General features: G+C 41.2%; 2 protein-coding genes across 2 annotated transcripts; both read left to right on the top strand.

Annotated features, from left to right (window-relative positions):
- Positions 1 to 18158: 18158 nt before the first annotated feature.
- pou2af2 (POU class 2 homeobox associating factor 2) lies at positions 18159 to 29776 on the top strand. Its single transcript, XM_071541425.1, has 5 exons — positions 18159 to 18291; positions 19648 to 19748; positions 25536 to 25575; positions 26759 to 27063; positions 28427 to 29776. Exons 1-5 carry the CDS (start codon positions 18282 to 18284, stop codon positions 28868 to 28870), a joined length of 900 nt encoding a protein of 299 aa, XP_071397526.1. The 5' UTR covers positions 18159 to 18281; the 3' UTR covers positions 28871 to 29776.
- Positions 29777 to 31445: 1669 nt separating this feature from the next.
- On the top strand, positions 31446 to 38276 carry linc.pou2af1 (lnc RNA pou2af1). The gene is made up of 5 exons (XM_071541427.1): positions 31446 to 31661; positions 33644 to 33747; positions 34894 to 34945; positions 35856 to 36160; positions 37649 to 38276. The coding sequence occupies exons 1-5, from the start codon at positions 31655 to 31657 to the stop codon at positions 37997 to 37999; spliced, it is 819 nt and encodes a 272-aa protein (XP_071397528.1). The 5' UTR covers positions 31446 to 31654; the 3' UTR covers positions 38000 to 38276.
- Positions 38277 to 51027: the final 12751 nt, after the last annotated feature.

Raw genomic sequence — 51027 nt, 5'->3', positions numbered from 1 at the left:
CTGCTCCATAACACGAAATGATCTGTAGGGGGTTGATAGAGCTGTGGATCGATACCAATGACTCAGCCATTACTTGGTGCTGAGATTTCTGGCTTTCAAAATCTCTAACAACCTTTAATACAATATGCCAACATTTATGATCACGTAGCCACTAATACATAGCCTTCTGTGTATTATTGAAAGGAAACTATTACATTCAGTCAGTTTTGGTTATGATGGGGCCCCGTACTGGTTGGGGCGCAATTCATTGAAAACCATTGCAGCTACTACTGTCAGTCAGTCCCAGTGACTTTAAAGCAGTGCATTGTCAAGATGATGTCATACAACTCACCTTGTGGCTCTTAAAGTCACAATGAAACAGCGTTTTTAGAAGAGCATCTTGCTTCCTTAATGTGATGTATTTCCTGTTGTAACAGGATGTTGGGGCGGGACATAATGCAGGGCGGGACCATTCAAAAGGTGATGGTTTTATTGGTTGGAATTTTTGTGTATGCCTCCTGGCAAAAGTAATGAAATATTTTTTTTTTTTTTTTTTTTTTTTGGCAATTGTCCAATAGGTGTATGGTGTGACAGTGTGAATGAGCTATAAAGGCGGTAAAGGTAATGAGATTTTGATATAAAAATACAAGTAAATATGCTTTTTTTGTAATTTTTTGTCAATTGTCCAATAGGTGTATGGTAAAATAGGCGAAAAAGTGACTTTTCTTACATCTTTTTACCAGTACTTGTTGGTCAATTTTTGTTCCTGAGAAGGCCTGTTGCTTAATAATTTTACCGTTTTCCATGATCCTTCCTTTTCTGGGGAACAAGAACAAGTCATAGGCAAGAAAAGTGAAATCATAGCCCGCAAACGTTTTATTAAAGTTACTGTAAACGGTATCACAACAAGGCTCGGGAAGATAATAAAACCCATAATAGCCTACATGCTTTAATACACGAGTGTGGAACCTGTTAGCATTTTTCTCTGATCAGCAGAGGTTTCCAGTGAAGGGGGAAGTGGGGATGAAATTGATGACTCACAACAGAGCTATTCAGAGCCATCTCCAAGAATGTGTTATTCTTGTAACAATACTGGGACGGAGTTCTTGGCTCCGTCCTCGGCTGCTCTCGAAATCATCTTTGTGATCCATTGTTTTCCGCCGTTGCTAAGGACACTATCTTTGCCTGACAGGAGATTCTGACGTCAAACGCCGGTCTCATCTCGGAGCTTATTTGAATAATCTTCCCAGAGATCTCAAAAGCACTGGCTGCATAGTTCATCCAGCGTGAGCCTGGATCGCGAGCCGAGGGGCCTGCTGCGAAAGATCTGCCCTGTTCACACTCATAGTTACAGTTGGTAACTGCTTAGGAGGTTGCTTTTGTTTTTTGTTTTTTTTGTTTTTTTTGTTTTTTTTTTATTAGGTGTGCAAATTAAGAGATGAAAGTTATAGAAGAAATAAAGAGTATTATTCAGCAGGGGCGTGTCTAAGGGGTGGCCAGGGGTGGCACTGAAATCTGATTGGCCACCCCAGGTGCCATCCCAAAATCCTGAGTTATGACTGGCTGATGGCCATGTTAGAGGCGGGACCATCAAGCTGGTTAATTTCTTTTTCCAAAACTACGCTCCTTGAGTTCCAAGAAACATGCCAAGGGGAGCAAAGAGAAAACCAAATTAGGGATCAATGTGAAAAAAACAGAATGCAGCATGCACATGAAGATAAAGACCAAGAAGTCATGTTAGTAGCATACTTTTTTTTTTTACATGCATACAGTTGACAGTGATGCCTGATAATTCTGGTTGTTTTCAACCTGGGCCTTGTATGGAAGAGGATTAGGGCCACATGTGAAAAATGTATTTAAATTCTGAGATTAATTTCAGATTTCTGAGAATAAAGTGAATAAAGTTCTGAATAAAGTGAATAAAGTTCTGAGTTTAAAGTCCGAATTCTGACTCGGAATTCAGAATTCTGACCTGGGACCTGCCAGTATCCTTCCAGTGCCACCCTTGCTTGAGTCTGTGCCCCACCTCGGCCACCCCAGTCAAAATGGCCTGGACACGCCACTATTAATCAGGTTCATAAAACACTAACCCTCTTTCATAAAAGAGGTGATAAAAATGAACAGATAATGTGTTAATTTGCAAAAGAGCTTGTGTGAAAAGGTATTGGATAGGTGTTAAAATGAATAGGTGGTATGATATTATATTTGGGAATATAGCAGATATGTAGGACTGAGCAAATAGGTTGATTTGTATGTTCTGATGTAAGTGTAGTAATGTTGAGTTTTGTTTTGTATGGATGTTTTGTACTTAGGTTAGGATGTTTTGTGTGTGATAATTGTATAAGATGTCATGTTTTGTGTCTATAAAGAAACCAAAATAAAATCATACAAGGAAAGAGGGTGTCCAGGCAACACAGTTGCGACACGTGCGCTGTGGGATCGATATTAAAAGCGTGCATGGTTTCACTTTTTCCCTCATTAGCACGACTCAGCCATTGTCTGCGGTGGCTGCTTTTTATTTAAAGACAAGGTTGAAGTTTATATCAGACAAATAGGACCAATATTGGAGTCCGGGAGGGATTTCTCTAAGCGAGGCAGTGATTTCCAACCCCACCAACCAACCATCAGAAAAAGGGTCTGGAGCAGTTTTTTCCATTCTTTCATGGCAAAGTCTTTCCATTGCATTTCTGGGAAGTCATGGAAAAGCCGACCTGACAGCGGTGACAGTAAAACGCCTATGACACCTGTGACATTTTCCAGTAGTCCTGGTGTCAGCCAGCACATGTGGCCAATTTGTGTCTGCAACTGGCGGCCTGAACCTGCATATGATTTTCAGGGAACATGGAGGGACTTTTTTCATCTTGATATCTCACTTCGAATGTGTAGCAGCTTGCCATGTATACTACACACAAGGCAGATAGACTATAACAGTAACAATAGTGGAAGTAAATGTGTCCTGCTGCAGCACATATCAGGCAAAATTTGATAGATTCTATGGTAACACTTTACAATAAGGGTCACTAAGTTAATGCTTATTAAGCATTAACTAACCCTTAATTAACAGTTAACTAATGTGTCTGGTAATCATTTACTAATGGTGTTGATGTTAACTAAGGTATTAATTTATACATTATTTAATAGTCATCTTTATAAACTATTAAATAATGTATCATCATCATCATGTCGAGTCCCCTGGGGCAACTCTGGCTCAAATAATGTATATTATGTGTTAATTATGTTAATGCTTAATAAGCGTTAACTAACCCTTATTAAGCATTAACTAACCCTTAACTTAGTGAAACTTATTGTAAAGTGTTACCGATTCTATTTATTGATGTTCCAGTAGCTGGAGAGGAAAAGCAGATTAATAGAATTCATTATGATCAGCTTCAAAAAGCACTTGAAACTTTCTACAAAGGCCTAAAGAGTTTATTGTCTACTCTTAACATTTGAACATAGATCCAAAATCAGCCTCACGGAGAACTAATTTCAATGCTAATTTCATATTTATTCCTATTTTTCATCTTGCAGAAACACAACAAATTGGCCCAAATTTTAACCAAACGATCTTTTGAGCCAGACCAAAACGTCTGATGTTCGCTCACTCCTTCATTTAAAACAAGGGGCATTTCACAGCTCAAGGTAGATAGCGGAGGTATGTCGAGGGGGCTTTCAGAAAGTATTTACTAGCAGATTTACAGGTCCTGTAATGAGTACAATTAAAGTTTATGTTCCCTAAAAGCAGTGTGGAACTTGTTCAGGAGGGATGGAAGGCCAGGGCGGTGGGGAGGCATTTTAATATCAGCTATTTTCTAGCTTTTTGAGCAAACAGCACTTTAGTTTTCCTCGCTAAGGATTGTAAAGGCAACACCTTCCTAGCAATTTGGGGGGGCTGGGGGAAGCTGGAAAAAATAAGGAGAACAGCGAAAAGCCAAGCTGTTAGGCTGGAGCCATGACGTATCAAAAATAAAAGAAAGAAAACATACAAATGATTTTTCTGTGGAAGAACGGCCTGCGCTCGCCAAGACAGCTGTCTTATCAAGCTCAGTGAGAATGTTCTGCACAATGCGTACGGATGAAGGGTTCTGCAGGCTTTCCATATAGCAAATAACTCACTGTCCACAGCGGTCTGACATCTAAGGGTGTACCTGGGTTTCTGGGTCAACAGATGTACTTCATCAATTCACACAAACGTGATTTTATTTTTTCTCACATGGCAAGTTTAGGTCAAGCTGCACCGGCTGCAGAATAAGCAATTGCACCGGGGTGTCATTTGGACAGGTATAAGCCGCTTTGGCAGGCTGTAGTTAAAAGCTTTGAGACTTGTTTTACCCCAATTGATCTATCAGTCAGCTTGTCCGCGGCGGACTCTGCTTGTTGTCATGGACGATCGCTGCGGGGAGAAGGCGAACGAGTCTGGATCTGGATTCCTCCTCAGCCCAGGAATGCGCGCAGGTTCCTCTCCAGGAGCGCTGACGTCAGGAGTGGCCTTGGATTAAAAACACCCAGTTAATAATAAAAAAAAAATGACGAGCAGATAGCCTGTGTTATACGGGCTGATCTGTTCAAAACCTCAACTTCACGTTTGCTAGTGAAGCCCTTTTTTATGATTCAAGAACACATTTTGAACCCAGTATATTTAGGAGATACTGTATATCATTTGATACAGTGGTTCTCAACATGGGGTCCAGGGACCACCAGGGGTCCTTGAGGGGGTCCCCAGCAAACTGATGAATTGTTAAACTTCAGCATTATTTCATTTACAAGAAGTTAACACAAATAGAGAATGTAGAAGCATGACTGTTTTGATCATAGTTTCACTGTTATCTCTCTACCTACAATACAAATAGTGATGGAATTCTGGACAAAATCATATCTAACAATAAAAATCTCATCAAATGGGGGGTCTGTGGCTCTAATGTGTGCTAAATTAGGGCTCCTTGATATGAAAAATGTTGAGAATCACTGATTTAATAGACCGCTTTAGTAAGTAAACTGTGTTTCTCTTGCGCTGCATAAGTAATGGTACTAATTTATTTGTAATTTGTAATTTGTAAGACATTTATTCTTGTTACTGTAATGAAGTAGCTTTCAAGTGTACTTTTTAAAGTATTTTTGAAGTCAGTAATTTCACGTTTACGTATGTTTTGAGCTATTGCACACTTGTACATTCCAAATCGCTTCCATTAGAGTCTTCAAATTTTGCGTTGCTTCAGAAACTGGACAAAATTGGCACCAAAACCTGCAGGTAAAGTTAAGAATCTGTAACATTAAATGGTTAAATTTAGCCATGATAGAAGCTTAGTGTAGCATTAGCCAAATGCCACCCGCCCAGCTACAGTATTGGTTTGCGTTAGCCTGGTTGTTGTTTAGCTAGTTCGATATCCTTGCTAGCTGTAATGAAGTAGCTTTCAAGTGTACTTTTTGGAGTATTTTTGAAGTCAGTAATTTCATGTTTACGTATGTTTTGAGGTATTTGTACATATTTGCACACTTAATTCTAAATCACTTTCATTAATCTTCAAATTTTACTCTCCTTGAGGTGCTTCAGAAACTAGCCAATATCGGCGCCAAAACCTGCAGGTAAAGTTAAGAAACTGCGTTAGCCTGGTTGTTGTTTAGCTAGTTCGCTATCCTTGCTAGCTAGTTGGAATAGCAAAAGAAACATCAATGCGGTAACGTTATGGAGTAACAAGGATAGGGATTTTAAGTTTTTTATAATCCCTGATCAATTATTAATCAATTAAATGAATGACATTAATTCCAGAAACTTGGAAGCTGATAGCACAGTTGTGGGAGGAGAGATTCATGTGCTACATGATTCTCAACCTTTTTCATATCAAGGACCCCATAATTTAGTCCACATTGGGGCCACGGACCCCCATTTGATGAGATTTTGTCTCTCAAACCCAAATCTGAGAATATTTTTATTGTTAGATATGATTTTGTCCAGAATCCCATGACTATCTGTACTGTAGGTAGAGAGATAACAGTGAAACTATGATCAAAATAGTCATTCTTCTACATTCTCTAATTGTGTTAACTAAGTTTCGTTTAACTATTCATCAATTTGACTGGGGACCCCGTGGAGCCCCCTCAAGGACCCCTGGTGGTCCACGGACCCCACGTTGAGAACCACTGCTCTACATAACCCTGCTAATTAAAACTCTTTTTACTCTCACAACATTTAAAATAAACTATGTTTTACTTAAGCAGATTTTTACACCAGTCATTTCATTTCTACTCAAGTTGGATACTTCTAGTTGAGTAGGATCTATTGGTAGTATTTCCACCCCTGCACCGATGATGTCAGCTCTGACGGCCCAGGAGCCAAACTCCAGCCAAACCCCAGTGCGCACACACACACACACACACACACACACACAGAGAGAGAGAGAGTGCTGTTGTTTAAGTAAACAGCCTCAGTCCTCTCCGTCAAACACAGTGACACACACATACCTGCACCCACACCCACACACACACACACACACACGCAACCCTTGACCACAGAAGCACCTGTTGAGGAGCACTTGCAGGTCTAGACAGGTGAGTAAACCAAACACACACATCTGGGCCCTGAGGGAAGACACTGTACATAAAGGAGTGATTTAAGCAAACGTTGGGTTCTGTTTTCTTTTAATCCTTCTTGTCAGCTCGCATGGAGAGAGAAGCCGATTGACTGGCCCACCTCTCTGCGCTTTTGCACGACAAATGAATTGAAGTTGTCAGGCCCGACGCCGTCAGCCAAAAACGTATGAAATACAGTCATTATGGTCCTATATGTTTTGATTCATGAGGTCAGTTTGGAAAGCAAACAGACTGCTGTATATCGCGCGTACGCACACATCGTGAAAAGCAGCCGCCATCCAAGGGAGCGCGCAAGAGGAATAAGGAGAGGGTTAATGATGCCTGTTACTGTGAAAAGAGAAATGCTTAGTGTGCTGAGACTGAATCAACATTCGAACTTCTTCAATCAAGAGAGCAGACAGCCAACGCCTGCCCCCACTGTGCAGCCGTCTTACCTTACATAAGTCAGGGCCCGAAGACACATCTGGAAATCAACTCGTCCAACATCAGGCCTCAGTGTGCCCACGGCGGAGGCTTCGCAAATGGACCACACGTTGTACATCAATTTAGTCTGGACGTATTCTTTTTCAATCTGCGGGCCTCACTTCATATGTCATTGCTTTACGCGTTCATTTCTTTTCTGGCCGCCGCGTCAGTGTGCGAGGCCTTCGTCTGCACAAGCGGTACAGCTATTTGCCTTAGAAGCGGAGGCGTCCCAGCAAACATTGAGACTGTTCAGTAGATGTTGATACTCATGGACATTGAAAACCTGCTTGGAGTCTGCTGATACAGTCGGACTTACAGTGGGACCATCATACTCAAGAAAGCCAATTCCGAGCTGCATTTCCTGAGGAGGTTATGGAGGTCTGGTGTTACTCAGACTTAGCAACAATATATAGTGGATATGTCCGCCCCACACTGAAGTATGCCTCTCCAGTGTGGCATGGAAATCTAACAAAGGCTATGTCTAAACAGATAGAACACGTCTAAAAGCGCGCCTGCCGGATTATTATTGGCAGGGCATATTCCAGTTATCAGGACGCACTCCAAACCCTTTCACTACCCACTCTCCAAGATAGAAGAACTACACTGTGTAGGGACTTTGCACAGAGCATTCTGGACTCCTCCTTCAGGAACTGGCTTCCCCCCCCCCCCCCCCCCCCCCACCAGAGCCCAAATATCCAACCGACAGACCAGACAAAGCACACAATTGCTGATTCCCAAGACGCGCACTGAAAGATACAGGAAGTCACCCATCCCCTTTTTAATAAGACTCTTAAATGAAAAACTATAAAATAAAGTTCAATTACCATGCTTTTATTTTGACGTGTGCATTGTAAATGCTCATGCATTTCTGTTTTCTGGATGTAAAACTGCCATATGAGTGTTAAATAAAAACTTGAAACTTGAAACTTGATACACACCGACATTGGAGACCTGAGTAAATGAAGCATCGGGATGAAAGTTGAGACGACGGCCGTAGTCGTCCATAGATGCATTGTTTAGTGAGATCGCCACCTAAATATCTCTCTGATGTCAGTTCAGAACAGTTTAGAAGCCCTAGTAGTGAAGCCTTGAATAGATGTTGATACGACGGCTTGAACCAACATTGAAAACCAGTGTGAATATAGAGCCAAAATGAAATTTGAGACGTCTGAGGTCACCCATAGCGGCTGCCTGCATCGTTTCATGAAATCAGAACTGAAATATCTTTCTGATATCACTTCAAAACAGTTTCCAAAGCTGTTTTAATATGACATTTTACCATGCCATAGTATCATATTGTGAAAAGTTTGTGTTTGTTTGCGCTCGCATTGAACTTGGCCACCACCTGCATGTCGCTGTCCGTCAAATGCTTGCAGGAATGCTTCAATAGCAGGACTTACCCAACCTAAACCATTATGCAATATTCACACGAGCACCAAAGAAGTTGCTACAGTATAAAGACTGTCAAGCAAGTTGAGTTTTTATTCCTCTTCAAATGTTAAAAATACACAGAGCTCGCTATTGAGTACGGTGCTGACAAAGAGTTTATGAATAGCTCATTAGCAATGATTCCTGCCTCAGTGCTGCCTCAGTTCTTTTCCACTGTCTATTACTGAGTGGAAACAAGCCCTCCCCTAAAAGACGGCTGGCTTTCTTTTCAGACTCTATTAAACACTGGACACTGGGTGGCCTGATGGATTAATGCACACAACACTATTCATGCTATTATCCATCCTGACCTTCCTCACAGCAGTGTGTGTGTGTGTGTGTGTGTGAATCAGAACTTCAAAGGCCTTCGCCAAGGGTGCCTAATTCCATTCAAGGGGACTGAACCTGTCAAAGCTGCTTTGCCATATACAAGACGCTGCTAAAGAAGCCGGGCGAAAGAGGCCCACTTGAAAGAGGCACGCATTCACACATCAAGTGAAAGGGCAATATTTATGGTGTGCGAATGTGCAGCTCACTTCACTTTCTCTCGCTCCCACCCTTGCCCTATTTCTTGCGTACACATCAATACAATGCGCCCGGCCCTTTTACGCCCTTATACACATTCCTACAGTTGTTACAGTTGATTTTACTTCACCGAACCGGCGGCGTTCGCTGACGTCCGGCCTCGCCACATGCCGACCTCCCGGGCCCCGGCAGCCCATTAGCCTGTCTGTGAACTGAGGGGCTGGTACTGTACAATGTGATCCAGACTGAAGGGGGGGGGGGGGGGCACAAATGTAAACATACGCTTCTTCTCCTAGTCCACTACTTAGGCCACATGGGGTATATATGAGAATCTGATGATCCAGCCTGGTCTCATGATCCTTTTTTTTTTTTAAATGAGCATAAAATGCGAATAACGTGGTCTGTGCATGAGAAATGAGAAAATTGTTGTTTTCATAGGATTACATAGAGGAGATATGACTAGACGCAGGCAGTAGTTTGAAGTAAATAAGGGTAGATGGGCGGATACATTTACCTTCAACTCCAACAACCTGGGTTCAATTCCCAACTCATGACAAGAAGCTCCTACTGTGAATGAAGCTCTCATTTTTAGCAAAAGATTTTCTTATTTAACCATGACAAAAATCTTGACATAACCCTAACTGTAACCCCAATCTCTGAACCCATCGTCTATCGGTCTGAGGACGATTAGACTCTGGGGGCGACAGCCAATATTTCAGGGTTTCCGGTGGAGCCAGTGGACATCCGGGCCAAGACTTCCTCTTCCGTGTGCCGGTCATTGTTTACAGTCCGATTAGCAACTTAAGACGCAAGAATGGAGTTGGAGTTGAGAGACGACGTCTACGACCGGATTGTTTCACAAGTTTTTTAGGTCCAGACGACATTTTGGCTAATGTCTATAAACAGATATCCGCTGGCTACACCGGAAACCCCCAAATATTGGCTGTCGCCCCCAGAGTCTAATCGTCGTCAGACCGATAGATGATGTGTTCCGAGATTGCTCTAACCCTAACCCTAACCTAAGCTTAACCATTAGCTAACCTTCTCACGTGATGAACATTGAAAATGTTGTGTCCAACTGTCCAATGCTGTTGTCACCTCATGCGTTCATGGTGGAGGAACTTTGCATTATTCGTGTCCGCGACATGTAATCTGTTCCTCAGAGTTTGTGCTCATTTCACACATTTTTGTGAGACTGTGTTGCATGATCGGTGTTACTTCACCAGGCTGATAAGGAGAAAGTATGACCAGTTCTCTCCCAGTAGCCTGCTTTACCTCAGATTTCCATCTCTTGCTCCATCTTCGAAAGAGGGCTCTGCTTTGAAACTCTGGCTAAATAAAGTGTCCTGCTTACCATCACTCCTGCACATTAAAAGAGAACTTGTTTATAAAGTGCTAAAGAAATGGATTAGATTCCCTTCACCTTAATATGTTTCCATGTCTTTGGCCAAGAGCTGGCTACTGTAATATATCACTACTGTACTAAAACAAAGTACTTCAACTGTCTTTGTTCAGCAATAAAGTTGCCTAAATTCATTGTTTTTTGTTTCGTGAGGACATTTCCATTTTGCTGTTGTGCCGTTTTGTTGATTGAGAAGTGTGACTTTGACAGCGCCTAATCACAGCTCGCTGATTCGTGTCTGCTTAGATCAAATACTCAATACTTGCATTGCGTATGTCTGATAAGACAAAGCAGAGTGGATTCTTACTCTTACTCATATCAGGTGAAGTTGGCTTAGTACCCTTTAACAGTGATGGGCTTAAATAAGCAATGAAGAGAGGGAATATAAATCTTCATAGTCTCCCCAAATGATTGAGCATGGAAATAATAATGCGCACCAAGATAAAGCATTTCTCCGAGGGTCAGATTCATGTGAGCAATATTCCTTGTGCCAAAGTGATGTGAATATCTGTGCACGCAAGCCTTGAATAAACATTTATATTACCCCACTCAGCAAAATACATCTTCCAGACTCTCCGAAGAATCTAAAGTATTTCTCTGGAGTGTGACGAAGCAGTATAATTTCCAAGAAAGAGAAAGTGGCCGGGGCTCAGAGTCATTTGAGACATACCGAAGCTTTACAAGCTGGAATTTAGTTTTATGAGAATAATCCCTATATGTGCATGATACGCACAGGAACCACGAAGAATGACTCCAATAGAGCTTCCTCCTCTGCCGTAGACAGAACGCTTAGCCCCTCTGGAAAATTCCACTCAGCGGGCCAAGACAATGTCCTGCGATAAGAAGCGTGTTATTCCTGATGGTGACTGAGAAAATAACAACCATTTATGGGATCTCTACGAGAATGAAATCCAAAATGATTTATCATGTATTTTAACCAAAGATATTTATAACATGCTGCTGGCTTTGCCATTAAATCTGACTGCCCAGCAACATGTTAGATATTCTAATATGGCTTGACTTGCCCAGGGGTTCTCCGATGTTTTCATGTCACAGAGCCTCCAAGTAGACACACATTAAGGCAGCGGATTCCTATTTGATCAGATAGAAGAAGGAAAGAATTCTAGACAAGTCAGACTGTTGTAGGCACAAGGCCAGACTCCTTGCTACTCCTCGACACCCACCAGCCTTTATGTAACAGGTAGCAGTGCAGAAGGGAGGGACGCTTTTTGGAGCATCTCCTGTAAAGAAAGCAGAAGAGAGGAATGTAGACAGTCTAGGGGTCAGCTGATATGGGCTTTTGATATTTTGCTGATAGCCGATATTTTGTGCTGATTGTTCAGAGTTTTATTCTTGTCAGGGTGAAAAACAGTAGCAGTAGTAGTGGTAGAAGTTGTAGCAGCAGCAGTAGTAGTAGTAGTAGTAGTAGTAGAAGAAGTAGCAGCAGTAGCAGCAGTAGTAGTAGCAGTAGTAGTAGTAGTAATAGTAGCAGTAGAAGTAGTAGCACTGATATGGGCTTTTGATATTTTGCTGATAGCCAATATTTTGTGCTGATTGTTCAGAGATTTATTCTTGTCAGGGTGAAAAAACAGTAGCAGTAGTAGTGGTAGAAGTTGTAGCAGTAGTAGTAGTAGTAGCAGTAGCAGTAGCAGTAGCAGTAGCAGTAGCGGCAGTAGTAGTAGTAGTAGTAGCAGTAGCAGCAGTGGCAGTAGTAGTAGCGGTAGTAGTAGTAGTAGTAGTAGCAGCAGTAGCAGCAGTGGTAGTAGTAGTAGTAGTAGTAGCAGTAGTAGTAGTGGTAGTAGTAGTAGTAGTAGTAGCAGTAGCAGCAGTGGTAGTAGCAGTAGTAGTAGTAGCAGTAGCAGCAGCAGCAGTAGTAGTAGTAGCAGTAGTAGTAGTGGTGGTAGTACTTCCTCACTCTCCACATTCAAGAAATCCCTTAAAGCACACCTTTTCAAAACTGATTTTAATCTCTAACGCTCTTTTGGCCTCCTGGCCTTTTATTTGAACTGTCTTCTCTTTCTCTCTATTTGATATGTTATATTCTCTGTCTTATTCATTGATATTGTCTGTTTTGTATCTTGCTGATTATGTAAAGCGTCTTTGAGTATCTAGACAAGCGCTAAACAAATATAATGTATTATTATTATTGTTATTATTATAGTAGTAATAGAAGTAGTAGGAGTAGTAGTAGTAGTAACAGTAGAGATAGTAATAGTAGACCCTGACTGGCTGTTATCCAGTTTTAATAAAAGACAAATATCAGCTTGATATATCAGTCTGACCCATCTGACACTAATACAGTCTGTTCTTTGTTGACAGTGAAAACAGCAACAGAGTGTGATCAGACAGACTGTGACAAATCATGACTCAGTAGTTTTGCATAATTAGCAAAGCTGTCAAAAACACCCAGGGAGGCGGAGATGGGAGTGAGTGTTGATCTGTCTGTTTATTCATCTGTCTGACTGACTGTTACGTTTACGCATGCAGGCCCCTTGGACGGGCGTCTACATTCTGTTCTGTGTGTCTGTTTGTCTGGACTGGCTTTCTGACTTTTCTGTCACTGGATTTCTCTTCCTGCCCTGTCTGTACTTTTTTGACCATTTTAACTCAGAGTTGTCTTTTACTGCCCTCTAGTGGATCTGCAATATTACACCATGACTTCAGCACTGCAGAGCACTTCGGCTGTCATGACCAGATGATTCCACTGGAGGTCATCTTACACACACACACACACACACACACCAGTTGATATATGGACATGTACATATCCATATGGTATGATACCGTATGTGCATGTCACCTGAGGGTTGATGACAACAAAGCACTGAATCTCTGAAACTGTATTATTACTGTGCAGTGTGCATTTTATTGCATGAACTTCTTGTGAATTTAGATTTTTTTGGAAACCTTTAATATCTATTTTTGGGTAACACTTTACAATAAGGGTCACTAAGTTAAGGGTTAGTTCATGCTTAATAAGCATGAACTAACCCTTAATTAACAGGCCCCCAAGGCCCCCTAATTTAGTCCACATTAGGCCCACAGACCCCCATTTGAAGAGATTTTGTCTCTTGGACCCAAATCTGAGAATATTTTTATTGGAATTCCACTTCTATCTGTATTGTAGGTAGAGAGATAACAGTGAAACTATGATCAAAATAGTCATTCTTCTACATTCTCCAATTGTGTTAACTTCTTGTAAATGAACAACAACAATTCATCAATTTTCCGGGGACCCCCTGGAACTCCCTCAAGGACCCCTGGTGGTCCCCGGACCCCACGTTGAGAACCACTGCTTTACAGCCTGCAGAATGACATCAGACTTCGCCTCTCTGTTCCAAACAAACCACAAACGTAAAATGCATCACTTCCTGCTTTGCCAGAGGTTTTTTTTTTCTTTTTTCCCAGGAACGCTTTCATGCTTTCATGAACTGGATATAGCGTTGAATCATTGTGGTGTCACATCAATCAGTGATCGACAGTGCTAAAACAGACATTTGCTTATATGAAAATGTGGCGGAATTATTACTTTAAAAGGACAGCAGAACAACACACACACACACACTGGTCACTCTCTGCAGCCCCAGTCATTCCTGTAACAGAACGTGACTGGACAGAGCTCTTCCTTCCTCTTCTATCCCAGATGTCCGTTGCCGAGGAGAGCGGTGCATCGCTCTTATCTCTGAGTCATTAACTGATAAAAACTCCGCGCAGCAGCCAGTGCACGGAACGCCATCTCGTTACACAAATACAGGCGGCCGCAGCACCGCTATTGACAAGGAACTCGGTGCTGTTAAAGGAATAGTTCACCCAGAAATGAAAATTCTGTCATCATCTACTCTACCCTCATGCCAGTTGAAACACAGGTGAAGTTTGTCCATATAACACACAGGGAGGCTGCCAGCACAACTCCATAGCAGCCTTCTCCAAAACAACTGAAGTCAGTGGGGACCAGTTCTTCAGAGTTCCAAAAAGACCTACAGTATATTTACACCATCATTAGTGCAAATCTTATATGGTGTGGCTTAAATAATGGTGTATAGGTCTTTCTATTCACAGTGTGATTGTTTGGCTTTTTAAAAAAAAAAAATTATTCTAAAGCAGTGGTTCTCAACGTGGGGTCCGGGGACCACAAGAGGTCCTTGAGGGGGTCCAGGGGGTCCCCAGAGAAATTATGAATTGTTAAACTTCAGCATTATTTCATTTACATGAAGTTAACACAATTAGAGAATGTAGAAGAATGACTGTTTTGGTCATAGTTTCACTGTTATCTCTCTACCTACAATACAGATAGTCATGGAATTCTGGACAAATCATATCTAACAGTAAAAATATTCTCAGATTTGGGTCCGAGAGACAAAATCTTATCAAATGGGGGTCCGTGGCCCTAATGTGGACTAAATTAGGGGTCCTTAATATGAAAAAGGTTGAGAATCACTGCTCTAAAGAACAGGTCCCCATTGACTTCAGTTGTTTTGGAGAAGGCTGCTACCAAGTTGTGCTGGCAACCTCCCTGTGTGTTATATTGACTAACAAATTTCACCTGTGTTTCATTTGGCATGAGGGTGAGTAGATGATGACAGAATTTTCATTTTTGGGTGAACTATTCCTTTAACTCACTGTGCACACTGGGCCGGGCTCTGAGCTGTCATGCTGATTTGGCACCGTAGGGGAGGGGATGTGTCTGTACCTGAGAAAAGCCCCGTTCATTTCCTCATTGCAAAATGCAATATCATATCCTCGTGAATGATTTGCTGCCTTGAACCACAGCAAAATGATGAAATACTGTGATGCTTTATTGATCATGGTGGGGAAATTGTCTTTTTTTGGGGGTTATTTTCAGTTATATAAGGTTATAAACACTGCAATTAATGTGATTATACTGCTTTTATGGACAGGTTATTGACCTTATGCGGGCTGGGTTTGTGACAGTGTGTCAAAGCAAGAAAATATTTGACATACATAAGTCATTTGGGATAAGTCTGCATATGTAAATTGGGTTATTGACAGGAAAAAAGGGAAGAATTCAAATTTTTTTCACTAACCAATGCTTAATATTAAGCTATGATGGATGTTTTGTATTATTTTATCTGGTAAACTGTAAAATTTTCTTTATGTCCTGTTTGAAATCATGTTGTTTTCCTCCTGGCCATGTGGGGGCGCTGTAACGGATGGTCAAAGATAAAAACCTTTTTAAAAGCTCAAACATTTGATGCTACTGCAGCTCTAAAACTTGGTGCACACACCCAGCTATTTCAACTCAGTTTAAACCAAATCTGTCACAGTGAGAAAAAACACACAAAAAACCAAACAAAAAACAAAAGCCTTTTCCAGTGGTTGACAAAATTTCATGAAATCCTAAATACTATAATTACTATACTGTTGAGTCAAGTAATGTAAAGCCTCAAGAATGATATATAATTATGTACAGTAATGTTCACAGTTTGTTTATGGCACTTCATCCTACTCAGTGCCACCAGTGCCATCAGTGCCATCTCTTTTTACTCTGTTTCCATGCACTGCAGAAATCTCACCATTTGCAACCATACTGTATATAACATATGTGCATAGTGGTAGAATGCTGAGTGCATAGCCTAATATGTATGTATGATATGTATGATCTACTGTGAAGGGTTGGGGTCAATTCATGAATGAACTCATCAAATCCAATTCAACTGAGGAATTGGAATTTGAAAAAAACCGACAGGAAACAGAATTGGAATTGAATCGGAATTTCAGGAACCTTTCAGCTGGTATTTGATGCAGAACATGTAATACATTATGATGGAGCTTAATCCCAGATCAAATGTACGTTGAAGGGCCTTGAATATTGTCTTTTGTGATTGTAATGATATGTTGAATGTATGTATCTTTGTGACCTGTCTTAATGTTTGTCTTTTCTGTGTTGCAAATGGAGCTGCTGTGACGCAAGAAAAATTTCAGACAGGATCTGACAATAAAGTATTATCATCATCATCATCATAGTTGTCAAGTGTTTCTGTGACCCACGACAAATTTAAATGCACTGCACTTGGCAAGTAAAGCGATTGTCATTCCAATTCTGAATATAGTTAAGATTACGATCAGCATGCGAAATTTGTCTGTGATTGATGTTTTTATCTGAGAGAGTAAGCACAGCAGACATGATCACTGTAACACTTGTTATACGTGTTAGCTCTGTTTCCAAATTGCATGCAAATCACTTGGCCTATATGGTGGAATTAGCTGTTCACAGTAGTGCTCCTACAGCTATGGATGCATATAGATCGTTAGTCACGACCTCACTGGATGGGTGTCATCACTATGAAATGTGTCAAAGTGTAACCACTTTTGAATCTCAATCATAACACATAGGCATCAAACATGAAATTGTCACTTGCGTCTACACTGAATGGACAAAATATTAGGGACACTTACTCTTTTCATGAAGCACACCGATGAGGTGAATCCAGGTAAAAGCCATCATCCCTTATTGATTTCCCTTATTAAATCTACACCAATCACAAGGGAGGAGACGCAGATACAGAGAAGCGGACGAGTTACAGAAGGATTTTTATGCTTTGAGACAGTTGAGATGTGGATTGTGTTAAAGGAGCTGCAGCTCAAAATCAGGAAGATATCCCTAATATTTTGTACATTCAGTGTACATTTTTATTCATAATATAACAATTTTAAATAACTTGAAACAGTCACAGTCACTACAACTTTCTACAACATCAAAAAAATTGATAGATTGATTGATTTTAAAGTGTCACTGGCTGGCTGAGGCAAACAGCTAAAACTAGGATAAGAGCTTAAACCAGATACAAATTGGGTGGCCAAGTGTGCCTCCAGCTATTCTTCTCTATCCTGCAAAGTTGAGCTGGCACATTTGTTTTTTATTTGCTCTAAGTCATTTATACAAATTTCAGCACATCAATTTGAGTAGAAAATTGCACAATTGTGCTTTTATGCAAAAACATCCCACATTTCAGAAAACTGTTTTGAAAGTCTGTTTTTGAAAAAGTATGAAAGTCTGTTTCTTTTTTTTGTTTTGTTTTTTAAATAAAACTGAGGGTTGAGGGTTTCATATGTGTGTTCAAAGTTTCAATTTATACGTTTACTAATATTATGTTGTTAGGTTTGTGGCAAAATGCTATGTTGCAGTATTGTTTGTATCAGTGCCTGAGCAGTTTCTCTAGAGATACAGTTTCCATGTGTTTAATTGATACCATACCAGTGTAGTTGTTAGGTCATATAAGCATGATATAAGCATGATGAAAAACCCTGCAACGCTACAAACTAAATACACTTCCTTATACATTCTGAGTTGCTTCAGTAGTATTGCATAGCACCATCATAAAGTCAGCTTTTATTATGTTATCTCCTTTCTGTCCTGAAATGCCAAACCTGAAGTACAGAAAACCAAAACAAAAACACACATTATCCTATATGAGCCTTTCCCATCACACCAGCAGTAAGGAAGCTAGTGCGGCTATAAATCAAAATGTGGAAATAATATATCCTTTGAAAATTAGGAGGGGGGTGGGAGAGGGAGCGGGGGGTGGGGGTGGGGGGGTGTTGCCTGGCTGCTTCCCCAGTCTCTCTCTCTTCAATGCTTATGATGCTTACTCCCCCTAATCTTGACTGCAGATGCAAATAGTCTAAAAAACGTCCCTACCAAACATTTGCATTTAAACAAATAGATAAAGGTCATTTCAAAAAGCTGCCTCTCCATGACTGCAGTGTGTGGTGGCATGTTCCATGTGTCCCTGCCCTCCTGACAGCGTGGTTAAAGCTCCCACCGTGGCATGATGCTCAGTATGGTGCTGAACGCTGGGATTTAGCTACTGTAGGCAAATACCTCAGGGGAAGAACAGAGAGGCCTGTGTCAATACTACCGGTCTGCAGCATCATGGACCCAGGTAAGAAACACTTATTCATTATTCATACAGGCTGGCACAGCTGCAAGAGGTGGTTGCCATCGCTATTGTCATAAACAAACGTAATCTTACCATTCTGATGATAGAGATTTTGTTTAAAAAAAAATATTGACTTTTTACCCTTGTGAAAATCTGATTTTGTTTTCTTCTTTCATGGAGAAATACATGTATTTATTACTGAGAGATGATAGAGAATCCCTTCAAATTTTGCCGGATCGTTTCGGTTTTGTGATGAAATAATTTGCCATTTCGATCATATTTGATGACATTTGATTTGACTAAATCAACATGAATGTTACCTGTGCTACTATTGATTGTCCATGGTTGCTAAGTTACAATGAAAAAAATTGTCAGCAAGGAAAAAGTAAGCTGTCAGTGCAAGGTCTCACCTGTCAGTAAATGTCATTGCCTTCTCTATATAATACACTTATATCAGTGTTTGATGTTTAAAGGCTAATATCACACACTCAGCGGTTATCATATACTTAGTTAGTTACTTAATTAGTATAAATTCATAAAATATGCGGGATCATGCCTGGCAGGTTGTCGTTTTATTTTGTGGCAAAGTGCAAAAGCCCAGATTCTCCAAAGGACACAAGTTCATATTTTCAAGAACAAACTATAATCCCATTGGTCAAGAGAAGTAGGGGCTTATCTAAAAGATCCATTCAAAAAGCTGGGATCTTTTACATAAAGTTTTTTGCATGCAATTTCCGTTTGCATAATAAAGTTTGCATTTTCATCGGGTTTATGCTTCTGCTTCCCAGGAATGTGCCCAAATCACACCAGCACATATTGGATGTTGAGATTTATAATGACCAGTGTAATGGCAACGACCTGGTATTATGATGCATACACAAAAAAATCTGTTATGTGACTAATCTACATAATGTCTATTTAAAATACTTGATTTCTCTGTAAATCACTAAAAACAATAGTTAGCGATAGTTTATTTTTGACATAACCATCTAAAAGCCCATTTCTTTACTGTCAGGTTTAACCGATGGCGTTTGCACTAAATTGCTTCTTTTTAACAGCCAATTTGCATCGACCAAACCAAAGGCAATTTCCATGACATTTACACACGTATCCCAAAGAGTCATTCGCCTATATGCATAAAACTGTGAAACATTCAAATGAATACACATTTGTGGGGAAGAATGAAAATTTGTATGAAGTCGTATAAAGCACAGCACGAGTTAAACTGTTTTCGGGGTGGGTACCAATCGCTTATGATGTGGCCAATCCACCATTTTGTAAAGTTCTTTGAATCGCTTTAGATATCACTGAGACAACAGCTGCTATGAACTTACTCTTTCGTTTTTCTCTTCCGTCTAGAATATTCTAAGAGAGTGTACCAAGGCGTTCGGGTCAAGCACACGGTGAAGGACCTGCTGGCGGAGAAACGATCCCGACAGACGACCGGCCCGAGATATAGTGTGAGCACCATCTACCCTAAACTGATTCTGCTTTTGTATCCCTTGCCATCCTGTCTCTCCCCACTTCCATTTTTCTCCCAAACCAAACAGTGCCTGTCCTGACCACAGTTGACATTCTGTTGGTGGCACAATTAAGAGGTCGTCTTTTAAAATCTCCCTCCCTATTTACACTTTGGTTCGGGTTTTTTTTGTGCGCTAACGATCCATGGTGGATGCATTGACCACCTGTACCTCCCCCCCCCCCTAAACGTTCAAGTCTTTCGAAAAACCCCCGAGCACTCGCAAAGCCAATCTGTAAATAGCTGAGTATGTGTGGAGGGGAGAGACACAAAGCGCGTACTCCCCGTTCCTAACCTCACAAAAGAACACTGACACAATGCTAGCAATGGTGACGGCCATGATCTCCAAAACTCCCCGAGGTGGGTGTGTGGGTGTGTGTGTGTGTGTGTGTGGGAGGGGAGGGGGGGGGGCGGGTGGTGACGGGGGCGGTTGGGCCTGGACGGATAACGCAGACAGACAGAAAAGGGCCGTGCAGGAGGGAGCCTATGCAAAGTTAGATCCATGCACACCTGCCAGCCGACATTGTCCTGTGCCATGCACAGCCACAGACAAACCTCCCATTGTTGTTCTCAGACACACACACACACACACATATACACACACAGAGACAGGAGACAGAGAGAGACATCAGGCTCTGTTTAGACGTCTGCCTGCACAAACAAGACTGGCTTTTCATCCTCAAACCGCCCCTGTCAATGCCCCTTTACAGGACAGCATTCACTATTTGTTTTCTGTTAGCGTTGGCATGTCCACTCTATAGATCCACCAGCCACGGACGGCTCAGGTAATGGGGGAGATTGTGTAAGAGAGTGAAAGAGAGGATACCATCAGATGCAACAAAGAGAGACGAACCCAAATGCTTCCATACTCTAATGCAATGCTCATCGCACATTGCTAGTATGGGAAAGAAACTGCCGTCTGTGCACAAACACCAAGGGGTATTTCAGTTCCATCATGGTTTTCTCTCTCATTACAATTGCAAGACAAGTAGCAAAGAGATCATAAGCAGTACCCCTACGCAGATTGGATTTTTTTTGTTTTTTTTGTTTTTGTACAAACATTTTTCAGAGGCAGAGCTGCTGGAGGCAGATATGGTCTCATTGGTTGAGTTAAACCTCAAAAGAACCACAGTATCTCTGGCTAAGTAATGTTAGACTGAAGCTCAGTGAAAACGCCTATAGCACCCTTGAGGAGTCATTCCTATGTTCCCAGGGTCCTATGTTAGCTACCAGGGTCCTATGTTCCCCAGCTGTATATAGCACATAATGGGAACCTGAAAAATATGTTCCCCAGCTCGGTTTAGGGTTAGGGTTAGGGTTAGGGTTAGGTTAGGGTTAGGGTTCAACATAGGACCCTGGGAACATAGGACCCTTTGTCATGTTCCCATTATGTGCCATATAAATCTTGGGAACATAGGACCCTGGGAACATAGGACCTTGACTCTTGATACTAACTGAAAAAATACAATCTAACCATACAAAGTTATCTAGGTTAGCTTGTTAGCCTAGCTGACCTTCTAAGTTCAAACTAGCCATACTAGCCTATAGCTATCTAGGTAAGCTAGTTAGCTAACATGCTGACCTTCCAGGATAATGAATGCCATGGGAGTGAATACATTAAATAACAAAGTCATTGCCACTCATATTTTTTTATTTATATTTTCACCAGAGTTCCTTCTCTGGTTCCTTCTTCTCCTGCCATTCAAGTTTGCTAGTTAGCTGACTCGTGCTCCAAAAAATGGTGGTTCTTGGGTTCTTGGGGTTCTCAGTGCGCTAAGGCGCATATCAAAGTTGGCTGCAAAGTTATGGGTTTTAATCCTTTGGGTAACACTTTACAATAAGGGTCACTAAGTTATGGGTTAGTTAAAGCTTAATAAGGGTTCCCTTAATTAACAGTTAAGTAATGTGTAATTTACTAATGTGTTCATGTTAACTAAGGTATTAATTTGTACATTATTGAATAGTTTATAAAGATGACTATTAAATAATGTATAAATTAATCCCTTAGTTAACATGAACACCATTAGTATATGATGACCAGACACATTAGTTAACTGTTAATTAAGGGTTAGTTAATGCTTATTAAGCATTAACTAACCCTTAACTTAGCGACCCTTACTGTAAAGTGTTACCGGTTAGCTTGTTAGCCTAGCTGACCTTCCAAGTTCAAACTAGACATACTTGCCTATAGCTATCTAGGTAAGCTAGCTAGCTAACACGCTGACCTTCCAGGATCATGAATGCCATGGGAGTGAATAAATTAAATAACAAAGTCATTGCCACTCATATATTTTATTTATATTTTCACCAGAGTTCCTTCTGTGGTTCCTTCTTCTCCTGCCATTCAAGTTTGATAGTTAGCTAACTCGTGCTCCAAAAAACGGTGGTTCTTTGGCTCAGTGCGCAGACATATGCAAAGTTATGGGTTAAGGGAGGTTGCCAGCACAACTTGGTAGCAACCTTCTCCAAAACAACTGAAGTCAATGGGGACCTGTTCTTTAGAGTTCCAAAACAAAAACGGCCAAACAATCACACTGTGAATAGAAAGACCTATACACCATTATTTGTTGCAAATCAATCAGCTGTAGTTAAGATTTGCACTAAATGATGGTGTAAATATACTGTAGGTCTTTTTGGAACTCTGAAGAACTGGTCCCCACTGACTTCAGTTGTTTTGGAGAAGGCTGCTATGGAGTTGTGCTGGCAGCCTCCCTGTGTGTTATATGGACAAACTTCACCTGTGTTTCAACTGGCATGAGGGGGAGGAGATGATGACACAATTTTCATTTTTGGGTGAACTATTCCTTTAATCCTTTGTCATGTTTCACCCCCTTCAATGTCGAAAGTATTTAATCTAATAATGTTACAAGACTGCAGGTCAAAGCCAGATTTATAATCTAAACCAGACACCATGGTGTGTTTGTGGAATCAGCAACATGCAGTTTTCAGGAGAGACAAGCAACTCTTTCAGGGGTCAGTGAGTCCAAAGACGAGTGCAACAATAACAATAGCTCAAGAAACTGGCTTCTGCTTTTCATAGGCAACTTTTCCTCTATGTGAAATACACCCACTCATGGATTATGGAAATGGGATTATGTTGCAGACCTCAAAATCTTGATTGTTTGTTTACGTTGCACTTTAAATTTGCCATCACTGAGGTATAGATGCAAAAGTCAAAATAAAAGTTGATTTTGCATATTTAGTTTTAGTAGCCCTGATTGTAATTGGCCCACCAAAACTGTTCTACCAAAGCTATGTTTAAAAAGGTAGTGTGACCATTGCTCCAAATTTGGATCAAATATAAACATTTTTATCATGTATTTTTCTATTTCCTAAATCGAGTCAAGTCTGCACATAATAGGGTGTGCATAAATCATACTGTGTTGTATACAGGTTTCTGGCCTATAGTTCTTTGCCCATTCAACAGGAGTTTTACGTATGTTTACAAATGGGGTCAGGAGAGAATAATAGGCAGACCCATGAAGACTTAATGATGCACAGAGAAAAACACAGTAACTGAAGCCCTCTACACCCCCACTCGAGCTCATGTTGTCTTTTATCTCAGTGCATAAAAGGCCATTGAGAGAGAAGGGCAAACTCTGACCGCACAGTGATTCTCTTCATGTTGCAACATGGTGAGGCAGAACTAAGGGACACTTCTCCGTCACAAAGGACCCGCTGTCCTCACAGTGAAAATACAGACATCTTACATCGTTTCACTTCATAATAAACGTCAACTTCTCGTTTTTATAAAATTCTGTCCACAGATGTAATCTCCAATGATGATTTTGCATAAATGGTTGCTCGAATTATGTTTTAAGTTTGTGAGGGACTGTTGTAGGGTCAATACAATTGCCAATAGAAACAAAAGTCACTTATACACTTAAACAGACACTATCCTTATATAACTTAATATTAGTTTGATACTACGGTAACACTTTACAATAAGGGTCACTAAGTTAAGGGTGAGTTAATGCTTAATAAGCTTTAACTAACCCTTAATTAACAGTTAACTAATGTGTCTGGTAATCATTTACTAATGGTGTTCATGTTAACTAAAGTATTAATTTATACATTATTTAATAGTCGTCTTTATAAACTATTAAATAATGTATAAATTAATACCTTAGTTAACATTATCACCATTAGTAAATTACACAGTAGTTAACTGTTAATTAAGGGTTAGTTAATGCTTATTAAGCATTAACTAACCCTTATTAAGCATTAACTAACCCTTAACTTTGTGACCCTTATTGTAAAGTGTTACCAAGTCACTTATACACTTAAACAGACACTATCCTTATATAACTTAATATTAGTTTGATACTACTTGGGGTTAGGGTTAAAGATGTGTGCTAAGAATTTTTAGTTCTGAAGGTCTTTGTCAGCCTAAAAAAGTAGTAAGGTTTAAATTCCACTACAATCCCTGGGTAAAATGTTTAATAAGTAACCAATACTCACAATCTTTGATAAGATAAAACTTTACTGATGCCTTTGTTGCAGCTTGTATGAATGAAAGTGTATAAAAAAGAAGGGGTTACAGCATTGTGAGGGTGTTCAAAATAATAGTAGCAGTAGAATCATTATGTATGTGCTGTACAACAAGTAGATGAAAATGTGAAGTGTATTCGCCGTAGGAAGGAATAGTTTTATATGCAACAAGGTCAAATGACATCATCGTTTCTAATTCTACATCCGCGTTAACGACAAGCGTTTTTTTTTTGTTTTTTTGACGGGACGTTTCCAACCCCCCAGCTTTATGATGCCTCTCTGACTGGCGCTTGCTTTGCCTCGCTCTGCTGTGCTGTGCAGCCCGTGAGCTTGAGCGAGCTGATTTCCATACGCAGCCTTCAGAGATGCACTGAGCCATACCTGAGCCACATGAGGAAGTCTTGGCACTGGCAAATAACATTCAAATTCAGCCCTCAAAATTTGCTTGCCTCCCAGCCAACACAGCCTTTATATCAACTCTTTCATGTTAGCAATATGCAAACAAGAGAGCCTGTCCTCTGGAGCCCTCGCCGTGTGTCTCTATCTGTCTCCCCAACCCTCTCCTCTCCCTTTCCTGTTCTACCCATCTCTCTGTCTGTAGAATACAAATAGACAGAGAGCTAACTAGAAAATTGGTCAGCGAGATAAGATGAAAATGTATGATCCCTGGAGGGAAACTGGGATGATGCCGCAGGAAATAGTAATAGGATACAGCAAAGAAACATGTTAAGCAGGAATGTATGAATGCAAAGCATGAGAAGAAGTATGGATTACAGCATTATGAGGATGTGCAAAATAACAGAAGTTACTGAGACGAATGAATGCAGAATATGCACAATATCCAAGTATACCAAAAATATAAAATGTATGTAGTATGAAGTAAATGTCAAATTTATTTAAAAAATATCAATATGCAATATATAACAAATGAAAAGGATTGAGAGAGAATTACTGGTCAATACAGTAAGACACTGTAAGTCAACACTGATCTGAATGGCAAAAATGAATCAATTTGTTGCTTAAAGGCATTAAAAGGAGAAATTTTTAAAGGGGAAGTAGTGTTTGAGCTGGTGACCAAAGCCAACCACAAAATGTGCTTCAGTAAACTCAAGTCTACACCTTTGCAAGGTACAAACATGAAATGTTTTGTGAATTTCAAGTGGATTTTGGCTTTATTGAATCATAGAAAGTCATATCACCATGTCATACTAACGCCTGCTTTATTTCTCTGTCACAGGGAGGTGCAACCACTCCACCTTCATTTGTCCAAATGCCAGGTGAGACTCACTCTTTAGCTAAACAACCACCCAAAAACTCACTAGCCTCACTTGTTCCTACCTGCATTATGCAGGATGAATCGTGATATGTAACATCTATTTATTCCGTTAATACCAGTTAAGTCCCTGAACAATAGTGAAATTTGCTCAGGAAATTTATGCGTCACTCTGTATTAACACTAGGGTTTGACCGATATAATACCGATAGTGGCCTTGGTCAATATGATGTAGGAGAGGATATGATATGAGGATATGATTTATTATTATTATTTTATTATTAATTATCAGTCTGCAAAAGCTGTAGTGAAACCTGCCTCACCCTGCCTGAAGGAACTACTAAAATATAACAGTTTAATTAGGCTGGATTTCAATGGAGAGTTTTAGTGTCCCATGATGGTCTAAATGTTGTTTCAGAGGCTTTTCCCCATGACAAGAAGAAAATTCTGGGAGAAACACCAAATACTGATACCGAAAGTATCGGTATCAGTATTCAAAAACCCATATCAGTCGAATATCAGTCAAACTGGGAAAAGGCTGTATACTGCAAACTGAGCGATTATCAGCACAAACATAATTTTACATATCCTGAAATAGTGGTTGATAAGGTTGTCAGTGATAATACCATTCATGCTACAGTCTTTAAAATGGAGTAAATGTTTACTTGAAAATCCATCCATACAGGTTACTTTAATCTATATTCTACAGATATTAAAGGAATAGTTCACCCAAAAATGAAAATTCTGTCATCATCTGCTCACCCTCATGCCAAATGAAACACAGGTGAAATTTGTTAGTCCATATAACACACAGGGAGGTTGCCAGCACAACTTGGTAGCAGCCTTCTCCAAAACAACTGAAGTCAATGGGGACCTGTTCTTTAGAGTTCCACAACAAAAACAGCCAAACAATCACACTGTGAATAGAAAGACCTATACACCATTATTTGTTGCAAATCAGTTTTGGAACTCTGAAGAACTGGTCCCCACTGACTTCAGTTGTTTTGGAGAAGGCTGCTATGGAGTTGTGCTGGCAACCTCCCTGTGTGTTATATGGACAAACTTCACCAGTGTTTCAACTGGCATGAGGGTGAGTAGATCGTGACAGAATTTTCATTTTTGGGTGTACTATTCCTTTAAAGGTAACCCAAAAGTAACTTTTCCAACCCAACGCATCTACCCTGCAGGATCTCACATGTTGCCCGGCTACTACGGCATGAGGCGTCCCTTCATCTCCGACTCGGACTTCTGCCCGTCGACCAAGCAGTTCTCCACCGACGTCTACTCGTCCTCGCTGGGGGGCAAGCCGCTGGCCTGTGACCCCTCCGCCATGGCCAGCTACTCCTCCCTCATCGACAGCTACTACCCCGAGACCTTCGGGGACTACCGGAGTGCCGCCGCCTTCTCCAGCTCCGGAGGGTCCATCTTCCCCTCGTCGGCCCTCTCCTCCCTGCTGCCTCCCTTCACCGGAGAGTCCTCTCATTTGTTTCTGGTAAGGAGCAGGAGTCTCTCTGCGTCTCTCGATTTAAACGAAATGTACTCAGTGACAAACACCCCTCCTCTTGTTATAATACAAATGATTTCAATCTTGAGTGCTGCAGAAAAACAAAGAGGAGAGAAGAGAGGAAATAAAATCTATGTTGGCAATGTCTTACATGGCTGCTAGCCCTTGCGTTCATACTTTGCTCAACCCCAAAGGTAATCTACAGAAAGGACGGGCTGTGAAAGGTGAGGGTTGGGATTCAGGGGGCCCCAGGGTTACCTTTACTTTGGGCCTCCAAATCACTAAGTGCACCCCTGATCCCATCTAGAATACATGCTGGAGAGTGGTCGAACTGGTGATTACTGTCTCCTCACAGTCCATAGTCCATTCTGTGTGGAGTTTGCATGTTCTCACTGTGTTCTCCTCGGATTCCTCCTGCCAGTCAGGTGGATCGGAGACTCGAAATTGCCCATAGGTGTGAATGTGAGTGTCTGTCGATCTGTGTTAGCCCCGTGATGAACTGGTGATCTAAGAAAAGTCATGGAGGGACGTTTTGTAAGCTGAGATAGTTTAATTCTAAAATTGAAAACAACTGCTGTTGACAACCATTTTATTGTCTGGTGGTGCATTTTGACATCATGACATCATGTGACATCATGTTGAGATATTTCCAGCGCAGCTACAATGGAGTTTGATAGCAGAAAAAGAGAAAGAGATTTAAAACATCAACGGTAAACGCCAGTTTTTGGTGTCAGTCCCTCAGAATCAAAGAGAGAGGGCTTTGTTCTCGACTCACCATTTTGAATAATCAACAATCATACAGGGAGAAATCCATCACAGAAGAGGCAGAGAGACCAATTTCTCCACCGACAGCAGCCTCAATAGACCAGAATGCAATGCAGGGGCAAGACATGTTTGAGTCAGGAGCCACAGTCATAGGCATAGACATGACATGCCCCAATGTTCACCAACTTGCCAGTGAAACATCCAAGCTTTTTCCAAATTTTGCTCTTGGGCTTTCTGCAGGTTAATACCCTGCTATTATGTGGTAATGGCTGTCTTCCATGTGTAATTAGTGATTTTGGCAGCACGCAAAATAAATAGCTTTTCAAAAGTAACTATCTAGCTTGAGGTCACAACAGACCGGTTACACTCACAGGGTGAGAACCAGGGTGGTGCGTTTGTTGGGATTAGGAAAATTGGGACAAATAATCCTGTATATATCCTATATACGTACATGTTCATATGCCCATACACTCTGAGAATGTTAGAGTATCCGAGGGTGGATTTTTCCTTTATTAATCGAGTAGAGGAAATTAATGAATACCTCTCCTCTCCTCTCCTCTCCTCTCCTCTCCTCCCCCTACTCCAGAGGGAGTCCTGGGAGCAGTCGGTTCCAGACCCAGTGTCCCAGGTGGAGGCTCTCTGTCCGGACAGCCTGGCCCCCGTCAGCATCCCGGCCTCCATGCCCAGCCCGGAGCCTCCGGGGAGCCCTTCCCAGTACCGCTCCCCGAGCCGAGGCACCTCCATGGGCCCGGCCTCCGCCGCCCAGCCCTACACCCTGCACTCCCTGGAGGAAGCCCACTACCACCCGCTGACCACCACCGGCTCCTACCCGGGCCCCTCCTCCTTCCCCTGCCCTCCCTACATGACCGGCACCGTCAACGACCTGGTGTCCAAGATGGCGCCGCTGGTCACGGACGAGGCGGCCGAGAGCCACGGCGGCCTCGCCCCCCACAGCGAGGCCCACTCCTCCTGGGCCAAAGAGGACGGAGGCAGCGCCTGGTCGCCCTACGAGATCAGGAGGTCCTACTGACAGGATGAGGGGGTCCGAGGTTGAGAACGGAGGTTTCCCAGACATTCATACATATCAGAATTAGATGTCGGCTCGGAGAAGGAAGGAATATGCCACTGTCCCTACTGTTGACGCAAGACGTTACGTAGTCAACAAGCACTTGACACTGTGGAGCATATTCACTGTGCACTCTTACTCGTTCAAACAGCTGATATGTGTTTTATTGATGGATAGGAGTGTGGTAGCCTTTGTTCACCAAGCTTTCCATGTTAAGGACCCCCTAAATAGATACACTGTAGGACATGGATCCCTATTTAAGAAGATTTCTCACCAGCGACAATCATCTGAGGAGATTGTTAGATATGATTTAGCTCAGATTTACATAAGCAGGTGGGGAAATAACAGTGGAGAGCACTCTGATGATCAGGATAGTGAATCTTAAACCGTCCCACAAGATTGTAACTGGTTGTGAATAGAATGAAAGTGCGAATGAACTACTCTGCATTTTACCAGGGGTGTTCACAGACCCCACCACCTATTTGATGTAACCCTTCATTTTCATCGAGCATTTGCAACAGGATGACTGGTAAGAAAAAACAAAAAGTCAGATGATTTCAGATTTCCAGATTGAAAGCTCTGCTTTGCTTTGTTCATCATATGGATATGTGGATGTTTGATTGCCAGTCAGTTTTATGAGGGAAAATATTAATCTGAAATGTAATCAGTACCAGTAATTACAAACCAGTTATTGTTTTTAATTGAAGAGTCATCCCAGTATTGCTCTCCTGAAGGGATTAACTTTACTTTTTGATCTAGAAATGATCATCAATGAGCTCTTATCAAGGTTTAACTATGAAAAAGGGTTGAATAGGCTATATGTATATCCTTATGTATACAATATTTGTGTGTGTGTGTGTGTGTGTGTGTGTGTGTGTGTGTGTGTGTGTGTATATATATATATATATATATATATATATATACACATGGAGTGTATATACATACTCCAAAATCATAGCCATCATGGCATGTTCAGAAATCATATAACCAACCACTTTTCAAATTTGGATTGAACAGGAGAGGCTTTGCTGTTTGACCCAGGAATAAACATTGCAGTAAACAATAAACAAAAAAATGAAATAAGGAAGCATTGTAATATTGGGGATGGTTATTTTATTAAACTCCTAACAATAAACTCAGGGAAAGTTTAAGCACTACACACATACAGTAATTCTTTGAAGGCAGGTGAACTGGGAATTGAAGTTCTTCGTTTTGGCCACTAGGTGGAGCGCGTGCACCGCTGCTGCAGCAGGTGAAACGGAGTCTTGGGCTGCAACTACACAGGCGGAGAACATATGAATGCAATGGGGAAATACTGTACCGGGGGTTTGAAGAATACTTGGTCTGTCTAATACTGTGTATGGAAAACCTTATGAAAGCTACTTGTATGATTACCAGACGACCTGCTGCGCTTCTTACAGCGGCGGATATGAAACACGCACATGCAAATGTAATGTTGGCTCTATGAAGGATCAAGGTGTCCAGTTTTCATGGAGTGGGAGTAATAGTAATAATAATAATATTCATAATAATACAGGTGGTTTAATGCATATTATTTCACCAAGTGAGAGGAAAAACCGTCCAGCTGTTTACAAATGGCCAACTGTGAGAAAATTAGAATAAAAGGACTGTATTGTGCTGTAATGACATAATTGTTTAATTTCTAATAGTTGCTTATATGTAAGTCTAATTTTCTGCAAGCTTAAATGTCTATGTGAGTTATTCCTGTCATGCTTCTTTACATGTGTTGCTGTCTGTCGGCTAGTGAGCGGTGCCAAACTTCCCGATGCTTGCCTGTGTAAACTATTAAAAATAAATAAATATTTTTCAGCATGAAACAATGTTACATGTGGTGATTGAGTGCTTGGGCATGAATGAAGAAGGCTGGTTTATATTGGGGGAAGACACAGCTTGATATTGCATGGATCTTCATGGGGGGGGGGGAATCGTTCTCCTGAAAGATTTTTTTTATAAATAACCAAAAGGTTGTATTAATAAAAATGCTTTAAAACTATAAAGTCTACTACTTTACTAGAAGGCTGCAGCAGGTGAATGGAGAGAAAGCTCTGGGAAAGTTGTGGGAGCTTGGGGCCTGCGATGCCAAAGATGGCTACTACCCTTTGCCACGCCCACTACTTTCCCACTTTTATGTGTATTTGTTTGGAATAAAGTTTAAAAATATGCTGTAATATGTTGTTGGCGTGTTCAGTTGTCCTAATAAACGTCTCATCGCAGCCACAAAGTCATTAGCGAAGTTTGAATGGAGCATATGACTGACCCAATGCTATAGTGCTTAATGAGGGGGGAGTGATGTACTGATATCTAAAAAGGAGGATAAAATGTATAAAACATGAATTTCTTTTTGGTCAAAATGTAAAATTACATTATATTATATTAAAGGGGAGCTTTTACTATGACTATATGTGGTGAATTTTAGTGAAAAAGCTATATTTTTGAGTTGCCTCTGAATATTCAAATTGAAAGTAACGCGCAATCAAATCATTGTCAAATCATTGAGTTCTAGGGGTTTTAAATAGTAGGCATGGAGGGAGAAAATCACAAACTAATATATCCCCAGCTATATTACAATATTGTTGTATGCTCTGCCGCTGCTGTAAGACATTTGTGTTGAGATTTTTGGAGACTTTTGTGAAAATTTCGTTCTTGGCCATTTTACTGAGCCAGAAAAGGACGTTGTGGAGTCCCATAGGTCTTCTTCAGGGAGCCTTTCTCTTCATCTCAGCCATCATGTCTGGTGAGTTTGCCATTGGATTTTCGTCTGGAACATGATTGTGATGTATTTACTCCTGTAACACAGAAAAGAGAAAAGAGGAAATGTTTAAAAGTCAAACTTAAAGACAGCACATTACCAGAAGCCACGTCAACACTTGCTTTTCCTATAGCCTACCAATTCCTTTATTCTTTCACCACAGCTTTAAATTGCGCACATGGTGACCAGCAGTTAAAAAATTATCTACAAATTGGTGAATTTTTGTGCTTTAATGCCACCTGTTACTTAGTTGATGGACTCTTCAGCTGTAGCCTAACAGGATTTTACCATTAAATCAGCCCTATACACTCACTGTATATCGACTTTCATGGATTTATTATACGTTTCATTCTTATAACTGCAGTCTTCTGACACACGTCGGGACATGTAGATTATCTTTTGCGATGGCATTTTATCATAGTTTAATTGCTCGTGGAAGTGAAATTTCAGCCGGAGCCTTTTTTCGCCTGTACGACTCCGTGCGTAAAGGAGACGTTATGAGTAACTCCGGCTATGAGTGGGATGTGTCTGCCGCGGCGTATTTTGGCCCACTATTTGCCACATTTAAGACAAATCATGAAGTGACATTTCGGTTGTATGAATATTTATCAGATGGGATTTCGCAGCCGCTTTCCGCGCTGCTTATCGAATCGCCCTTTCCAGCCCAGCGGCTTGCCACTCCTGGGCGCTTTAAATTACGCCTTTAAATTACGTGCTGCCTATGCTGAGGCGTCCCTCCTGGTTCCTTAATCAGGCAGGTTGGGAACTTCACTTATAGAAAAAAAAAATTACAGCCAATTATCGCTGCATGCGTGCCACGCTATTTCGCATAGCCCACAGATACATATGCACAGATTGGGGGTTTAAACATAGCGTGTTTTACCTATGCTCCAAATATGACTGAAATCGCTCTTGAAGTTTCATTAGATAACTGCGGCTCGATCAAACTGAAGGTGAAGCTACATTAAATGGCTGGACACGGGGCTCCAGATAGCGTTACGTTGCGCAATAACTAGACTGGGTTTTCATTGATAGGAATATGGCTATTTTACCGATACAGTTTGTACCCTTTAGAATCGGCTATTACACTCAACTCTACCTTACACCGATCACTTAAACGCATTTTCTCAGGCAAATAATCCCATTTCATTGCCGATCGAGCTTTCTTTCCAGCCTCTTTTGGCTCCTTTGTTATAGTAGCCTGCGAGTTTTACGCGGCAGCCAGCAGCGCCTTTACCAAACGACCCCTCTAAACTCATAGTTTAACCTCGGGAATACTTCACATTTGCCCCTCGCCGCGTGCAATCTACCAACTACGCGTATTATGATCTGAAATGTGCACTTACGTTCGTGTATTTTGCACCGCTTTTCCCTTTCTTCCTGATCTGGGCGGGGGTGGCTGGAGAGCACGGTCCACAGAGTGGAATGCAAGAGCTCGCTGACGGCGTAATACGAGACGGCAAGCCGATCGGTGCCGTAAAGCGGGGCTCCTAGTGTGGGAGCCCCCGGGAGCCTCAGAGGCGAGGACCCGGCGGGATAAACCCAGAGCCAGAGCGCAGAACGAGCGTTGGCAAACGCGCTTTTACGCGCGGTAGTTTCGGGCAAAACGTTGGATACTAAAGTGTTGCACAGAATTGGAAACAAGAAAATTATATCAGATCTTATTATTTATTCATATATCCAGAGTTTTCTTTCTCAAATAAGTTGGCTAAACCTAATGTGTAGCAGTTAAGGGTCAGGGTGTTTGGCACGATATGGCAACGTGATGTCTTTGCACTTTATGGGAAAATAATGCATGAAATCAGTTGGGAGTTTGAGAATGAGACTTTGAGCGGTGTATATGAGGGGGGGGGGGGGGGGGGGGGGGGGGGGTTGGGTTAGGTTGCTCTGTGTCTGTCACTGTCCGGGCCGATGGCGGGTGTTTGGTAAACATGAGCGGCACGCTGCTCTTTGTCCTTGTCATGCAGATAAGCCGACCAAGGTGTACCAGGGCGTCCGAGTGAAGACCACGGTCAAAGAGCTGCTGCAGAGGCAACGAGCCCGAGAGGCGGACAACAAGAAAGTCAAAACGGTAACCCCCCCCCCCCCCCTCTGCTCTCTCTCTCTCTCTCTCCCCTCTCTCTCCCACAGCCCCTCCCCCCCCCCTCCCCTGGGTGTCCCTGCCCCCCGCTGGTCTTGAGGACCCTGGTTTTATATCATGCTGCTTAAAAAAAAAATGGGTGAATCTAAGTGAATCTGCCACTGTATCCCCATATATTGTAGCCCAGTGATTCTCAACCTTTTTCATATCAAGGACCCCTAATTTAGTCCACATTAGACCCCCATTTGATGAGATTATGTCTCTCGGACCCAAATCTGAGAGTATTTTTTATCGTCAGACATGATTTTGTCCAGAATGCCATGACTATCTGTATTGCAGGTAGAGAGATAACAGTCAAACTACGATCAGTCATTCTTCTACATTCTCTAATTGTGTTTACTTCTTGTAAATGAAATAATGGTGACGTTTAACAATTCATCATTGCTGGGGACCCCCCGGAACCCCCTCAAGGACCCCAGGTGGTCCCCGGACCCCACGTTGAGAACCACTGTTGTACAGTCCAAGACAGGATTTTCCCTATTTGGTCCAATAATGAAGCGCCCAAACACGACATTCTCTCTCTCTCTCTCTCTCTCTCTCTCTCTCTCTCTCTCTCTCTCTCTCTCTCTCTCTCTCTCTCTCTCTCCACTCTGCAAGCGCCTAAAACAATGGACTGCCCTTGTAAATCTTTGACTGCCCTTCCCTTATTTCATTTTGTTTTGAATATAAAATCCTTGAGCTAATAAGAGACTTATCGTTGTGAATCCATCCCGCACAATATGCCGATCGATACACATATGGGTCGACCAGTCATTTGAAGCGCGTGCTTATGCCACTTCCACTTCAGCACTCATTTGAACCAGGATCCATGAAATCCCTATTAGGACAGGCATTATGACCGGTGATTCCCCAGTCGGGCATATACAAGCGCGCGCGCGCACACACACACACACACACACACATTTACAGAAAAGAAAAAGAAAAAAACAATATAGGCTATCCGAGCAAAACTAGGCTATATATTTTTCTAAATATTGATTAAGGGAAATGCACATTAATCCAAATGTTCTGGTGCAGAAAAGCTGATCCTTGTCTTTTTCTCTTTTCTTTTTTCTCGCTCTCCTCCAAACTGTGCAGATATCCCAGACTTGCATGGACATCCAGGATCTGTGTGCGTCCACTTTTCCAGGTAAGCTGACCAAGTAATATATCCCCGCGATGTCCAGTGTCCAAAGCCCATTTAAAAAAAAAAAAAAAACGCATCTCCCCGACTGCAGCCTCTCTGTCCACCTTCACCCAAAAGAATCCCATGCAGCAGCACAACAATGCTGCCTTGCAATTTGCATGCAGCAGCAAACTGTGCAATTACATGAAATACAAAATTCATCCATTCCACTGATGAGTCTGATGAGATTACTAACTATAAATAGCAAAACACCACTCTGTGCCAATGTGGGCGTTGCAGCAAGCAAACCCTAACTACGAAACAAGATTATTGGTATGATCAAAAGAAACCAAGTCCAAAAGAACTCTGCACACTTTAAGTTTGCATGGATCATAACAGGCAGCGACCTGTCCTGAGCCTGTTAACCAGGAGCAGAATACTCACATGGAAGACCCAAACACGGCCACAACTAGTCAGAAAAGGCTACTTGGAATGCAATTCTAGTTAACTATTGACAGCTACATTCCTAAAGTGCAGTGTAATGGGTGCCTTTTTATAAACGTTCATTCAAATGTGTTGGCTGATGGTGCTGTGACATCACGCCGGTGCTTATTTAAATGTCCGCCTGTGGTATTTTGCCATGCCAACAGAGACCCCCCCACCCCCCACCCCCACCCCCCACCCCCGTGCTCTTATGTTTTTGCATAATAAATATTCTCGATCTCGCGTATATAGCCTATTCTATCGCAATGCAGTCTTTAATTATTTATTCGTAAAAAAGAAATAAAGAAGAGAAATAGAGAAGTGATATAGGCCTAATGTAAAAAACAAAAAACACTATGGTATCTTTTATTGCCAGACATGACGAGTTTTGTTCCTCCTTTATTTATATGTTTATTTATTTAATTTTTGCTTTAACTTGTATGTTTGACAGGTCGGTACATGGACGCTGCTCCAGCTGGTCACGTAGCAGACGCGAGCGGTGCTGGCGCGCGAGCCCTTCAGCTGCGCGCAGCCGCCTCGTTCCCAGTTCTGGAGGGCGCGTGCGGCATCCAGATGCAGGACAGCGCCTTTAACGACAACCAGCAGCAGTTTGTGGACTTGATGTTGCCCGGTAACGGCTACAGCAGCAACGACAGCGGCAACGGCTACAGCGCCTCCCTGCCTCCCCTTCCCAGCTTCCCGCTGCCTTGGTCTCATGGACTCTCCTCAGATGCAGACTACTACGGACATGGAATGGTAGGTATTTAATCATGACGGGGTTTCCTTTTCCATAGGCTAGTCCTGGGTGATAACGTGCTGTGAACGGAATGCCAAGTTCCATTCAAAAAAAGTGTCAATTTAACATGGCCTAACGAACACATCTCGTAGAACATGACTTGAGACCTTTTAAGAATCATCGGGCTCTTGTGGTTAAGTCGGCATATATATATGTAGCCTAGCCTATATATAATTCAGCAACCAGCACGTTGTCAGAATTGGTTAACTGGTCACTACCACTCACCACTGTCTGTTTTGGTGGAGGACGATAGGAATAACAGGCGAACCTTTCTAAAAATTGAAATTACATTGGAATAAGTAGACTGGATGTATGCCGAATCGGAGAGTAACAGTAGCCTAACAGTAATAGGCAACATTAAATTAACACATGTTCGAATGGGCTTTGGCGTGACTGTCTCTTATTATATTTGGGCAAATTTAAATTAACGGCTGCCCATATAGGCTACATTTTTGTGTTGGATCCAATCAGAATCAGAATCAGAATCAGAATCAGCATTATTGGCCAAGTATGTACACATAAAAGGAATTTGACTCTGGCTTTTCCGTTGCTCACAATGTACTTACACAGAATAAATATAGGCTACAGCTAAAAACAAGGACAACACAATGGACAGAGGTAAACCTAAACATCTAACTACTATGTACAAATATACATATATATATTTAAAAAAAAGTATATAAAGTATATATATATATAGTATATATATACATATATGTAAACAACACTGGGACAGTAGTGCAATGGTGCAGAGTGCAAAGTTAGAGTTCAAACTTGGCGTTTCCCGTCGGTGTAGCTTGTAAACAAACAAAGATGTAACGCTGTCATGCTGAAAGCATGTAAAGGAACTACAACGACCATAATTCCTCGCGGCCTTGACGCACTTCATCAGTCCTCAAGATGAACTTGTATGCTGAGGAGATAAAACTATTTGCAGCTAGCTGCATGTCATATCTGCTTCACAAAACTAGCAGCAATCAAATGGGAGTGTAAGAGGCAGCTAATGTTGCAGTAGCAAGTTAGCAAAACAGCTACAAAAATACAGACAAATATAGCAAAACGGTATAATATAGCATATATACACATAACTGGAAACAACATTCTGTGCATCTTATTGTCTGACTGAAGGGTGTGGGGCATGATAGTTTATTGACCCTAAATCAGTAGTAGGCATCTGGGGGCCCTCGGGGGTCTTTGAGAGATCCCAGGGGTCTCCAGCAAATAATCCCCAGCAGCTATAATTTAATTAACTGGCAATTATCCTGCCACTCTCACCACTATTATCTCTCCATGTACAGTGAGTGGGTCTCTGGGTCTCTAGGGCATAATCTTTTGAAAAGGGGGCTTGTGGCCTGAGGTGTGTGTATTCGATGATCTGTGACATGAAAACGTTGTAACCCCCCCCCCCCCCCCTCCTCCTCCATCTTGATGTTCTCTTCTCTCTCCAGGCTCCCTCCTCGCCGCCGGACTCCCTGAAGCTCTCCAGCCCGGTGGATCACAACAGCTACTCGCCGCAGGACTCGTTCTCCTCCTCCTCGTCCTCCTGCTACGACTCGCCCACCAGGATGGAGTCCAGCTACCACAGCTTCACGCCAGAGCACTACCACTACCAGCACTGCAACCTCCAGGACTGTTACTGCCTGTCCCACTGCTGGCCGGCCCAGCAGGAGAGCTTCCCCGCCCCCGACTACGCACCTTACTACGGGCCGACAGACTATCCGTACGCCTGTCCCGTGGAAGAGAACTATTTCAAGAGGGACTTCCCGATGGGTTCCGAAATGTGCTACAACGTACTATGATGTGACCTTCGACAGTATTGTTTTGTTATTTGATGTAAATACGATGCACTGCCAAATACACAAAGTTTGTAATGAGGCTGCCACTGTCGGCTTTGCATTTCAGCGTGTGCTCTGATTGTTTTTTGCTACGAGAAAATGGTGGTTGACTGAATGGATGGCCGAATGGATGGAAAGGTTGACTTTATTTTTGTATCAGTGATTCCTGTGTTTTTTTTACTACTTAGATTATTTTCATATGGATGCATACCTTTTGTTGCCGTACTAAATAAAATGTGATGAACCCACCACGAATACCATCGCAATTCATTTCTGTACAAAATCTGTTTGAAAGTTCAGGTTTCTCTCAAGGCTGACTTAATGTTAGATTATTATATTACAAAAACATAATTCATTCTTAAGGGGGCAACATTAATAAATCACATTCCTACTCTATTTCTAGCATCTTTACCAAAGAGCAGTCTTTAGCCTGGTTTCTTGTGCTGAAATCGAATACAAATCACAATTAACTAACAATTCAGTCAGTTAGGCAGTATCAGTTTTTATTCTGATAGTAGTTGGTCACCATAAAACATCTTTGGCAAACAGTTAAGCACTGTCAGTGATAGATCAAATTGTTACATTTTAAGTTCTGATCAGAGTCACTGCACTGCAGTGATTCTCAACCTTTTTCATATCAAGGACCCCTAACTTAGTCCACATTAGAGCCACAGACCCCAATTTGATGAGATTTTGTCTCTCTGACCCACATCTGTGAATATTAATGTTAGATATGATTTAGTCCAGAATCCCATGACTATCTGTATTGTAGGTAGAGAGATAACAGTGAAACTATGATCAAAATAGTCATTCTTCTACATTCTCTAACTGTGCTAACTTCTTGTAAATGAAATAATGCTGAAGTTTAACAATTCATGAATTTGCTGGGGACCGCCTGGAACCCTCTCAAGGACCCCTGGTGGTCCCCGGACCCCATGTTGAGAACCACTGACATACAGTACTGTGCAAAACTCTTAGGCACATGTAAAAAAAAAAAAAAAATCCATAAAGCAAAGATGCTTTAAAAAATAATGAAATGAAAAGTTTCTCCATCCATATCAAAGAAATGTAAAGAGCAGTCTACTGACTCACTAATGCAGAAAACAAATAAACATCAAAGATTCATGTTATATAAAAAAAAACTAGGGTGCCTAAGACTTTTGCACAGTACTGTAAGTGCATAAATAAATCAACAAAACCCCTTCACTGGCATTAACTTTTGGCTTGTGATGCTTATCTTCTACAGAGCTTTATTTGTGTCTGAGAACCCGAGCCTGACCTGAGGTGAAACTCTAACAATTCCGTGAACTATTTCTGTCAAAACAGCTTTTGGTGTACCCCACCACAGCTAAGGGCCCCTAAGTTGCTAAGAACAGCGTCTGTCAACAAACCCTTTTGAACGACAGCCCGACCAAAAGCCACATGTCAGAGCTTTGATCCGGGTTTAAGGCGCTGCAAACAGTAACAAGGCCAGGGCTCCCAGGCAGTACTCTGATCCTTTACTTAAGTAAAAGTACCAATACAGCAATGTAAAAATACTCCATTACAAGTAAAAGTCCTGCATGAAAAATCCTACTTAAGTAAAAGTACATAAGTATTAGCATCCAAATGTAGTATAATATAGTATAATATAGTATGTATAAAAGTATTAAAGTAAAAGTAGTGGTTTGTCCCTCTGACTGATATTTTATTATATATGACATCATTAGATTATTAATACTGAAGCATCAGTGTGTAAGCAGCATGTTACTGTTGTAGCTGCTGGAGGTGGAGCTAGTTTGAACTACTTTATATACAGTTAGCTAGTTTAGTCCAGTGGTTCCCAACCTAGGGGTCGGGCCCCTCCAAAGGGTCACCAGATAAATCTGAGGGGTCGTGAGATGATTAATGGGAGAGGAAAGAAGAAAAAAACAAAGTTCTGATACACAAATCTGTCTTCAGTTTTCGGACTTTTTCTCTAATCTTTGATTTTTGCTGAAATATTGGATCATTTGAACATTTATTGAAATGAAACCATGTGAGGTTTAGAGGGAAAAATCACTATTTGGTGGAGCTGTTAACAACTCATAGACATCTGAAATGTGACCCGACTACACACTGCTTTTTGTAAGACGTCAAAAGCCAAAAAGGTTGGAAACCACTGGTTTCATCTTTAACAATGTGTTGTATTTTAAAAGCTTGTTATATTATCCATTGTGTCAAATCTCCATCTGAAAAGTAACTAAAGCTGTCAAATAAATGTAGTGGAGTAGAAAGTACAACATTTCCCTCTGAAATGTAGTGGAGTGGAAGTATAAAGTAGCATCAAATGGAAATACTCAAGTAAAGTACAAGTATCTCAGAATTGTACTTAAGTACAGTACTTGAGTAAATGTAGTTACTTTCCACCACTGCTCTCAGGCAGTGCAGGCATGTGGGGGGGGGGGGGGGGGGGGCTCCTAACTGAAACCACAACAGTTTCAACAGTAAGAGGCACCGTCCTCCCTCACCTGACCTGCCCGCCGCTCTTCCCTCTGATCTGCTACTGTAAACAAATCCTCCGCACTGGTGAAGTCTCCCCGTTTACCTTCAGGGTCACTGCGGCAGCTCCATTGTTGAGTTCCGCGTTGGCAAGAGGTTCAACAGGGGGGGGGGGGGGAGGTTGAAGTTGAAGGGGGCCACTCCTATTTCACTCGTCCCTTCAGGTGTCAGATAAGGCCGTGAATGGGCCGCGTCTGATGAGAGATCGGGACGCCTCGCTCCGTCTCACCTGTTGTGAGCTCCCTTCACTTTCCGCGTGAATCAAAGCACCCCGACGCGTCTCCATCTCGCCTATCTCGCCGCGCCAGATAAGAAGCCGAAGAATTTTGTTATCCACACACTACATGTCTGCCGTTTTGCATATTAAAAGGGGGGAGCGAGAAAAAAAAAAACTCCACCCTCGGATTACTTACTCACACCGGCAGATATCATCAATTCTGCGACGCTCCGTGCATTCCGTTCCAGGAGTTATTCGGTGAAGAGTTGTAAATTTACGGCCTGCCTCGTGCACTTGTGCTTCAGTTGGTGGTTTCTGACAGTTCCCAGAATGACCCCATGCCCCCGTTACTCATAACACAGCTTCTGCGATGGATTTCTCCCTGTATGATTGATGAACCTCTCATGCAAAATAGCGAGTCTAGAAAGAAGCCTTCGCTTTTTGATAATGAGGGACTGACACCAGAACCTGACGTTTACCGCTGGTGTTTTAGATCGCTGAACATTTATTAGAGGATATTATAATATTAAATAGGAATAGTTCACCCAAAAATGAGAATTCTGTCATCATCTTCTCCCCTCATGCCAGTTGAAACACAGGTGAAGTTTGTCCATATAACACACAGGGAGGCTGCAGCACAACTCCATAGCAGCCTTCTCCAAAACAACTGAAGTCAGTGGGGACCAGTTCTTCAGAGTTCCAAAAAGACCTACAGTATATTTACACCATCATTTAGTGCAAATCTGAACTACAGCTGATTGATTTGCAACAAATAATGTTGTATAGGTCTTTCTATTCACAGTGTGATTGTTTGGCTGTTTTTGTTGTGGAACTCTAAAGAACTGGTCCCCATTGACTTCAGTTGTTTTGGAGAAGGCTGCTACCAAGTTGTGCTGGCAACCTCCCTGTGTGTTATATGGACTAACAAATTTCACCTGTGTTTCATTTGGCATGAGGGGGAGTAGATGATGACAGAATTTTCACTTCTGGGTGAACTATTCCTTTAAGCATGGCCACATTCAGTGGTGGAAGAAGTACTCAGATCTTTTACTTAAGTAAAAGTAGAAATGCCACAGTATAAAATACTCTGAAACAAGTAAAAGTCCTGCATTCAAAATGTTACTTAAGTAAAAGTACAAAAGGATTAGCATCAAAATGTACTTAAAGCAAAAAAAGTAAAAGTACTCATTATGCAGAATGGCCCATTTCAGAATAATACAGTATATATTATATTATTGAATTATAATTATTGATGCATTAATGTGTAAGCATCACTTTAATGTTGCAGCTGGAAAGGGTGGGGCTGATTTCCACTACTTTATATACTGCTGGGTATCTTACAGTAATCTATAATAATACATCACAATTTATTAGTTGATTATATTTTGTATTAATAATCTGAATCTGCAAAATAACTAGTAACTTAAGTTATCAAATAAAGGTAGTGGAGTAAAAAGTACAATATTTCCCTCTGAAATGTAGTAGAGTAGAAGTATAAAGTAGCATAAAATGGTAATACTCAAGTACAAGTACCTAAAATTGTACTAAAGTACAGTATTCGAGTAAATGTACTTAGTTACCTCATGCCAGTTGAAACACAGGTGAAGTTTGTCCATATAACACACAGGGAGGCTGCAGCACAACTCCATAGCAGCCTTCTCCAAAACAACTGAAGTCAGTGGGGACCAGTTCTTCAGAGTTCCAAAAAGACCTACAGTATATTTACACCATCATTTAGTGCAAATCTTAACTACAGCTGATTGATTTGCAACAAATAATGGTGTATTCACAGTGTGATTGTTTGGCTGTTTTTGTTGTGGAACTCTAAAGAACAGGTCCCCATTGACTTCAGTTGTTTTGGAGAAGGCTGCTACCAAGTTGTGCTGGCAAACCTCCCTGTGTGTTATATGGACTAACAAATTTCACCTGTGTTTCATTTGGCATGAGGGTGAGTAGATGACAGCATTTTCATTTTTGGGTGAACTATTCCTTTAAAGCTTGCACGTTCTACTCTGAAACATGGCTGTGAGCCATTTGCTCTGTAGCAAGACTCTATATCGAACGGGGCTAAATATCATTGCACAGCTGCCTTACAATCTCTGCAAAACGGCAAGTCGAGTCTAGCTGTGAAAAGTGAAGCATTGAAATGCTTGCTTGACCCAGAGTTCGGGGGACTACAGCTGTGCCATCCAAAGAGTTCCACCGTGCCAAAAAGTGGGACGGATTTCAAAGGGTTTGACCCCGGTCACAAGAAAGTCTGCCAAGTCTGAGAAGGAAAAAAAAAAAAAACAAAAAAAAAAAACACAAGAAGGAAGGCTTCGTGTCTTCCCGGATGCTCTCGTTCACACGAACCAGAACGCAGGGTGTCAAAGTCAAACGCTGAGCGACTGGGGTGTGTGTGTGTGTGTGCAGAGTGTGTTCCAAAAGCCTGTTAGCATTGCCCCCCCCCCCATGCCAACTGATTGCTGCTGAACAAGCAGTTGTGGAAATCCCCCTGCAGAGGCTTGGCAGCACCTGATGGCTGCACCTCGGCCCCTGTGAGGAAACACCCACACTCCAGGCCATGAGGCGCAGCAGCCACCAGGCAACCGACTGTGTGTTTTTTTCCCCCAGAGCCGGGGGGGGGGGGGGGGAGTATTCGGAATTCACATTTTTTTCCCCAATTAAAAAGGATTGTCTGTTCATTTCTAAGGAAATTTACAGCACACCATGATTCAGGACATTCCTGCGTTGTGTGATACAGAAAAAAAAAAAAAAAAGCTCCCTCACTACAGGGCTGTTATTGGTTTTTTTTGTTTTTTTTGGCATGTAGCAACTGAGATGGTGATAACAGCCAGATAATGTACTGACTTAGTTTAACTAAACAAAATGTAATAAACGATCCCTCTAAAGTCAGAAATATAGATTTCCAGATAATGTCACAACATCACATTTTTAAAGAGGCATTTATTACTACCTGGTGTTTATATTTTATATTGATTATGTTATAATAACTGACTAATAATATAAAAAAACTCATGAGAACAAGTAGAATGTACCTTGAGTTACAAAAGCCCTCATCAAGTAATAAATGCTAGTTAATGTAACAAAGTGAGGTAATAATAATAATAATAATAATAATAATAATGATAGTACATTTATTTGTGTGGATAAAAAGTATGGGGGAAAAAAGCAAAAATGCAAATGAATGCAAGTCATCTCCTCGATAAATAAATTACCAGATTTACATGTAGAGGGACATTTTTATTACATTTTGACAGGTTATTACATTATCGCATGACATTATCAGAATACATTATAGCACAATACAGCTTGGCACTTGAGCACGAATTCTCCCGACCAAACCGGTTCTTTTACACAGTGAGCTGATGTCGTACAACCGATACAGCTAGGAGCCTCCTTTGATGCGTCATGTTCTACAATGCAATCAGATGTATAGACTCACAGCCTTGGCATCTAGACAGAGTGCAGAAACGGTGGCCCGAAGTGCTGCCTGTTTCCTTCCTTCCACTCAGTCCTATTGCAGAAAACCAGTCATGGCTCCATGTAGAAACCTTTTCCTTGGTCATGTTTTTCCTAGTTACCTGGAAAAACCCAAAATCATTTTCTCATTGCGTGTCATTGTAACCTTTTGCAACGCAAGATATCGCCCAACTTTAACCTGAATACTATCAGTTCTAGTGGATGGTGTAATATTAAGAATATCACATTGTATTTCACAATATTTGATAAATGAGTGCTTCGCCTGTGTTCATATCCGAGGGCGTTCCTTTATTGACCAAATCAAGCTCTGTATTGACCCGTTCATATTTCCCCAAGATAACACTACACCACAACCAGGCCTGATAGCACACACAGGTCTGCAGGTCAAGCTACACTGAGAAAGTGACAAGAAAGTCATATTTGCACATCGAGCATGAAGTTAGAGGTGGGTTTATCCAACATGGTCAAGTCATAACGTGACATTTTCATATATATGAATGTATGTTTTGCTACTCTCTATTACAGATTGCTTTAACAGAATAATGATTCAACCTTTAGATTTATAGCAGCTTTATAACCCCCAAAATACTGATTCTGGTAATAATTTTGTGCAATAATTCAACTGTGCAATAATTATTTAATTATTTACACTGTTGTATATATTGTAGTATGATGCATATATTTGCACATATTTCTTATTTTTCTTAATTCTATATTATTATTGTTATATATTGCAGTATAATGCACCTATTTTACATATTTCTTATTTTCTTATTTCTATTTTTCTTATAATTTCTCTATGCTTATATATATTTCTCTTCTAGAATGTGAGCAACTGCAACGTAACCCAATTTCCCCTCAGGGATCAATAAAGTATTTCTGATTCTGATTCTGATTATATCCAGTTTTTAGTTTGTTTGGAATAAATAGAAGAAGAACTGGGTAGTTAGCATGAGCCACCGTGGCTGAACAGACAAAGAATGATTGACAGGTGACAGGTGATAAATGAGGATATCACCTTAGGATTTTTGGAGGAACTTTTGACAAACTTAAAAAAAAAAGTAATAATTGCCAAACAAAGTGAGGATTTTTCCAGGGAAACACCAGAGACAGCAGGTGCTTTTATGCTGAATCACTCTTGTGTTACATCAGTCAGATAAAGAGAACCAAAACGGGACCGTCCCAGCTCGCAAAATTTGGTTCCCAAAACGTTCTGGGAACATTTGTTTTTGGTTCTGGGAACTTTCATCGAACGTTCCTGCGTAACGTTCCCTAGATGTTAAAACGGCAAGTTTTTCTGACGTAAAACCAACGTTATTGTTACGTTCCCAGAACGTAACAATACTGGGAAGGTTAGTTCAATGTTCCAGGAAGGTTACTTGAACCCCCAAAAAACGTTACTTCATGTGGTTATTAGAACGTTTTGGGAATGTTACGTTGAACAAAAACATTTGCACAACATTCTTAGAACGTTGTGGGAGGGTTACCAAATAGAAACCTGGAAGGAACGTTCCGGGAATGTTATGGGAACTTTATGTATTAGCTGGGCTACGTTCCCAGGGTCCTATGTTCCCCAGTTCAATATTCTGTTAACACACATTAACCCTCCTATTGTGTTCGGGTCAAATTTGACCCGTTTCAAGTTAAAATATTTCATAAATATTATCCAGTTTTTTTTATTGGACCAAGGCTTCAAAACAGCTATATAAACACAACAAAACCAATGGTTATCATTTTATTTGATTTTGAAGGTCTCTAACCCTAAACCCTAACCCTAGAGCTGGGGAACATAGGACCCTTTGTAATGTTCCCATGTGTCATATAAATCTGGGGAACATAGGACCCTGGGAACATAGGAATGACTCCTACCACCAAAACAGACATTTCTGTGTATGAAAACATCATGGATTATATGTTAAGTTAACATGCAAATTCACAGTTTCCACCACTGTTTAGAATCTGCGTCAACACAATTCTGAAATCGTCTTAGATTTGCAACTCCACCCTATTCCATTTTATTTGTGCTCTGCTATCTTGATGTGTGAAGGCTTGGGATGTTTGAGGGTGACTCTCACTGCAATTATTGTGTGAGGGCCAGCGGCAGGACAGGCCCCAGCCTGATAACACCGATTAAATAACCACCGCTGCTCCTCCTCCATCGCATCCACCTGTTTTCTTAGCAGATAAAAAATCGAGATATAAACGTAGCTCATCTGCAAGAAAAATAATGACAATCGTTCTCAGAAGGATCGTGTTTTCATTGTTCCCTGTACCAGATGTTACGCACCTTGGATGCATGAAACCCTTAAAAAAGCAATCTTGATTTTAAAAATGCATTCCAACGCTGAGTTTGTTTGCCTTGGCAACCCTTGAAATCCTTATTTTGAAAGAAGTTTGTCTCCGTCTTCCCAGAGATCACCTGTCAATCAAGCAGTGAGTCCAGTACTGTGACTTCTTTCTCCTTGGATTTACACTTGATGAAGTTTGAGTTTCTGTAGGTGGCGCCGGACTTCTTTTAGATCCTGAGGAAGTTGATATAATCTCATTTCTTCATTATTAGTTGAATTAACAACTTTATAAATACATAAGGTATATGGGTATAGATTTGTTATACCAGCCATACATCTTTGGAGAAGTTAAAAGGTCTATTTCCCTTCCCTTCCCTCCCAGGAGCTGCTACTGGATCTCCTAGTCCAGTGATTCTCAACCTTTTTCATATCAAGGACCTCTTCCATGACTATCTGTATTGTAGGTAGAGAGATAACAGTGAAACTATGATCAAAACAGTCATTCTTCTACATTCTCTAACATCTTGTAAATGAAATTCTGAAGTTTAACAATTCATCAGTTTGCTGGGGACCCCCTGGAACTCCCTCAAGGACCCCGGGCTGGTCCCCGGACCCCACGTTGAGAACCACTGCCCTAGACTTCCAGAAATTGAGCAAAGCAAACTGTTCCCGTACCTTCAAACTGCATGCAGAGACAAAAAAAAAGGCATCCATGAGTTCATCTGACAATCCCTTTAATTATCTGAAAACTTGTGATTTTTGGAGATACGAGGTTTTCACCTGATAGCAGCAATACAATGTCAGGACAGGGCACTGAACATAGTTAATGATAGTCAGTGGTGGAAGAAGTACTGAGATGTTTTACTTCAGTAAAAGTAGCAATACAACAATGTAAAGATACTCCATTACAAGTAAAAGTCCTGCATTCAAATTCTTACTTAAGTAAAAGTACATAAGTATTGGCAGCAAAATGTACTTAGAGTATCAAAGTAAACATACTCATTATGCAAACTGTCCCCATTTAGAGAGTTATATTTTTCATAAATTATTGGAATATTAATACTGATTTATTGACATACATGTACATGTAAGCAGCATTTTAAAGTTGTCAACGTGAAGCTAATCTTAACAATTTAGCTATACTTTTGGGTGTCTAATCTATAACAATGATATTTTATAGTTATTTTATAAAGATGATCAAATGTTTTAAATATAAAATATTGATCTGAAAAGGAAATAGTAACTATAGCTGTGAAATAAATGTAATGGAGTAAAATGTACAATATTTCCCTCTAAAATGTAGTGGAGTGTAAGTACAAAGTAGCATAAAATGGAAATACTCAAGTAAAGTACAAGTACCTCAAAATTGTACTTAAGTACAGTACTTGAGTAAATTTACTTAGTTGCTTTCCACCTCTGATGATAGTTGATAATAATGATGTCTAATTGACAGCTAAGTGCTTCCATTTCCTCCGCTGACTCAAGCATATCTCCCAATATCTCATGCAAAACCTCAAAGTCAATATTTGCCATAAGTGCCGCAAAACAATCAATTCCAGTTCAACCACTATTCAAACGCCAGAGCCGGTTAGAACATCGTCTTTGATGGGTGAAGTTGACAGATATATCTATTTCATCGCACACACCACATCCTGTGACTAATAAATAAATTCATAAATGTTAAAGATTTCATTGTCTGCTCATTTTGAATTATTTATTTAATAATACATATTCATACATATCATTTCACTTTTTATGTGTTAATTAATTAATTAATTGATTAATAAAATTTTGTCCTGAATATTCCTCCATACATGTCTACAGATTATGCATATGGTATTAACACTTAAAAACCTTCCAAGTCGTGAAAGAGTAAATAACACTGACATGCTGTTCATCAGTTGGTGGACTAATAACTAATAAACACTTGTCAACATGAAAAATTATTGCCTCAATTTCCCTCAAGGCCCGTCGGAAATGCAGATATATTGTATTTTCTCCCTTGAAAGCGGATGTACATGCCACTAGATAGACTGTTCCTATAGATAGATAGATAGATAGATAGATAGGACATGTAACCACATTTCCCGCCAGTTAGACAGGGTCTCTCTCTCTCTCTCTCTCTCTCTCTCTTTCTCCCTCACACACACACACACACACACACCCACCTTTCTTGGCACATGGCTTCGCCCTGGGTTTTCCCCCTCCACATCTCCTAAAAAAAAAAAACAGTCAGGTGGATTGAGCTCCATCACCTGTTGACATCACCGATACCTCCGAATTATGCTGTTGCCGCACAGCTCATAAAAGGACCAATAAATATAATAACACCGAACGCCCTTATTATAATCATCATCACGGGACTGGATCATTATGTAGTAAAACGGGTATGCGATGGTGGCGTGTATAAAAAAAAAAAAAAATACACACGTGATTGGAGAGGGATTTAAAAAAAAAAAAAAAAAAAAAAAAAAGTAACACAGCCTATTCTGCCAGGTAAGAAAGAAAAGAACTGGCTCTTCATAACATCAGTGAGTAACTGCTGACAAAGCAGGTTTACAGCCTCTGAATAAAAGCCATCAGCATCTCATTACAGCACTCTGATGCTCTGATGCTGTTTTTCCCTTGAGTGGCTGCCATCATTTTGATCTCTCAGGCAAAACGCCAGTTCTCCAGTGAGTGGATGTCTTGTTAGAGCTTTATGAACATTGGATAATCAAAAAAGATAACACAGCATGGTCCACCTGTGATATGACGGATACGATGCAGTTTGATTGATCACAGATTTATGGTCGTCTAGTGGTTCTCAATGTGGGGTCCGGGGACCACCAGGGGTCCTCGAGGGGGGTTCCAGGGGGTCCCCAGCAAACTGATGAATTGTTAAACTTCAGCATTATTTCATTTACAAGAAGTTAACACAGTTAGAGAATGTAGAAGAAAGACTGTTTTGATCATATTTCACTGCTATCTCTCTACCTGCAATACAGATATTCATGGAATTCTGGACAAAATCATATCGAACAATAAAAATATTCTCAGATTTGGGTCCGAGAGACAAAATCTCATCAAATGGGGGTCTGTGGCTCTAATGTGGACTAAACTAGGGGTCCTTGATATGAAAAAGGTTGAGATTCACTGGTCTATAGAAAAGAACTTCACCTGAACGGATTGACTTTGATCAGATTCCACATAACTTGGGTTTCAGTGGAGAGTTTTAGTGTCCCATGATGGTTTCATATGCTGTTTTCAGAGGCTTCTCCACCCTGACAAGAATACAATTCTGGGGGGGGGGGGAACACATGTAATTTTGGGGATTTTTTTTTGGCATGAAAACAGTCAAATTTAAAGATATGGAACATTGGCACAACATATACAGCAGGTTTAGCTTCAATATCTCAAAAATACCAGTTCCAGTAATGGCTTTGAAACACCGATATGAGTCACACCTGCTTATGAAAACACATAAGCAGGGGGGGGGTCGAAACTGTGAAATGCGTATTCCTCGGCCTCCTCTCGGTCTCGTCGGCCTCTCAGAAGCGGGTGCCAGACTTCTCGGGGCCCCCCCGAGGCGCAACCTTTTACACGAGAAGCACTTGGCGAGGTTCCCGTGTGCCGCGCCCCCCCCCCCCCCCCCCCACCCCCTCTCCTCTCTCTCCGTGCTCTCGGGAAGGTGCTGCACGGGCACGTCCCGGCAACACCTCCCTCCTCCTCCTGGGCCCGCCGCCGAGCCCTTTAAAAGGTACGCTCCCCCCCTCCCCCACCACCGAGAGTCTGCTGACTTTAAGATAAAATAAACTGTTAGAAGCGATGCACCGAGAGGAGGAGGAGGAGGAGGGAGGGGGGAAAAACAACACTGGTCTAATTAACACATTGTCACACATGACATTACCTTTCAGCGTGGGCTCGTCTTTCTAGTACCCGCTGAAGCACCTCCTGAAGAAATGCAAACACGGGTCGTGTCAGGGAGTCAGGAGGAGACCAACTGCCCTCCCTCGCTTAGATCCGTCGGTTCTGCGAAGACCCGCTCGCCGTCTAAAGCGCGAAAAACCGTGCGGACCACCCGGCGGATTCGGCAGAAAACGTGAAAACGTGAAAAGCCCAGAATCAAAGAGAAGAGGCTAGATGCAAGGGCGGATATTTCATTTCACTGTTGGTGGGGGGGGACAATAAAACAGAAACATTTCCCAAGAGCAATTCCTGAACGGGACACCAAAGGTGCTGCCAAAAGTACTGTTGTATTAAATGTATATAGAGGAAACCCTTATGTCTTCATTTATTTTCCAAAATTCTGAACAAAATTACATAGTGGCAGCCATTTTACACGCAGTAAGAAAAAACGGAATATACTTCGAACCTAATTACGTAGGGTAAGTTCATCTTAAATATTATATGATAGAAATATTACTGCTACCATCTACAAAAGATAGAAGTATTTTGGTATGAAAACCCTCATTTTATCATATCATTTATCACTTTATCATAAA

This window comes from Centroberyx affinis, unplaced genomic scaffold (assembly GCF_046629955.1).
Source record: "Centroberyx affinis isolate AG114_WGS23_722 - 3 ecotype Tasmania unplaced genomic scaffold, CSIRO-AGI_Caff_v1 ptg003870l_1, whole genome shotgun sequence".
Taxonomy (NCBI): Eukaryota; Metazoa; Chordata; class Actinopteri; order Beryciformes; family Berycidae; genus Centroberyx; species Centroberyx affinis.
Note: the sequence above shows the minus strand (reverse complement) of the source record. Positions and strands in the feature narration are given on the sequence as shown.

Excerpts from the sequence above, each read along its gene's own strand:
- pou2af2 (XM_071541425.1), top strand. Across the intron at positions 19,749-25,535 it reads CGACCGGCCCGAGATATAGT|GGAGGTGCAACCACTCCACC; the intron begins GTGAGCACCATC and ends TCTCTGTCACAG. Across the intron at positions 27,064-28,426 it reads AGTCCTCTCATTTGTTTCTG|AGGGAGTCCTGGGAGCAGTC; the intron begins GTAAGGAGCAGG and ends CCCCTACTCCAG.
- linc.pou2af1 (XM_071541427.1), top strand. Across the intron at positions 33,748-34,893 it reads ACAACAAGAAAGTCAAAACG|ATATCCCAGACTTGCATGGA; the intron begins GTAACCCCCCCC and ends CAAACTGTGCAG. Across the intron at positions 34,946-35,855 it reads GTGTGCGTCCACTTTTCCAG|GTCGGTACATGGACGCTGCT; the intron begins GTAAGCTGACCA and ends TATGTTTGACAG.